This window comes from Rhipicephalus microplus, chromosome 7 (genome assembly GCF_043290135.1).
Source record: "Rhipicephalus microplus isolate Deutch F79 chromosome 7, USDA_Rmic, whole genome shotgun sequence".
Classification (NCBI taxonomy): domain Eukaryota; kingdom Metazoa; phylum Arthropoda; class Arachnida; order Ixodida; family Ixodidae; genus Rhipicephalus; species Rhipicephalus microplus.
Genome location: NC_134706.1, coordinates 18,704,580 through 18,776,668, shown reverse-complemented (window position 1 = coordinate 18,776,668; position 72,089 = coordinate 18,704,580). Strand labels below are relative to the sequence as shown.

General features: G+C 45.7%; 2 pseudogenes; one reads left to right on the top strand and one right to left on the bottom strand.

Moving 5' to 3' along the window:
- Positions 1-43,374: 43,374 nt before the first annotated feature.
- On the top strand, positions 43,375-44,152 carry LOC142766828 (ubiquinol-cytochrome c reductase complex assembly factor 2-like; annotated as a pseudogene).
- A 13,539-nt stretch (positions 44,153-57,691) lies between these two features.
- Positions 57,692-57,924, bottom strand: LOC142767972 (U4 spliceosomal RNA; annotated as a pseudogene).
- Positions 57,925-72,089: the final 14,165 nt, after the last annotated feature.

Here is a 72,089-nt window from a genome sequence, read left to right as displayed (position 1 = left end):
CCATGTGGCGCGCCCTCATCTGTCGAAGTAATCAGGCACGAAATAAAAATGAGAGTCATGAAATAGAGTAACTGCTTCCATCGTTCGATGTGTTCACGGAAGTGTTTGTGCGTGGAGAAAACTTGATATTGCATTCTCGCTGTTATACAAACAGTGAATGAACAAGCACGCATTGAAACACGCGTGCACGCAAAGACGCAGAAAACATTTTACTGACGCGGATAAGAATCAGCGTTACCAAAATATTATTTAAGTTCGTGGTGCAATAAGGCGTCATATTCTCTTTACATTGACGTACTTTATATTTGTGTGAATACGCTACACAAGAAACTGAAATTGGGGTGTTGGACTACCTCCACTGCCTATTCATCCTCTGGCCTCGTTGATGAACAGAAAGTATGCACTTCGGGAAATATATGAAGATCTGCTGGAAAGATAATGTAAATAATGACGATAGATAGAGCTTTATGTAATAGAGCTAGGCACCCGCAATAAAATGTCTGTAATATGTGAAACATTCTGGGATATCTCCATTGTGGTGTCAAAAAAGAAATAACTATCCTACATAGCGCGATCACAAATGCGTTCAAAAACCCAGTGCGGTTTCAATGAGCCCGATGCCGAACCAGAAGAAGGAGATTGAGAGTAAAATAATAAAAGTAGCCAACCGATAATAAAGTCAAAAAATGGCATCTTTGGTATAGAGATGGAGTCTTTTTTTTTCGAAACTGTGGGGAATATAAGGTTTTGATAGAAAAGGAATAACCGGTGATTTTACATCGTCGGCTGTGAAGAAACAGTGGTGGCGTTTACCGAATCAATTAGATTAGCGCTACAATCAGCGACGCTTCACAGGCCCCATAAAAAATTGGTAAGTGAAATAGGGTAGGATATTTAGTAATTTGAACGCTGTACACAGCATCTCGGCATTACACTTTCATAATATAGCTGCTAGCTCTTTCTGTCGGTCTCAGCAGCGCGCCCCCTTATTTCTTCTTTTCGCGTCTTTCTCCTTGTATCGCCCCCTAAACAGCGGCTTCCCTGTCATGATGACTAGCGTCAAGAAAAAGATTTACAACCCAGACTGCCGGAAGAAACGCGAGGCGAGCCTCCGCACTACGGCAATACAACCTAATTGCGGAGTTCTGGCCTCGGTCGTGGCCAAGCACCGGCCAAGGCTGGCTCGGCTGGCGATAGAGCAACCATCGCACGTCTTCTGACACGGGTGCCTACTTGCCTGGCATAGGAACACATTGTACGGGTTGATGAGCCAGTGATAAGCGTCTTCACGTCTACTTTCGTCTGCGGCACCGAACCATGGATTCTGGCCCAGCTTGCGGGCTCGCCGGAACGGCACGGCAGGACACGGGGCGCGAGATAGGCAGTTTGCGCTAAGGACTTCGCCGGAACTGGTGTACTTCTTTCGGGGACAAATTAAATAAACAAAGAATTGGAGGATTCTTAAGCTTCGCCTTTGGGAGTTGAACGCGATAGTGAAATCCGGCCCCTAGTGCACCCTTCAACCACCAAGTGCGTACTTATTCATTAGTTTTGTTACATACACATACACGCACACAAACACGCATACTTTAGATTGGACCAGCGCACGCTGTTATCGCCAAATGAGCTCGTTTTCGTCGTGACACCTGTCGAACAAAATGCGTTGAAGGGGCCCTGAAACACTTGTTCAAGTAACCATGGAATGAATTCACTAGAAGAGCTTATTGCATCAAAAATTCAACGCCGAAAAAATTTTAGGAAACCGTCCCTTGCGAGTGGAGTTACAAACGTTTGTCGCATGCTGCAATTGCATTATCTTTTCTCTCGTCCCGCCGAAAGCACTGGAAGCTAAGCAGGGAGGGGTGGCAGGGCAAAGAAATTATCGCGCCTCGTGACCTTGAGCACTTTTTTTTTTCTTCGAATGCGTGACTGTTCCATGTGATCGCGCACACGCGCGCGTGGACAAGTAGCGGCTTCCCGCGGCTAGCTCGGTAACTTGATTTTTTGGTTAGAGAGGCACAGACGATTTTTCGCTCACAATCAACAAGGCCGACGGCGGTAGCTGGTTTTCTGCGACATGAGCTCTTTAACGCTGTCGCGTTAATAAAGAGCTACGAACTACACGAGAGAGAGAGAGAGATAAAGATGCAAGGAAAGGCAGGGAGGTTAACCAGACGCACATCCGGTTTGCTACCCTGCACTGGGGAAGGAATAAAGGGGAGAAAAGGGGTTGCAGAAAGATGAGAAGGTACACACAATCACGAGCACACTCGGGGAGCACACACAGTCTACAGGCGGTCGCTCAGGTTTGTTGACTTGAGGTAAAGCAGCAGTGCTTTAGTTGCTTTCTGCGCAACTGAGGCAGATGCCCAAGGTCCTAGTATCTTCTGCCCACAAAAAGGTCCGGGGTCAAGTCGATTCAAAACCATCCGGAGCTGGCACCGCAGTGTGTCGTAGCAAGCGCAGCTGCACAGAACGTGTTCGATGGTCTCTTCAGCTCCGCAGTAGTCGCATGTAGGAGTGTCTGCCATACCAATGCGAAAGGAGTACACCTTTGTAAATGCAACACCCAACCAAAGGCGGCATAACAGTGTCGCAACGGAGCGGGAAAGTTGTGATGGAAGCTTTAGCTTGAGCGAAGGATCCAGTTCATAAAATTGACACCTTTGGAAGCTGGTAGATGACCAGAACGTGCGTGTGAGATCTCGAGCCAGCAGGTAAAGTTGTCTTGCTGCATCATTCTTTGATAGAGGAATCGGGACTACACGGGCTTCTTCGTGGGCTGAGCGGGCTGCATCATCGGCTAATTGATTTCCGGTAATACCGATATGTCCAGGCAGCCATTGATATATAATATCATGCCCTCGTGCTAGAGCTTCATGATGGCAATGTCTTATTTCTTGTACCACTTGGTCTTGACTCCTCCTACGCATGGCAGACTGCAAACTCTGAAGCGCTGCCTTCGAATCACAGAATATGACCCATTTTCCTGGACGTTCTTGAACGAGATATTGTAAAGCAGCCCTTATAGCAGCAAGCTCTCATGCCGTAGATGTAGTCATATGCGACAACTTAAACTTGATTGTCATTTCTGCATCCGGAATTACAGCGGCACCTGATGAGCTGCTGGATGAGACGGACCCATCAGTGTATATCTGCGTTCGGTCAAAGTACAACTCATGTAATAATAGCAGTGTTGCTTGCTTCAATGCCACTCTAGAGTGACTGCTTTTCTTTTTGATTCCCGGAATTTCTAGACGTACTTGCGGCTGGTCGAGGCACCACAAAGGACAAGCCGTTCTCGCAGCTGGCGTATATTCTGATGGAATGCTGTTTAGGTGCTTGGCTATGACGTCTGAAAACGTAGCACGTGGTCTTCCGGAAGGTAGAAGGGCCAAGTGGTTGTCGGGGACACGGCTAGCATGTCGATTGTGCGCTCTGAGGCAATCCACAACTATATATGTCCTGACCGGATGGTCTTTGGCAAGCATGATTGTGGCATAAGTAGAAGTGCATCGGGGCATTCCGAGGCAGATAGGCAGTGCCTGACCCTGCAAACTCTCCAATGAATGAGTATTCGATTTGCAAGTGTTAGTCAGTACCGGCAAGCTGTAGCGCAATAGACCCAGAAATAGGGCCCTGTACAGCTGTAGCATGGAGGCCACAGAAGTTCCCCATGCTTTACCGCACAAAACTTTCATGATGTGCACAATAGATAGCAGTCTCTTCTTCAAGTACGCACAATGTGGGCTCCACGAAAGACTTCTGTCGATTATTATGCCCAGGAAACGATGCGTCCGTGCATATTTGACACTCTGCCCATTGATGTAAAAAGGGTATGGCGTCATTGGTTTCCGTGTAAACGCCATCAACGCGCACTTCACAGTTGATATATTTAGGCCTTGTTTCTGAAGGTAGGCTGTTGTGAGGGTTGCTGCCCGCTGTATTCGTGCACGCACCTGAGGGCGAGTAACTACAGCACTCCAGAGGCAAATATCATCGGCGTATATGGATAGGCACACCGACTTTGGCAGAACCTTCACCAGACCAATGAGGGCCACATTGAAGAATGTGGGGCTTAAAACACCTCCCTGAGGTACTCCGCAGTAGGTGTAATGTTGGGCAGTTGTACCCTCATATGTTTGTACAAAGAAACCCCTGCCAGTTATATCCCTGCCAGTTACATTATCATATGCACCCTTCACGTCAAGAAAGAGTGCCACTGATATGCGCTTGCGACTTTTTCTTGTTGAACAAATGTCGATAAGTCAAGGACACAGTCAATGGAGGAGCGGCCTCGACGAAAGCCTGCCATGCAAGAAGGGTATTTGGTGTATCGTTCCAAGTACCACTCGAGACGAAATAGAACCATTCTTTCCATCACTTTTCCGAGGCAGCTTGCGAGGGCAATAGAGCGATACGCTGTCAAGTCCAATGGTGATTTTCCCGATTTCAAAAGTGGTATTAATCGACTTATTTTCCATTCTCGGGGAACACTGCCGCTGAGCAAGGAGTTGTTGAAGCATGTTAAAAGTTCTTTTCTGGCTTTTTGTCCAAGGTGTCCCAACGCACTATAAGTAATACCATCAGTACCTGGCGAAGACATGCGCTTAGAAGCGACTAACGCACCTTCCAGTTCTTCCATACACGAGTGCAGGCTGTGCCATTGCAGAGAATATGCGCACGAATATCCCATAATTGAGCGAGCCATTGCATGACGTGAGTGAATGCTTGGCATATATGCAGGACTCTGGTGACGAGCGCACAAGCATGGCCCATCGTTACCTTGGAGGATGTTTATCGGAAATTTGATCCATAAGCATTCTGTAGAATTCAAACTTAGCTTCAGGATTCGGCATTTTTTGGACTATCTTAAAGACTGCCATGGCTATTGGTTAGCCTGAAGAAGTACCAGCGAACGTATATCAAATATAACTATATTGATCACATAAAAGTAAATTTGCGAAAAAAAACTGTACAATACTGTAACTACAGTGCACTGTAGGCCATGGCTGCCAGGTTTCAAAGACAAGAAAGAGCAAGTAAATTGAAAAAAACTAGCTAAAATATAGCCAACTTGAGCAAATCGTAGTAAAAGTAGCCAAAAGTAGCCACACGTTTGTGAAAACGCACGTGACGTTTTTTGTTTTTGTTTTTCAGGTGCGCAAATTTAATCTGGAAACGTAAATAAGTGCCGCAAGAACACTTTAAAATAATGTTTCTTGAGAGAACAAGGTACATTTCTGTCTTCAGCAATAATTCTGTGCGCGATTAGCGTCTGGAGCGATTTTTTTAGGAAGGTCTAAAAATGGCGGGGACAACAAAAATCAGCACTGTATAAGTGTGGCCAAAATCACAGTTGCTGTGATTGACGTATGCACTGTAGTCGGTTCTGCAACAACTTAAACCGTGATCACCATTCCCAGAATTTCATGTTCTCGTGCGGCAGTTTTCGACTCATCCTACAATGACTGACGGGAGCAGTTGTTATTCAGATATACGATTTCCAATGTTGATGAGGGGAGACGTGTCCTGAAAGAGCAGCGCCTTTCGTTGTCCTCTTCATTTCTAAATAGAGTATGTAGTATACCCTTAAGCGATATGTGGCGTGCAAAATTAGGTGGCTCCATGCAGCAGCTCTACCACGAGTCTTGGCCTATTATACAGAAGTCTCTGCTTTTGTGCAAATCCCAACGCCAAAATCAATTTTGGGAGCTGAAAGAACAGGACGTCTTATGTTTGACAAGACGTGCTCGAAAGCTACAGGCCGCAACTTGGATAATATTGTTAATTTGATTCATATAGAGGCCACAAAGCACTAGACCAAAGGCATCCATGTAGCCAAGACATTTTTTTTTACCACCACTAGTCCAAAAAAGTCGCCATACTGGCACAAGGTTGCCGAAGTGGACAACGTTTGTGTACGTTAGTGGATCAGGTTATTTTTCAAGATAATTTCTGCGAAACTACTACGGTGATTACGTTATGAAGGAAAGGCAGACGGATGTATGTTGCCAGGACGCGCTAACATCTCTATCTGCTATAGCTGTCAGTGCATCGTATAAATAGATTAGTCCCCGCACTAACTTCAGCTCCCCTATGGGAGCTCTGCTGTAGGATTTTCCCAACTATCATACTTCCGACTCATCGAGAAATGCATGAATGGAAGAATTTCGCCAAGTGGACGTGACCAATTACAAAGAATTCTGCGAACAACATCGCTTATATGGTCGGACATACTACGTACGCGTGCTGATTTTTACACTAACTTTGACGAGATACGACATGTTGGTACTGTTAGCTTGGACTCAAGTTTTCGTCTGTTAACATTATCCCAACAGCCACTGTACGTAACGCCTAATCAGATTTCCGCACTGCGAACTTACTGTGACTGGCAGTGCGTGGCTACTTTTCTCGGCGGGCAAACGAAAGAAAAATGGCGCCTTCCTGTGTGGTGTGATGAAGCTGACCAAAGGAGCATGGCACTCAATCGGGTGTCTTCTGTTCACCCTGGTGCTCGTATCATCAGTCTCATGCCACCACCGTCTGGAAGTACTGTTTTCGATCAGTACAAGCAAACCGCTTACTGGCCCAAGGTTCTTTCGTGCTTACGCAAATGAGCGTAGACGACGGATGCCCACGTGTCAAGTGTCCTCGTTATTTTGCGTTACAATGAAAACATGCATCCTCCAAAGTAAGCTGTGTGGAGACAATTTGGCGTCGGTAAGCCCTAGCATAAGCCAACTCAAATTAAAAGGGCGAAGACAACTTTAACCGTTTGAGTGCTCAGTCGATTGACAAAGAGATAGTGGCAATCGATAGACCTATTGGTCGAATAGATGAACCATTCCTCTATTCGGATGTGCTTAAAATAGTGGCAACTAAACCATCACACAGTGTTTTGCGAAACAATAAATGGTTTAACTCCTGCTACGAGGTGTTCACGCGTTTTAACTCTGCCATCATTAACTTCTCAGTAACACACAGCCAATAAAGGCTTACAAGAGTTGCTACTTCGTCGCTTGTCTCAAATAATAACCATTTTATTATGCCTGGCCTAACATGTAGAAAGATTGAGACTGAGCGGAACGTCTAGCAAATGACACACGCGTCAGGGACACATCACACCAGAATGACGCCGGCTGTAGTATATTTTCCTGTTGAGGCCGTTTTCATTGCAGGAATGACGGTCTTGCTTTCATCAGTGGTGAGCCCATCACGGCACACGCGTACATATGTATCCGTCTGCAATCAGATGGGCCGTTTCGCTTACTCACAATCAACCTCTTGCTCCTGCTTGCCTTTCTGTTTCCCCATCGCTTTGTCGTTCAACTATTACCCTACGCTGCTACACCGAAGATCCTAACCTACATGCTTTCCAGTGCCTGAAGGAGGTGGTAGGTAGATATATACTAAACGGGCGGGCATCCCAGTCGAATGACTGGACACCATCAACAACAACAACAACAAAAACAAAAGACGCTTCGAGTCGACTAGGCTAGCGTACTGATGCATAGCGTAGCTCTGTGAGTATGTCCTTCAGCCCAGTACTTGAATCACTCGAGTAGAAATATGGCTAACGATCGCCATCATTTCTAAGAAGTTAAGGAAGCATTCATCATTCATTGCAACTGCAGTAGACAAAAATGGCGTCTTTTTGGACTTTCGTCAGTTAGTGTGCGCCAATATGTTCCAAGTCATCAGCATTTGTGAACCCAACGCGTGCGCTTGCTCTCCTCTCTCTCCTTTTTTCCATCTTTCAAACTACCTCATCCCTATCCCTTAGTGTAGGGTAGCTCATCGGTCGCTCCAGACTGTTTAACATCCCTGTCTTTACTTTCCCTCCTGTTCCTCTTCATCTGTGAGTACGTCCCGGGATAGGATTTCCACAGAAAGACAAAAACAGGGACTGGGAGGTGACCGTTACAGAAGACACGTTATACTTCTGTGGTACCAGCAAAAAGTGGCGGTTTTTCTCTTTTGCCAACCCAATGCGATAAAGACCCGGATGAAAGTGAAACTGGCGACAGTGCGCGAAAAGAACAAGAAATGCCTGTAAGCTCACCCAATGGGGGCTGACCACGGCGTGGCACTTTGAGCTCAATCAGTAGAAAAAGGTCCGCGCCGCAGCCTTCAGGATCGAACGAATGTCCATCGGCTTCCTTTCGGTTCCTTTGCTTTTCCTTTCTTGTATCTCCCAAAGAGCAAGCCTATTACGCAGCAGTAATACGTATACACTAACATATCTTTTTTTCCTCGTCGTATTTCCCAACACCCCCCCCCCCCCCTCCTTGTATCGACCTGTCGGATGAGACTGCCTTAAACTTCGTTCTTGTGTCGACGACCAGCGAAGGGTGGGGGCAATCTTATCGGCATAGTCCTGTTACTTGGGTCTTTTATTGCCCGTATAGCTTGCTTCGTTGAGTTGTCTGCAGAACAAGAACCTTTGAAAATGGCGAGATTCCTCCTTGTCTCATCCAGACTACATTGCGCCTCGCTCGCAGGTATGCTATATCTGCGGTACGTTAAGCCTAATAGATGTTCACTGTATGAGCGGTCGAACTGGAGTCGTAACCACAAGCTCTCCCTACGCAGTTAGCTCCGTAAAAGCGTGTTCGTTATCCCGGCTGTGGCGGCTGCATTTCCGATGGAGGCGGAAATGTTGTAGGCCCGTGTGCTCAGATTCGGGTGCACTTTAAAGAACGCCAGGTGGTCTAAATTTCCGGAGCCCTCCACTACGGCGTCTCTCATAATCATATAGTGGTTTTGGGACGTTAAACCCCACATATCAATCAAAAGCGTGTTCGTTCCATTAGTGGAGTACACTTTTTGCAGTGTATTTTTGGGAGGAGGGGGGAGGGGGGCATAGTGGGGAACATGGGCTAATCTAAGCAAGGGCCATATTCACAGTTTTCTTTATTAATTGCTACAGGCCAGTGGCGAGTTGTATTCAACCATCTTCGCCCGCGTTATCTCTTTCTTTATTATTTTATCGCTATGGGTGCCGTTTTTTAAGATTACAGCAATCAGTTTCCTTTTCCTGGTTGTTTCCAAACAACGCTTAAACAGACTTCCGCTTTTTTTAGAACGTAAACTCGCATGCAGCTGCACTATTTTGTTCGGCTACGCTCGCATCTCGTGAGATATTCGCTACCGCATTGCCGCGATTGTTTAGCTTTGATTTCACCTGCAACAACTTAGAAACTATCGGGTAGGACCACGCTAAAGTGTGTGAAAAGTTTCAGCATTGTTTGTGATCATTCTATTAAGATTGCATACAAAACATTATAACTCAGTTTTGTTTTAGAGAGCTTGATAAGGCTCCAGTCACTGCCACGTGCGAAAACGCCGACGCACCTCGCCGGAGATTAGTTCACCCTATTGTCGACGCTGTTCTCGCCACTGTCAGTGCAAATATTGAATTGACTGTGCTTACCACGTTCCATTTACCGGGTCCAGGCTCGTTCAGATACATTCGTCTAAAGCATGCCATGTGCTGCCTTAATGTGCTTCACGACTAGGAAGGAATATTAGGTAAAAAGGAATTAGATCAAAGAATCTGCAATGATTGGATCGACATTTTTTTCCGTACTGCTTCATTTCACACATTCGTCAAGCAGCATCGTTCCACCTAAAGAAGGATTTCGAGAAGGCTGCAACACACCTCCGCTTTCCCAATGGCAAGGGTAGCATCCCCACGTTCCCCTTTCCCGGCAAAGCTCATTCGGATCGTCACTGCGCGTCAGGCGGATAGCCATGCACATTCATTCCGAACTCAGAACCGGAAATGATGTCGAGCCAAATCGGTGCTTATACGCAGCCCATTGTTCGGCGTACGTTTCCATGGGCGACACCTCAGTCCGGAAAGCTTTTCCCTCAGCCTGACTTTAAGCTTATACTGGCGACTAGCGATAGCAAAAATCTCGCACGCGGGATTTTAGTGTCGCCGGGTGAAAAGCACGTCACAGCAGGTAGCGAATAGCGTCGATGCGAGGAAATAAAAGAGGAACAACAAAAGCACTGAGACACAAATTTGGGTTCGCAATCAGTCAGAAGCAGAGAGGCGCCATACCGTAATGGATTCCTCAGTCCACCGCATTACTTCGAGTCGCCACTATGTGGTGGCGCTGGCGTCAAAAAACAATCAGCAAGAATTTGACGGAGAGAAGAGCAGCCGGGGAAGACGAATAATAACTGTACATTGTAAAAACAAATGCTTCTGGGAAAAAAAGTCACAGGATTCGCAGGATGATTGTATTATATGAATTACTGTAATTACTGCGAATAGCATGCAAGCGGCATGACCAATCACAGCCGCTGTTTTTCAAGAGAAGAAGGTTGAAAGTCATAACTTTCCTAGTACAATTTACTACGATCACTGCAAGGCAAAATCCACGAAATTGTTTGTAGTCGATGTACTGATCTTCCGCCACCCACCTTGGGTAAATGATAGCTAGAGTTTGACGTCTGACGACCCCGGCATGATTATGACAGACGCCGCAACGGAAGGCTCCGGAAATTTTGATCATCTGGGTTCCTTCATCGTGCACGGACACGGCACAGTCCATGCGCCTCTACTCTTTCGCGTGAATCAAAAAGTGACCACCGCAGCCTGCATCAATGTTCGGGTCAGCAAGCCTAGCTTCACAGCTTTGGCTGCACTATAGGCTCAAACCACGTGATCTAAGCAGCCAGCCGCAGATTCAAGATGGCGGCAAAGGCGTGGGCGGTGGCTCGCATCGGCTCAAATACTACCAGTGCAGCACGACGAAGCCCGACGGCCTCAACGAGGACGCGTCCATCGAGAGCCCGATTTGGACTGCGATAACCGAGAACACTGGAAGTAGACGGTGCAGCAGCAGCGAGTCGGCATGCCTCAACGCGTGTCGCTTTTATGTACAGCCGGTTGAATCCGGCGTCGCCGCTGCCACGGTGCGTTCGCTCGTGTCGTTTCTGTTGACGTATCTCCCGAAGCAACGTTTGAAAAGGTGCGAGCTGTTCCTTCAGTACTTTGCGTGGATGATTAGAATTCGGTACGAAATTTAGTGCTCAGAAAGCAGGCGAAATAGAATTAATTGTCATGATAGTGACGGAAGCGGCCGCGAGATGGGGCAGAACGATTGTCAACGTTTTCGACACGCACGGTTGTGGTTTTTCGGCTGCTCTGGCGTTTTCGTTTTCACTTCACTTCTCGAGTGTGAAAGCGCCCGAAGGGTGGTCACACCCCACCTTGGATTGAGCTAGACCGTAAAAGACTTCGCATCTAAATGTGTATTCGAGTACATCGTACTTAACTGTGGGAGAGCATAGAACCATCCTGATGATCCTGTTTAGACAAAGTTTATTTACACTGTGTACAGAAAACAAAAGTTTCCTAAATTACAGTAATAAGGGAACATACACTTCGGCACATCTACGTGCCACGACAAACGTCAGTTTGTCGCAGTGAAGACAATATTACTCTATATACACGACAATGTTGGCATTTATGTACACCAGAACTCAATGCGATATCATGATAGAATGATATAACGATACAATAGATACAACGAAACACAACTGATTACCAACTAAAGCATTTACAAATGCTCAACTGGTGCTGTTTTAGTAGAACGTTGGTCGAAACATGAATTGCGCCCTTTCATGTTCAACATTGACGGAAGGGCACGACCAATGCCGCAGAAACTCGTGCACCCCTAGGAAGAACAGCTCGTCATAGAGAAATGCGCAAATGTCTCGTCTCATTCGCCCCAGTATCGACCACACAGCACGCCGGCGGAAATCCCCAGCCACGGCATTACCCCGGTTTCGCCAAAGGCTGAGCAGTCCCTCAACTATTAAAGGAGTTGAGAAGTGCCTGCGCGGAAGTCGACCACTGGACACGAATGTTCGCACACTCTGCCCACGAAAACCAGCATGGACCACTGACGAAAAAAAGGCGGGATACCACACATTCAATCTTCGCATGTCGATTGGTCCCAACCATGACGCAGATGAGGCAAGTGGAAGTGTGAACCACCTGCCATCGCTGCAACTGATATCGAGTGGAGCGCAAGCCCAAGCCCGGAGTAAGTCCTGGAGATGCCTTGGCAACACTGCTGCAGTTATTGGTGTTCAAGGGTAGTTCATTATAGATTGACGATGCTGGGGCACCAAGGGTCGTAGAAGGGCGGTCGTCGTGTGTTTCGAAAGAGCGATTTACGATTTAGAGTATGCATCATACTTTACTATGGGAGAGTGTAAAGCCGTCCCGTGGTGCTAACACTTCATGAGGCCTTGTTGAAAAAAATTACGCCGTGTGAGCGTGTGTTTAAAAAAGTGAGTAATTCTTAAGAGTACTAAGTACTTTACTATGGGAGAGCTAAAAGCTGTCCCTTGAGCCTTACACCACGTGCAGTGTGGACAGCGGCCTGCGCCTCATACGGGAGGACAATATAATAATGTTTAACGATTATGAGTACTTGGTACTCAACTATGGGAGGGCATTAGGCCGTCCCTACCGTTGTCAGAAAGGAAGGATAGTTGGCACCCGAAAGCGCCACGTCACAGAGCCCTTTCCGTCAGGAGACACCTCGGAAAGAGCGCGTGTGTTTAGAAGAAGTGGTTAACGATTTAGAGTACGTGGTACTCTACTATGGGAGAGCACTGAGCCGTCCCTGGTAGCCACCACCGGCCACCCCACCAACAGGTTCGGGGAGGGGGGGGTAGAAAAAGGGGGTAACGATTTAGAGCACAGGGTACTCTACTATGGGAACTAAAGCTCTATTCAAGGTACAGTGGAGCTACAAGCAACAGGTTCGGCGAGGAAGCGTTTAGGGTCGCTCAAGAAGCCAGTCGGAACGCGCACTTTGCAAATCAAATGGGTAAATTAAGCCACCGTTACTTCTCTAGGTACCAATACTTTTTTTCTTCAAAGTAAATATTTATTATTGTGAGTGTGCGGAACAAAAGAGAAACAGTTAATTGCTATTTGCATGTTCTTCACGATCTTTAGTAAAGAGAGAAGCAAGCGTTCCGGCAGATATCACGGAGGGTTAAAATAGGTGTCACGATAAATAGTCAGCAATGTACTGGATAAGGCTCACTGACATTTAGCAACGCGTAACGAGACGCGCGGATACTGATAGGTACCTGTTGTTTCAATCCACAATTTTTCTTAGTTCTCTTGAAATTTTGTTTGTGCGTTTCCTCTTTACCGAGTGTTGCGACACCTCTCGTCCCGTTGTATTCCTTTTAAATGCAAAGCATTTCTTAGCGAACTTCGGCGACTTTGGGCGTATCTATCTATCTAGCCGCCTACGACTTTTAGCTGTCCTGGCCGCTTCGATAATGGTATCAATACCAAATTTGGTAAGGCATAACATGACTGTATGAAGAACATATCTGATAAGTCATAACATGAAAATCGTGACATGGATGTCATGATTTCCATTTCATGGACCTGCAGCTTTTGCGGTGGTTCCGTTTACATGGCATGTTACAAAACTAGCATGGTATGACATAATTGCATGCCGAACACAAGCGACAGACCCTAACGTGAAAATCATGACATGCGTGTCATGTAAGAAAATGACTACATACCAAGCTTATGATGCGCCCGTGGGCGTTTCACTAGCGTCACATATACCAAATTTGGTATCACATAACGCGAATGGATGACGAAGGTATGTGACTGGTGCAAGCATGATAATAATGAGATGCGTATCATGTAACAACATGGCTACATGCCACGATCATGATGCGCTGGTGGCCATTTCGCTAGCATCACTTATACCAAATTTGGTATTACGGGACGTGAATGGATGGCGAGCTAACATAGCATTCGCTATTAGAAAGTTTTTGAATAGCGTATGCTAAGTTTGCGGGCGTAGCGTCTGCGTATGGCAGCCATATGAGTTTTTGAGTAGCGTTTGGCCCCGCAAACGCGGACGCACGCTCGCAGCATGCTCGCTCACCGCAAAGAGGCTTTGGAGGACATGCGGGCCGCACGCTATTTCGGATTAATTGCGGGTGGACTGCAAGCGCGTATGGTGGTTCACGCTAAGACACATGCGCAGTGGAAGCGACCGCACTGCAAAGGCTTGCGGAACACTATTCGAAAACTTCTTATTCTAAAGCTTCCTCTCACACTCACGTCCATCCATCCTACCAACGCCTCCTAGAAAAACTATGCCTGGAACGTCACTTTCTTTTCAAATGGGAGTTTACTGCCAGAACAAAATCTCGGAGGCCATGCCTCTTGCCGCATGTTGCGACCATCTGCCGCGTGGAACCGCATGCTTCTGTACCGCTCAGTCACGTGACATTACCGTAGCGCTCTGTCACGTGACATCACAGCTGCTCGGAGGTAACTGGGAGAGCATTGCTGTGTTCGCAGGGGGCGACCGCCAAAGCCGTTCGCTTTCGTACCGGAGTGGAAGGGTAAAATCGTAGGGTCGGGCGGCATGTCCGCGGCTCGCGTTCCAGGCATAATTTTTCTAGGAGGCGTTGGTCCTACTATCCGCGCCCGGGCACGGTGCCAGGTGGCCATTGGATACGCCAATGGACGCTGGTCACATCGGGCATGCCTCGCGCTTTGCTTACGCAGCGTCTCCGTGTCCTGCGTGTCCAATGATGCAAGAAGGAAGACACGTGCGTCATGTTGCAATCTGTCGGCCCCATGCAGATTGAAATTTACGAAGTGTCCTTCAATGTTAATACGCGCAAGTAGAATTTGCTAGGTCGTACGTAAGTTATTGTTTCATAACGCATGCTGTCGAGCTAGTTTACTTATTGGCCGTGAGGGCCTCCACTAGAAAGGCCAGCACTGCGATCGTTTTGACGTCACAGATAGAGTGGTAGTTGCGGAATATGGCAGCTTTGCTTTCGCGACACCACTTGCATCGCCCCCGTGACTGCACCGGTTCTTAGTTGCGATTTTACAATGCCAATTAGACACGAGAGTGACACGGAGGGGGGGGGGGGGGGCACCGATTCGTAGTTTGCTTGCCTGTATTATCAGGTCTTGTTACTTCTTTAGGCACCGAACTTTAGACCAAAGAGAAGGCACGCACGGTGTCCAAAGCAAAATTGCAGAAAATGTATTGTTCTAGCAGACAAGACAACACGGCATCCTATGGGTGACGTCATCGTGTAGGTGACGCCATGGTATGTCCTCGAGGCCAATAGTTAAGCAGAACATTGTTAACGCAATACGAAACAAGACGAAAGAAAAGACACGGACAAGTGCGCTCAGCAGTGTCTCTTTCCCCGTCTTCTTTTATGTTTGACGCCAACGATGCTCTATCCAGCGTAGTTTTACTCGAGGATTGATTATCTTCGCTGTGCAAAACTTTTACTCAGTCATCGAGACAGCGTCAGTGACAAACCAGTTTTATTCGCAAAAGCCGGATGAATGCAGTAATAGTCGTCGTCATCCCGTTCGCTCTCCTTATGACGCGGCAATTCGCACCACGATTGATTGATTTGATTTTCATATGTGGGGTTTAACGTCCTAGAACAACCTTATGATTATGAGAGACGCCGTAGTGGAGGGCTCCGGACATTTCGACCACCTGGGGTTCTTTAACGTGCACCCAAATCTGAGCACACGTGCGTGCAGCATATTCGCCTCCATCGAAAATGCAGCCGCCACAGCCGGCATTTGATCCCGCGACCTGCTGGTCAGCGGCCGAGTGCCTTAGCCATGGGGTGGTGGTGAAAACATTTAATAACCGTTAAATGGTTACAGAGAGGTGATTGGGTTGGGGCCTTATTGGCCTCCTACCCTCACAGCACTAGGTGGAACCCCTATTCCGGGGCTCCATTGGCAAGCAACGCCGCCCGCGCCCGTTGAACCAGAGCCTCTTGGGCCTTCAGGTCTTGACAGGCGAGCAGGGCCACCTCCCAGTCCTCTCTCATGGGATTGGGGTTGGGGGGGATAGATGGATTAGACTGGCACGACCAGACGATGTGAAAGGTGTCAGCCACCTCACCACAGAACTGGCACGTGCCATCAAAGGATGAATTGAAATGTTTTAGCACCGCCGGGCACAGTACAGTATTGGTAAACAGTTTTAAAAGGAGGCGCTCGTCAGCGCGATGCAGTATCTTACAAGGGTCTGGATTGCGCTGGTGCTCCTCCTTGTAGTAATTGGTAATATCTTTGAATGAAGGGCCGAATTGTCTGATTGCGAGTAGGCTTCCAAAGACAGGGAGATAGCCCGGGAAGAGAGTGCGCGGGCGGCCTGATCGGTCTGTTCGTTACCCCTGAGCCCTTGGTGACCGGGTGCCCAAACCAGATTTCGCGGAGTTGGATTAACGTATCGGCAGCTAGGTTCCAGTATGCGCTGAGCAAGCGGTGAAGCCCACCCTAGCTGATAGTTCCGACAGGCCCCTCGTGAGTCGGTGATGATATGTTTAGAAGAGGGATAGGTGAGAGCCAGAGCGATGGCAATCTCCTCCACGTGTGTTGCGCTGTAGGCTTTGAAAGTGAGCCCGTTTACAGTGTTTGCGTTGTGTATGACTGCGGAAGTATACCGCCCCCCATGGTGCGGGCCGGCAACGTCCACGTAGCACACGTGTTCCTCTTGACCAAAGTGTCGCTGCAACGCTTCCGCGCGCGCCTGGCGGCAACCACTGTGGTTTTCTTTGGACATGTTGCAGGGAAGGGGTTGGACCCGGAGGGCGCCTCTCCAAGGTTCTGGCACTCTCACCCTTTCCTCAATATAGTAATCGTGTTTTATGTGTATTCGGTCCAAGAGGCGGCGACCGGAATGGGTCTGTGCAAGGCGCGTGTATTGGTTAACGAGGTTGGCTTCTCGAAGTTCCCGGTAGATATTCACCACGCCTAGGGCCAGAAGTCTCTGGTTGGACGTGGTGATAGGGAGGTCGAGAGCCCGCTCGATAATTTTACGGTGAATGACCTCGAGTTGATCATCCTCGTGTTTGCGTAGGTGCAAGTAGGGAGTCGAGTAGAGTATTCTACTCGTTACGGAAGCATGGGCAAGCCGCATTGCATCCCTGCTTCGTAATCCGCCCCACTTGTTGGAGACCCGGCGGACCATACGGCCCACCTGGTCTCCCACCGTGCGAAGTTTGGCTATTGTGGTGTCGGCCTTGCGTTGGTGGTGTATGAAGAGGCCAAGGACGCGGATCTCCTTGGCCTCATGGATCGGTCCCCGAGGGAAGACTGATATGGAGCTGAGTTGTGTCCTGAGGGGAGGTACGTACGTGCACAAATTCTGACTTAGTCGGGGCTCACTGGAGTCCGCAGTAGGTTGCGTAGTCGTCGACTACAGTCGCTGCTGCTTGCAGGCATGACTCCATGTGACCCAGGTTACCTTGCGTGGCCCAGATCGTGATATCATCCGCGTAAAGAGCGTGATGTATCTCTGGTAAAGAAGCCAATTTGGGGGGAAGATGAAGCCTGGCTATATTAAATAGGAGGGGAGAGAGGACCGCGCCTTGAGGAGTTCTCCTCGAGCCGATGACGTAAGGCCCATGTTCCTCATCTTGTATGCGTATGTAGGCTTGACGGTCTGTAAGAAACTATCTAACATAATTGAATGTTTTATAACCACAGTTGGTCTGACTGAGGTGGTCAAGGATTACCTCATGCTTCACGTTGTCGAATGCCCCTTTAAGATCCAAGGCCACGACTACCTTGTCATTGTGGGGGCATTCAACAGGATCTAATATGTCATGGTGGAGCTGTAGAAGTATATCCTGGGCTGACTTCTGAGGGCGGAATCCAAACATGGTGTCCGCAAAAGTGTGCTGTGTTTCTAGAAACTCGGAGAGTCTGTCGCGCACCATCGTTTCCATCAGCTTGCCGACACAAGACGTGAGGGAGATGGGGCGAAGGTTCTCCACGTCAATGGGTTTATCTGCCTTCGGGATGAAGGTCATGACAACTTATTTCCATTCAAGAGGGAGAGGAGTTTCTCCGTCCCAAATGCGATTGATGTCTTTGAGGAGCGTGGCGTAGGCTGCGTCGGGAAAATTGGCCAACAGTTTGACCGTAACCTGGTCACGCCCTGCTGCAGTGCCACGCTTCATCTTGCGTAAGGCCGCCTGGAGGTCGTGGAGCTGGAACGGGGTGTCCAACTGCGTGTTCTTTTTGCCTGCGTAGGAGTATGCGGCCGTCCGGGAGTCCTTGGTGGTGCACAGGTATCGGTCCCTGAGCGTGTTTGCCAGCTGTGTTGTCGTTCCTGTGAAGTTGTGCATGACCTTATGTAGGTGACGTTGTAGCCATGGGGCGATCCGCACCTCGTCCTTGGAAGATAAGCTCTGGTCTGTCCGCCAAGCCCACGAGAGTAACTCAGCATCTCAATCTCCACGTGGAAGCGGCCAGTGACACAGTGATCTGTGTTTTCAAGGACGCAACAATAGTGTAATCAATCAAATACAATTAATGGTGCTTGCGCGAGCACACAGAGGCAGAGAACACACAGAACACATGAATGGACGCACACGGATGGGTGTGTTTCTCTTTGCCTGAGTGTTTTCACGCAAAAACCATTAACATTATTTCATTCCAAGTGGCCCGAATCTCAGTTTTGCTATATCACTCCATCGCCGGTAATTCTACCGAAAAAAGTTCGCAGCTTTTACTGCTTCGGCGTATTCATTTTTTTACGTATACATTCAAAGCATTGCTTTTACTCTTGGCTTGTACTGAAGACGCTATGCCAGAGAGACAGTGGAGTTGATGGGCACTTATGTAGTCCTGGCGTTTGCTGTCTTGAATAATTACGCAATGTTTTTCTTTCTTTTTTCTTCTATTTATACCTCCTTTCTTTTTCTCTATGTTCTCGTCACGCACTTTTCTCTGTTTATTATTATTTCTCTCTCACTATTTCTTCGTCTTTCTTGCTTCTTCAATGTTCCTTCCTCTTTAGTGCTTTCTTTCTAACACTCACTCACTATTGCTTTTTCGCTGATCTTTTTTAATCTTCTATTTTCTCTCTAGTTCTCCTTCCCAATATTGCGCAATGAACTCTCTTCACTTCTTTTTCCACCTCCTCACCTCTGCATGTCTCCTCCTCAGGCTCACATTCTTTTTCCACCCACTTATTACACCATAATATACAAGGCCATGCTGGCCTCTGTCTGAATATATGACAGACGTTCGCCTTCAGAATTAGTGTACGCGAGCTTGAACCACACACAAGAAGAATTTTTTTAGCCGAAATTCCTCTGTTTTTATCTGTATTTCTGCTTCTGTGTGTATCTATTCATCTTTTTATTTCTCTTGCTCGCTTTCTCATTCTCTCTCATTACTTGTTTTTCCCACACAAGGGGTATTAGAGGTCACATATGGCCGGACGTTTCCCGGGAGCAAAATATGAGATGAAGTGGACGAAGATTCATGTTGATGGCAATTCTTTATCACGACTTACATTTTACGCCCAGCTAAAGAAAACATCTTGATAAACACGGAAAATAACTCACAATATCTCTGTCAACTCAGTTCGCATAGTGGAACAGCGCTGAGACAAATCACAAAGAAGGTCTGAACAACACGAGCGCTGTCTCGTTCAGACCTTCTTTGTGATTCGTCTCTGTGCTGTTACACTATTAATATCAGCTAACTATATAACTCTCAGTTTAACTCAGTGCTGTCAGAGTGCAAAAAACTAGTTCTATGGCAAAGCAAGCACAATTTCAAGACATGAAAAGAAAAACACACGGCAAGTTAGTGGTAAATGCCAGAGAAATGCGCTACCATTGCCTTCCAGTACTTCCTAAAAGCTTCAATTACCTATACAGCACACCAGGTAATATTGTTCACGTTGTATGATCCTAACTGAAAATCAGTCAGTAGTTAGACAACCAGGACTCAAATCTTTCAACATAATACTCAGCAGAGCAGGTTATACGCGAGTAACTGCGGTAGGCTTCCCACAAACATAAAGTTTAGCATAGCATTCATATCGATGTCCATGCATTACTGGGATTATGACTATTCCTAACTACCACAGCCTCTAAATAATAGTCCCGCTGATGCGATGCAGTAGTAAAAGAGTTAGTCGGTGCCGAAGCATAGGGTTTAATTGAACACTACTCTTCATCTGGGGGATTCACGTCCGAAAACCACTATACGATTATGAGAGCCACCCTAGTGCACCAGTCCGGAAACTTTGACACGCGACCGGCAAAGCCTGAATCAAACCCGCAAACTTCGAGTCAGAAGCCGAGAACTCTAGACACTGTTATACCGAGGTGGGCTGTGCGCACATTTCTTTAGCGCAGAGTTGCATGCCAAACTGGGCTACCGCTTACTTGACAAATCGGTAGCCATGAGAAAGTCGCGAATGCAAACAGTATTCCTTTACTTAAAGCTATATACCCGATACAATGCGCTGTGGATGACAAACGACTCAAGCCAGGGCAATGCGTCCTCATTTGCATACCCTTCTAAGTCAATCGTGCAGAGGTTAGAAGAAGAAGAAGAAAAGGCAGAAGCTTATTCCCTTCTCACGGAATCAACGTCATCTGTGCTTGCGCGCGAAACGAATGAACCTGAAGGCAAATATTCGCCCTTACGCTCCTCCTCTTGCTTACCCAGGCTCGAAGGAGATGGAAGGGGGCAGGTTTGGAGGTACAGATAAAAATTCACAAGAGTGCATGTGGCCTCTTTTTCTTTTTCTTCGCCTTAGGTGGCGGGGGTTCATTTCCTGTTCCAGTAGATCCCTGCGGCCTCGTTACGGAGTTCTATGCCACCCAAGCTCCTCTGTCAAGAGGGCAGTGGCTGCGTATGTACTGGGTGAATTGGTAGTAGATGAGTGTGCTATCCGTGCATTAGAAAAAAAAATAGAGTCGTAGATGTGAGAACTCTGGTCAAGACTGTTTATTCAAAATCCACGGAGCATAATCTTTCCGAATTGTGCCGGCATAAAAGAAAAAGGAAGCGAGAAAGTTCGTGCGAGGATTTTGTGCATCTGTTGTATATTGTCATTTTGGGTTTGAATCAGTCTTGTGTGTGGTCGTTTTCAGTGACAAGTGTGTATTTTATGTGCAAACGGCTTCGCCTTTTCCGAGTTTATTGTGTCGACGCTTCTGACGTTTATTGTGTCGACGCTTCGGGTAAATAAGAACCTGCACTGCTTAAAAATGTAACAACTTTACAGTTTCGACCACGCGGAACGCTTGCCTGGTATGGCGAAACGATCGACAGGTGGAGAAGGACAGATGAGCGCCTCACCATACTTGGTGCTCTCTAGCACTAACTATGGTGACATCTCTGGCAAAGTATTGACATCACTAGAAAAAATAAAAAAGGTGCACAAGAAGAGGCACACACACACACACACACACACACACACACACACACACACACACGCATTCGCAGCTCCAGCCTCTCGAGCTTGCCGCGATCTCATGTTGAAAGAGTCATTCCTCACTGCACGCCCTACTACGCCTCGACCAGGGTGCTTCGAAGGACAATAGGGGCATCTTCATATAGAGGTTCCTGACAGGGCTGCCGGACTTTGGTGGCGTAGTACGCAGCCTCTGACACGGAACGCGCCAGCACAAAGGCTCGCCGTGCCGCTGCATATTGTGAAAAATCTCGCTGTCTGAAAAAAAAACAGCAAGGTGGATAAGAGAGGTTTAATTAAGAGAGCCGAGACGATGCGTTAAACCGCTGCTTTTGGCTAAGAACACAAAAACTAGCACGCCAAGAAGGGGAGACGGCATAAAGCCAGAGGTATTTCAAAGCAAAACGCGAGTTGGAAATATGGAGAAAAAAACTAACGGTGACAGTTGAAAAGTGGAGAAGGGGTTTCACTTCACACTGATGGGACAGGAAAATAAGATGAATTCGGGCAACAAATGCACAGGCGTGAAACGGAAGGAAGGACGGTGAGGCGAGATACGTCTCCCGTCATGCGGATAGCTTCGGGAATGAGCACAGGCGAACTTTCACTCCAAACCCGACTGAGGAAAATTGTTCAAGCGGCAGAAGCATTATGTTCTTTCTTTCTTTCTTTCTTTCTTTCTTTCTTTCTTTCTTTCTTTCTTTCTTTCTTTCTTTCTTTCTTTTTCTCTTTCTTTCTCATTTTCTTTCTTTCTTTTCTTTCTTTCTTTTCCTCTTTCTTTCTTTCTTCCATCTTTTCTCTTTCCGCTCTCCCGTAAAGTTTGGCCACCACGCTCAAGCGCTTCATCCACGCAGTTTACTCGCGTACAAGTGACGCACTTCGTTTCACTACTTAGTGTGCAGTGTTGTGAAGGCGATATGTGCGGGCTGACTGTAAGATAACTATTATTAAACTTCTCTGCACGAAAACTTTCATACAACGAACACGAGAGACGAGGACGAGCGCCGTCCCTTGTTGCGTTCCCTTAATATTGCAGATTCGTGCGAGCTATCAAATGCGCACATAAAATTACCGCACTCCGAATGCTACCTTGGTTGGGCTTCTCCTTGTACTGACTCTTCTTGCGGCAGAGCACGCTTTACGTCCTGAAATGAGTGTGTCATCGCATCATCACTTGTATCTATCTATCTATCTATCTATCTATCTATCTATCTATCTATCTATCTATCTATCTATCTATCTATCTATCTATCTATCTATCTATCTATCTATCTATTATGGGCCATTTTCACGAAGTCTTTATTATGTGTACATGATCACATCGAGTTCTTTTTCCACGCATGTGGGAAAGCATCTAAGAAGCCATAAAACACCTTTTAAAGTAACCATGGAGTGAATTCACAGGAAGAGCTTATTGCCTCGCGAATGCCACGCCGCAAAAATTTGAAGAATCCATCTAGTGCGAGTGGTGTTACAAAGGTTTGTCGCATGCTGCAATCGCATTCTCTCTTCTCTCGTCCCGACGAAAGCGCTGATTGCTAAGCAAGAGTAATAACAGGGGCAAAGAAAGACGTCACGCGCACGTTGTGACCTTCAGTACTTTTTTTTTGAATGCGTGGCTTTTCTTCGAATGTGCGTGAAAACACACACACACACACAAACTGAGACTTCCTAACATGACTGGTCTGGAGAACAGCCTCACTATACTTCTGGAGCAACATAATGTCGTCGCATACGCAATGCTTTGCCCGCAACCAAAATACGCCACACTGAATCTCCCAAACAAATCCGCAACGCATTCACCATATATGAAGGGGGTAGAAGGCAAGCGAGAGAATAGTGTCGGTAATATTTAGCATTCTTTGTTCCAGAAACTCGGGTGCACATACAATTACAATGCGCAAAAGAAAAGTCCCCGAGACACGCAGTGGAAGCTGCAGGGAGCATCTGGTAGCTCTCATAAAATAGGGGAAAGGGCTAGAGGCGAGCAGAATATGGGACCGCAGCTGAAGCGTTACATTGCTCAACTCATAGAGGATACAGTCTCGTATGCGTTGGTTCCCTATAGTCTTATACGATTGAATTGTGACAGTTTGTGAGAATTGGGCAGGGAAGATGAGAGTTGTTGTTGGACTCCTTCCTCGACTACGACATTCCAATCACGAAGAACAATTTTCAAGAACGAGCTGGGGGAACCCCGATTTGCATGACAGACGGAATAGATATTCTCGCGAGGTGACGTTTTATCAGTTTCCGGTTTTGTGCTTTAAAGTTTGTCTCCTACTCTAAGACGGAGTTCAAGCTCGTTTTGAAAGACGCCATCACAGGTTACGCACCGCACCATGAACAGGCTGACACATGCACACATTCTTTGTCGAATTCGCCACATGTCTTAAAGATACTCGTGCATCAACAACACGTCTTTGCAGAAAGGGTTACTTCCGACAAAAAAAAGACTACAGCAACTTTCATGCCATGAAAGTGGTCTGAAAGCGAAGTTATATAGACATGCTAGTGTGTGGGATGAACTAGGGAGGTCATGGGCATCGTCCTCATCAATGTCGTCACCGTAATTGAGCCCATCATCACTATCACTGCGAAATGCTCTCCCGAAAATACTTCGTACCGAAAGTGATCACCAAACCCATTTTCAGCTTCCTAGTTATATCATCGTTTTAGACTCATCAATCCTCAATTTATTTATTTACTCCCGATCTCGTAACGCAATCTGCGTGACGCATACTACTAATACTAATACTAGTAGTAAGACTACAGTTACTTAGACTACGACACAGGATAGACAAAACAATTGCTCTAAAAGGTGAACCTGGCATTTTCTTTCAAGCGAACGCCTCATTCTCACAAAATCTCGAGGGACTCGCGATTCTCTCGTGCTGTTCTTTCTCTCCGGCCAGGGTATAGTGACACCTTTTCGCTCGCTTTATTTCCTCCATTGTCGCAGACGGACGACACCGAGGAGAGGGCGTGAGTTGAAGGGGAAAAAAACTCCCTCATTGGCTTTCTTCCACTTAAAAAAGCTTACACCCTTCCAACCATTTTGCATATAAAAGCAGTTACCCCTTTATTGTGGCAGCACGTTAACTTACGATGAGATTCTGCGCTCAGGTGGAATCAACCGCTGCCTATCGTTTCATCGGTCTTTATAGTGTGACTTGAAATCAGTGCCTAGCTTGGCCTGACGAACGCCCTAGGTGATAGTCGGTGGAAGGGGTGATACGGTGCAATAGCGCTGCATGCGTATTCAGTGGCCATACGTGTTCTCTTTCCACCGGAACGGCGACGTATCTCGGGGGACTGCTGCCACTTTATCGATCCCCCGAAACCGGTGGCAATGATGATTCTCTTTGTGTTTCCATCAACACAAAATACATTTCGTTTGGTTAGCTCTCTTGATGACGGGTAGTAGCTCAAGAAATGACAAAAAAAAACGTTTATAGCCGTTAGCTTCCCTACGAGTTGTCTACGATTCCGCCTTGATAAATGATCGCAGCGAAACAAACGTCACCAAAGGTTCTAGCTCATGCATGAAGAAATTTGAAGAGTGCTAGACTTACCCTTGCAGCAGCTTACTAACAGTATATCATCGGCAAATAAGGCGAAAGTGTTTTCGATAGTGCGTTGCAAATATAGTACGTTTTTTTTTCTTTTGTATAGAAAAACGTTTGTTGTATAGAAAATCATTTGCCGTTGCTATATATTTCCAAGCGTCACTATATTTTAATTTTATTCCTAATTTATACGATATGCTGTTTAGATGCTATGTGTTATGTTATCGTACTTTTTTGTCGCTAAGTTAGCCCCATGTCATCAATATAAATCTCACAAAATTGTGAAGCTGCGTTTCCTCCATGAAGTCTAGGAGATACCTGTGTATCAAGCGATATATGTAACATGCTCTTGAACGTTGTAATGACATCGCTTTCACCGCTCATTGTCTGGATGACCGGAGCTCTTTAAAGACAATATATTTAGTCTTGCGATATTTCAAACCAAAAATTTTTGTCTGTCTGCTTTCCTGTCTGTTTGCCGTACAATTAAGTCACGCAGCCAAGCACTTTCTGAACGCCTATCTATCTTGAACTAGTGACTGCGTTAACACTTGTCAGCAGTGTCAATCAAAAATGGCATATTACACATATTTCAGGCACAGCACCAATATGTAAGTACCAGGGTGTGCGTCAATTTACTCTAAAATACATATATACGTAATTCTGTAGACCCCAGTGTCAAGCATAATGCACGAAGAATGCGATGCTACGCAGGAAAACGCGTTCTGCCGGCGTTATGCATGGTGGTGCCACCTGGCAGAAGCCCTATCTTCTGCACAAGTTCACGTTTTCCTACTGCACTTCCAGATGGCACTCATATCTCATCCAGGGCTTCCTCTATTTTATGAATGTCAACCAGATGCGCCTGATTCGACATAGAGGAGGCGCTGTCTGAGACAAACCAAAACATAAATGACCACTTGGCTGGCAGAGGACTATCGTCTGTTAACGATATTAGCAGTGAAGCACGCAAATAGACGGCCATTTTTTATAAGTTGAAGAACCTTCAGCTTCTACACAGTTTACCCTTTTTGAGAATTTGTGTATAGTGGGGAAAATAAAACATTTTCACTCGTCGTTTGAGGTTTTGTTCCCCCAATGAACTAGCCGAGGGCGAAGCCATTGGGGCCCCCAGCTTGTCGCTGGCTGTTCCTGTGCCGTAATCTTGAGGCCATGGCTATTCGCGCTTTCGCAGGCACTCTGAACGGCCGTTCACTGGATTTTAACGGTGGAATTCTAGATGGCCTTGTGACAGTCCTCTTAGCTAGGGAGTATTGCATCCCGTAATGCAGGACACTCCTAGAACATATACGCTATAGTGCTGAACTACTCTTCACGATTCGGGTGCTGCGGACACATTTATGCGTTGATCTTGAGGGCATTCACTTGACATTCAATTCCACAGGGGGCGTCCAATGAATTACACTTCTTTTCTCATCTTCTGAAGCATTCTAATCATGATCGCTTGAAATGTACACAGTTTTGGATGGAGAGGCGTGAAGTGACTGCGGACCTTTTCACAGCGGGAGATGATCAGGTGGAAGGTATAAAACTCCCAAGTTCTTACGTAATCACATAATGCAACTAGAAGGTGGAATCCATCTTTTTTTTTCTCTCAGACGATGTATTAATGCTGCCTCGTCACCCTTCAAGAGCTTTTCTCACTGAACGTGATTTGGTGCTGCCTTCAAGTTCGAAAGCACCTCACCTGGTTTTGCGGAGGAAGGTAAAGAGTAAAGTGCAATTTAGCTACGTATAGGCTAGTATTGCACGAGGTAGGTCAAAGGAGTGAGGGTAAGGTGGAGTGATGTGAAGAAGGAAAGTAATGCAGAAGGAGGGTAAAAAGGTGGAATAGAGCGTACCTAGTCGAAGAAGTAAGAGAGAGGAGGTGTGACGCTAGAGACAGGAGAGATAGGGGAGACGAAAGGTATCATGGAATAGCATGATCATGAAATAGAAGTTGGGGTAAGGAGGAGAGTGTTGGGGCATAGCATGATAAAAAAAAGCGAGTGGAGTATGAGACAAGTCGTATGATAGAAGGAATGTAGGCGGTGAAGCGGAGAGAATCTTCTATCAGTGCGAAAGCACGCCCACATTTCCTAATGTTCGCGCCACTTTTCATTTCACCGTTAATAATATTACTGTTGCGGGGTTGGTCGCCAATATACAAGGTGTATTTACGTGAAAAAAAAAAACACAGGTGAGGGTCAAAATGACTGAGCATCAAGCTAGCGCGCTTATTTTCACCTTCTACGGCTCTTCGTCTTTATTCACCTTATCTCTCTGTAAGAATATTATGTGGGGTTTACGTAGCGAAACCTTGATATGACTATAAGGAACGTCGTAGTGGAGAGCTCCAGAAATTTTAATATTCGCTTGTTCTTTAACGTGTATCGCCATTGTAAAAAACACAAACCTCTTCCGCTTGTCCGCCACTGAAACGCGACCCCCCCCCCTCTCTCCCGCGGACGTTATAAAAAATATAAACTTCAGGTCGGCAGCTGAGTATCATTACCGCTGCTTCGCCGTGGTGGACAATTTTATTGTTGAGACTTCTACTCAATTATACTGTCCAGTGGTTTTTACGACGTTGTTCTATGAATAACCTTCTGGGATGTTTAATTGTTTTCATTGAAGAGATGAATACGAGACGCTGGGGTTTTTATGGCGGAATCGGCTACTCGTTGTCGTGTATCAAACATAGTTTACAGTACGACAAAGCAAAAAGGGCATAAAATATGCTAACCTGTAGAACACAAGACGAGCAAAGAGAACGCACTTCAACAGCGCATGAGTCCAAGGTATTCAAGCATGAACTCAGGCAGGTAAATCACGTTAACATGCACGTGCACAAATTCAGATCTTCTATACAGCTTGACGTACACAGAAAAAAACACAAATTTCATATAATGGCGCAGAACATAAAACACACAAATAAAAACATTTTAGTTTTGATCACATAACAAGCTTTACGCTATGCTTTCAGCGCGCAAACTGACGTTACTATGAAGTCGCCGCAAAGAAAATGTTGCGAAACTGTTTGCTAGTAGTGATGTCTTGATGAAAACAACTTCATTGTGCTTGTAGGGACACTAGGCGATCGTTGTTTATATAGTTTTAGATTTGCATGCAAGTCTTAACCTGCAACTGAGGGAGCGAAGTGTAAGAGAGCAAAGTATAACAGTCGGGGTCGTTTTTTCGCGTCAAACCAGGCCCCCTACTAATCTCAAGCACCGATGTCAATTCGTAGAAACCGAAAGAAGGAAATCGAAGGAACGAAAGCACATAACCTTCATTACGAGTCGTTTGCAGGGCGATGCCAATATCGAAGCCGAGCCAGAAAGCGGGAAGAACGCTGTCTTTTGCTCGTTCCAGTAGATGCTAGGAGGAGGCTAAACAGCCATCGAAAGTCAGTATAGACGGCGTGTGGCCGTCTGTGTAGTTGTAACGAAATAGACGATGCCTACTGAGACCCAACATTTATCCCAACAAATAAAGTGCGCGTTATAATAGTCACGCCACCGTCACATGGCAGTTGTAGTTATCAAACCTGATGACTACACTACTACCTCAAGGCGTAACACAGAGTGTCTTATGAAAAGCAGTGATACCAGACCCGAATCGAACGCTTCTTTAGAAACCTGTGTAGGTATGGTCATAGTGAAATAAAGCTGTACAGCGAAATGAAAGCGTAACTTCTTTCTTTTATGGAAAAACAGTGGCAAAACACATCTATAAAACCTAGAAATGCGTTAGCCTGACCAAGCGATAGCCGCCAGTTTCCTTGTTTCATCCTACTTTGGTTTAGTGAAGTGTTTTCCACTCAATTTTAGCTTGGAAAATGATGTTTTATAGTGACCAAGCATCTGCCTCAGATAAAGTTCTGGTTTACCTGCCACAAAAACACCTTGTGCTAAAATAAAATTAAAATTGATAACCAAAATTGAGACGCTTCCTTTCATTGATTTCTAGCGGCAAATAAAATAGCAAACTCCAGGTTAAATAACACAATAAAATCGATTTGGGTGTTTACGCACATGCGACTGACAGAAGTGAAAACACTGAACAAATATTTATTGTAGATGGTGCTTCTATTTCAACACCAAGACCGCGAATCGCAACCGACATTTCCCAAGCCTTACCATCACTTAGCGCAACACTGAATGAAACTATGGCATCATAGCCACCTTCACGGGATGACACAAGTCATCGTTTAATGAATGCACTAGCCAAAATATGCCGACATTCGAAATCCATTTACTCAACTGAAACGCAAGCAACGGCTTGTAGCTTGCAGGCAAATATGGAAGGCTGGGCATTCACCTCCGTGTTCAAATCACGTAGAATCGAAGGTTCGCCAAAATATGGCTCCGCCTTTAAAAATAGAGCCCAAGACACGCCATTGGAATGCTTCGCACAATGCTTGCTTGACACTGATAAGACCAGCTACTACGACAAAAGTGACAGCAAATAAAAAAAAAACAGGCCCCAAACGTTGTGGTGGGAATGCTTGTTTACATTGACAGCGTGTGGCTTGGAACAGCACTGTCTTCACGAAAGACGAAGCATAGCCCATCCAAGAACCACCGCGGTCGGTCGGTGGAGCGCAGGAAAAGGAAACAACGTGAATTGGCTATGCGGCCGGAGATGAACGTGATTTTGCATGGCTACGAGGAAAAAGCTTTCGCGCAAGAACTTGGAGGAGAGATTGACAGATGTTCTTTTCCCGTCGCCTTACCTCTATCTCTCCAGCCAAAGCAACCGTTACAGAGCTTCCTGCTCAGGCTCCAGGAGTAGCCTTACTGTCATGCTCGGCAAAAGTGCACCACCTTTGAGAAGAACGTTTGCGAGGCACGTGATGAAGAGATTGCTGGCGCTGACTGCAGAATGACCAACGCAGACTGGAAGACAAAATGAGGAACGAAAGATGAGAAAAAACGCTTTCGTTCTCATCCCGAAACGCTGCCGCAGGGTTGCTTGAATTACTGTTGGCCTGATAGGAGAGACAGACAGGTTTTCCTTCAAATTTTCAGAGTTTCTGAGCACGTGACTGCGCTGCTAAGAAATGGAGATGGCACAGTTGTGACTTACGCAAGCGCCACCTACATAGTTGGGAAGCAAATGCGAGTAGGTCATACTTAGAACAAAGAAAAAAAGAACTAAAAAAGAAAGAAAGAAAGAAAGAAGGAAAGAAAGAGAGAAAGAAAGAAAGAAAGAAAGAAAGAAAGAAAGAAAGAAAGAAAGAAAGAAAGAAAGAAAGAAAGAAAGAAAGGATTGCAAGTGTCGTGCAACTGTATCACTGGGATGTGCGAAAAAGTTTTCGATGTGAAAGATTGCGTGTTGCTACTTTGGGAGAATGTGGGTATACACCGACGATAAAAACGGCAAGTTTTGTGTACTTGCCACTGCTGCTCAAACGTTCTGACGCGTGTATAACGTTTTTCAGCCTAAAATCGGAAACAGCTTCAGTGACAGGCGGCACTGCAGCTGACAAAAGTTTCTGCAACGACATGTTTACTCAGGATTAGGTTTCCATTTGGGCTTATGCTCTGTCATCCGCTCACACAAGTACCGTTATACAGTTACCATGCCAGTGTCAGCGTGTCTCTTTTTTCTTCTTTATTTACTAGATTACTACTAACATTGAAGTGACATTCAATGAAAGTGATCTCTTTTTTTAAATTCGTTAACTAGCCAAACATTTTTTTGGTATGGCTCGGAGCTTAAGCGGACCTGTAAGGCGTTTCCTGCGAAGTAAAATAGAGCAAATATGCACCGTTATTTCTTCGTTCATATTCCCCAAAAAAGATCACCACAGAAAAGAGGAGAGAGGAAGAGAGATTACTTCGCAGTTCCTCCCAAAGAAAATGATGGCTGGTCACGCGACATAATAATTTTCTCACTTTTCTCGACAGATGGCGTGATGTTTGTAATTCTGTTAGGAAGCATTCATGTGCGCGCCGCTTCCGTCGGAGGCAGCACGCATATCATCAACATCATCATCATCATCAGCAGCAGCAGCAGCAGAAGCCTGACTACGTCCACTGCAGGACAAAGGCCTCTCCCATGTTCCGCCAGTTAACCTGGTCCTGTGCTTGCTGCTGCCAATTTATACCCGCAAACTTCTTAATATCACCTGTCCACCTAACCTTCTGTCTCCCCCTAACCCGCTTCCCTTCTCTGGGAATCCAGTTAGTTACCCTTAATGACCAGCGGTTATCCTGTCTACGTGCCTACATGCCCGGCCCATGTCCATTTCCTCTTCTTTATTTCAACTATGATATCCTTAACCCCCGTTTGTCCCCTAATCCACTCTGCTCTCTTCTTGTCTCTTAAGGTTACACCTACTATTTTTCTTTCCATTGCTCGCTGCGTCGTCCTCACTTTAAGCTGAACCCTCTTTGTAAGTCTCCAGGTTTCTGTTCCGTAGCTAAGTACCTGCAAGATACATCTGTTATATACCTTCCTCTTGAGGGATAGTGGCAGTCTACCTGTCGCACGCATATCAATGCTTCCTAAATTCTGCCGGCTACCATCATGATGAGAGAGCAAACATTAAGAGGACAGTGTTTGTAGAGCAGTGCACACCCCGCTTTCACTGCAGCTCTGTCGGCCGCTCTATCAAAATTAGATCCTTCTGATGAGCTATAGTACAGCCCACCACGAGACAAGCACCGTGAGATGGCGCGTGAATAGATCAAAGAAGAGGCGTCACTAGAAACATTACAATGAAAGTACTACCGACAACAGAGCCACTGCGTAGAGTTAGGCCAATGGTACGTGCCTTCGTTGTACGAGTAGCAGTGTATAGTAGCAGTAGATAGCAGTAGTACTAGTAGCAGCAGGAGCTGCTGCAGATGTAGAGGTATTAGTATGTTATCCCTGTCGTTGCAGCGTTTAACTTGTGCCACGTGATCTTATAACAACGTAACAGGATGTTTATGCCCGCAACCCCTTCCAGGCGGTTCGGTCCTTGTTATACAACTTGTGGTACTGTGATAATATTTCAGGAATGCCGGTAATAAACCAGATTTGTTTACATTGTCTGAGCACAAGTGTTCTGGTTTTTTTAGAAAATTTAGCCAACAAGAAACTTCTGGCCTTCACAAGCAATTAGAGGAACATTTTAGAAGCAAGCAAATTCAATAACTGATCGGCAGTTGTCCCTTACGGACGTAACCCCCGATAAGAAAAAAGCAGTATAATTAAACTAGCTGCTAGACCGCGCAGCCGGAAGCAGGAGCACACGACACGTAGTCACGTGACGTAACAGAGTTTTCTCTCAATCCGGAACTCAATCCTTCCTCATTCACAAGGTTTCCGTTAATGGGAGCACCAAAACGTGTAACAAATACGAGAGAGCCAAAAAAGAGCGAAAAAAACGGCCCCGTATCTGCACGTTACACTGCAAATCTCGTCGAAAGACGATATTCTTGCGTTTGGATAGAGGGAACAAAACGTTTTTTTTTATGTTCCGCGCAATAAAATTTGTTAATTGTATTCTGGAGGCGCTGCGTTAGAGTGCCTGGAGCGTGCAGTGGAGCCAAACGAGCTCATCAAGTCACGCTACACGTGAGACATAAGCGCTATCTGAAAGTTATCTTGGAAAACGAAGCGCGCGGCGTGCGCACCTGTCTCGGAGCCGGTAAGGTATAGAACGCAAGGCGACGAGTAGGCGTCACCACAATGTCGCCTTAGCAAAGCGTTGGTAACACTTGCCTTTTCGTGCGAGAGTTGCATTGTCAGCGCAGCGTGATAAACGCTACGGTTCTTAAGAGTTAGTTATGTGTGCCTTTTCTAGTAAAAATACACACGTACAGATTATTGACGTGTTGTAATGGCGCCTCAGATATGCGCAATAAGTGCTTTTTAATTGACAATCCCACAAGTGTAAACGCTGAAGCTTCAGCAATATAGGTGGACGCTTCGTATGGGGTCGGCTGTTTGCAGTATCGTTTGGTCCTGTTTGAGGTACCGATAAGGGTGAACAGACAAATGTACAAACAGACCAAAATATTTGCGTCGAAGGTCTCCAAGAAAGACTAGCGTCTTTAAAAAGGCGCAGAATTGGGAGCTTCTTGGTATGCACGAGTACTCGGAGGGAAGTGTGCGCGTGCGTGCGTCAAAACGCATTATTTCTCATACCAATTCTTAGTTAAATTATGACTAAAGCTTGTGATTCCCGAACACAGAAAGAAAGTTAGACTTCTGCTTCTCCCACAAGTGGCAAAGGAAGTGGAGCTACTGGCAATCAGGCGTGTTCCGTCTTCCTATGCATAACAATTTCATACTCTAAGAGGAGGAAAATCTACTTCAGCTCGAGGCTGAAGAAAACTGGTCTTTTCGGGCCTTTCGACAGTAACGAATGCAAACGACTTCGTTTCTCCCTCTTCCCCCAAGAAAGAATTCAGGCATTTACCAAGAACTCAACTAGTCGTTAGCTTTGTGAACCATCTGAGTCCCGCAATCTTCCTCGACGAGTTTTGGGAATTGGAATTGCAATAAGAAAAATAATCAGTGACGAAGAATTCTGAGAATGCTGATTGGTTGCAATCACCTTCGAGACAGAAAACATTCTATACAAGGCAAAGAGTGCCGCTTCATTTCCACCTATGTTTGCGGTCCACCGGCTAAGAATACCACAAGAAGGTTTGATGAGCAGATAGATTCGCCTGGCTACACTGATGAGGACCGAGTGAAAAAACCAAACAACGCAACCTAAGATAAGATAGCACAAGTGAAGTGACAAATTGACCAGTTCGTGAACGTAGAATGTATCAGTGAGGTGCATGATATACTGGAGTTCATTTTGACAATCAGCTACGCGATTCCAATAGAAACTCACAAGGGACACACGCCAATCGCCTTGAGAAAGCGCTGCGAGACTTTTGTATCTTTGCCCATGCAAATGTGAAGACGTCCTAGTAACGGGCTCTAATTTACCTCCTAGAGTAATCTTTGATAAGAGCGGCTCGTATGCTAGCTCTCAGCACATATTGCCGAGTATTGAATTACGGGCGTGCGGGCGAACAACTCGTGGTAAAGTTGCACCAACTAGTATTGCTTCTACTGCTGTTGGCCAATCATGGTTTCCAAGTTCCCGTAGAATGTAAAAAGTGCGGGGACTATTCGAGCTCTCAGCTTTCCTCACGTCGTACTTCTGAACTTACTGTCTGGCAGAAACAGATATAGGGACAGATTGATGGATGCATTGATGGATTCAAATGAAAAATGAAAAAATCAATTTTCTTATACGGAGGGGACTCTTACGTCAGCACTCTCGTCCTCTTTATCGCTGTGAGGTCCTGACAGACCAGTTTGTGCTATGTACTGTTAGGAGTTCACTGTGTTGCAATGGTAGCGGTAGCCGATAGCGGCGAGCAGTGGAACGAACGTCACTGAAGCCTTCGTCCAGAAACAGAACAGGGCGGCAATCGTTTTCAAAACAGCAACAGGTAGCAACGTTTACTATATCAGCTTATCTTTTTTTTTTTTTTGCAGAGCCAGCCAGCACGACGATGTCGGTGGTGGCGAAATTCCTCAGAAATGAAGCCGGCACGGCCTTAAATAACGTTTTTATTCTACTCTTCGAGATCAGTTCCCGGTGCTTGGCGGAAAAGGCGAAGCCTTCCTCGAAACTGCAGGTGGCGTTCTGTGACGTAGCTCGCCGGAGGAAGCGCAGTTTTCCTCGGAACTACATGGTGGCTCGCCACCCTCTGCGTGAGAGTTGGCGCTGGGAGCGGGGGAGAGTTCGCCGGAACAGTGCTCGTTCTCGTGGGAAGAAGCGCTCCCGGACGAGGACCATGTCTGCGGCATAACGGTATCCGAGGTAGACGACGAAAAAGCAAACATTCAACGTATAACCTCGAAATTCTGGTCTCTGTGAGGATTGACAGGGAACCACGCACAACCAATTTTGCTGGACAAGCGGATACATACTAAACACGATCCGTGCCGTGGCCTGCCGTAACCACAACGTTGGCGGAAAGCCTGAGATGCAACAGTGCAGAACGGCAGCATGCAGATGACAAACCTGCGTGTCACCCACGCCACTGCGGTCGCATCTATGTCACGTGACCACCGACGCAGTGTTGTTGTGTCGAGGAATTGGAAGGCATGCATAATGATAAAGCGGAGAGGAAGAGCGTGGTTTTCAGAGTGGCGCGCAGTGGGCGAAACAGAATTCGTGAGGAGCCTTTTCGCCACAATCTCAAGACAGTGCGAGTTGCTGAGAAATGATTTTGTTTCTCAATCAGAAGTGACGCATGAAAAAGGCCGAGCTAATGCGGGTACCTACGCCCATTCCACATCGCGGCCTGTGCTCACGCATATACCACGCAACGTTTTGCGACGCCACAGACCGAGTTTGTAGCTTGACCCGTGAAAGCTGGTAGGTGCACCGCTTGCTGGTAGGCGCACCACATCAGGTGATTGATTGATTTGTGGGGTTTGACGTCCCAAAATCACTATATGATTATGAGAGACGCCGTAGTGGAGGGCTCCGGAAATTTCGACCACCTGCGGTTCTTTAACGTGCACCCAAATCTGAGCACACGGGCCTACAACATTTCCGCCTCCATCGGAAATGCAGCCGCCGTAGCCGGGATTCGATCCCGTGACCTGCGGGTCAGCAGCCGAGTACCTTAGCCACTAGACCACCGCGGCGGGGCACCACATCAGGTGAATATATGCATCAGAAATAGGGAGTCATTCGTATTGAGCATGCAAAGCGCGGTAAACGTCTTCTTTATATTGTATTTTTTACAATATCTGACGAAACAACAGGCAATTCACGATCTTCAAAGGCATGGCGACTTCTACGTTAAACATATGACGGCAGTTTGATCTATTCGGTTCTGTGTTTGCCTGTTTTTGAATAATAAACGCCGTGAAAAAACAGCCAGAATCAAGGCCTTTCTTCGGTCTTTACAAGACCTGCCAGTGAAGATCGCGCTTATATTTAGGGACACTTAGGCTACTGTCTTAAATTCTGAGGAGAAATCGAACAGTCCTATTTTTATTTTTGGCTAGTAGGTCGACTGAGTGAAGAATATGTGTATCCCAGCTGGTACACGCGTGCTCAAATACTGCACGTGGTGGTAGAGACCTCTGTAGCTGTGCGATGTCAGAGTATACGTTAAAGAACACATGGTCCAATTTTCCGGATCCATTCCCCACAGTGTCTGTCTTGATGATATCGCGGTCTTGCACGTAAGACCGATAATATTTCATGTTGTCATTATTTCATATTATTATTAATTTTGTTATTATTATTATTATTATTATTATTATTATTATTATTGTTGTTGTTGTTGTTGTTGTTGTTGTTGTTGTTGTTGTTGTTGTTGTTGTTGTTATTGCTGTTGTTGTTGTTGCTGTTGTTGCTATTGTTGTTGTTGTCTACATATATGTTTGCTTCCTCTCTTGTTGCATTAAGCAACGTTCCAAAAAAGGCCACGGCTTCCGAACTTTGGGAATCATCGCACAAGTCTTCAGCGACGCATTCGTTGGCTATAGAAACACTTACACTGCAACCCTGTTGTAGAGGAAACAAAAGAACGAACGACAGCCAGCGAAACGTTTTCGCTCAGTTTACGCCAACGCAGCCGCTGCAACCTCCTGCGTCAGCCAGAAACGAACAAAAGCTATACGCCAGACCAGGATGGATACAAGGTCTAAGCACCCAACGGAAACGCACTCGCGTTGACACGTATATAACGGCAAGGCGGTGTGCGGAGAGGCCCCGAACCGCCAAAAGCGCATCGTCGAAACCACCCACACATTTGCCGGGCACACGCGTTGAAACACTCGTACGCAGGAAAGGCGAGCGGAGTGACGCGGCGCCACGCCGGCCTCTGTGCTTCGACACGCATATGCACTCGAGGAACGGGAAGAGCAGAAACGCGCCTCGTTCCGCACACGAGGTGTGCTTCAGACTTAGAACCATGCAGCGGTGTGTGTGTGTGTGCGAGCGTCTTAGTTTTTGATCGCGCATCGTTTCGCGCTGCAACACCTTTCGACCACCAGCACACCCAAGTTACCGTTATTTTGAAATGGATTCCTCTCATCCTCAATACTTCAGGAGCCCTCTGTATTGTAAATTATATAGTAGTAACCATGGACGTAACAAGGGCAGGGGGAGTGCTAGAGGGGGTTTAACCCTTCGCTTCTCCAGAATTTTTTTGTTTTTCACGGAGTTGACGTTGAAAGAATACGCACGATCAGAAAATAAAAAAAAGTTCCAGGAAGTCAAACCCTTTTGGTATGGTAAAACAACTTTACTTTGTGACGTCCCCGCAAACACAGACTGAAGCCTGGTCGTTTCAAGATGTTTACGCTCGTTTTTAAACCCACGCATTAAAAAAAAAGGAAAAAAAAAACTTCGGTGTAACGAATGGGCGTTTCGGAGTGGAGTACCTGGAAGGATTATTTCTATTGTTCTCGCCCCCCCCCCCCTTTGCGCAAACACGAGGACCGGGCGGCACCTTGTTGTCTACAGACAACGTGACAGTGTTCGGTGGAAATAATCCGCGCGCACTGTTCAGATTTGTGGCATGGGGGAGCAGCAGAGCACCTTTTGTTGGTTCGGGGAATGCGATCCAGCCGCGGCGCTTGTGCCGGGTCCGGTCTGACATCCGTCAGCCTCCGTGTCTCCAGGGCTCATCAAGTACCAGAAACTGGGGCAATTGGTTCGGTCGAAAACATTTTGGCACAACACTGCAAACTCCGGACGTTGGCTATTACAGACGACGCACCTTGTCGGAAGCATCGGCACCATTGTTCGCCCGTAATTAAAGTGTCTTCGGACGGCTCGCCCATCTCACTCTCTGAGGCTTGAGTTTGAACATTGTTACTTGCTCGGCTTTGCTTGGGAGAGGGTTTTCCAATGGTGCGGGCCGCGGGGGCGGCCGTCGAAGATGATACACACTGAATGACAGAGAAATGTGTCATGTCAACAGTGGAAATTGGTTAGGTGCCACGAAGGGGCGGAGTCGGGTCCTACAAAAAGGGACTACGATACAATGCGAAGGGGGTCAGAGATACGATACGATGAGCTCGAGATGGTAGAGAAACGGAATGGAAGAGGAAGATTACGGTGCGAAGAGATAGCGATGAGGGGCGATGAGATGATGACTGGGGCAAGGACGGTACGATGATGAATGAAAGTTAGGGATAGGACGCGAGTGAATGGAGCGTTACCAAAGAGGGCTAAGATGGAAATTACTGAGAGGCACGACGAAGGCGACGATGACGAAGACAATGAAGACGCCGACTAATTGGACAATGACCCCAGGAAGAAACCCTGAGCCCCGACTCGAACAGCCAGCTTCGAGGCCCCCGTCAACATGGACCTTTCGTGAGACGTACTTTATGCACCTTATTTAGATTAGCTTTGCGGGAAGAGAGGTGGAGTGTTGAGACATTGCGGGTTTTGGTAACTGATAACTTCATCGTGTTTGTGTCGTCATGCGTTTACTTTGTATCGTCGCACCATTGTATTGTCAAAGTTATTTCCCTTATGTATCCTGCGTCACACGTTACGAGTGTGTAAATCATGTGTTATAATTTTGTGTAGTTGTTAATGTACGTGGGTATACGATGTTTGTAGTTAGTAATAAATTAATTGAATCAGTAAATAGAAACAGGTCGTAGCGTCTCACTTCCCGGCCCCAGCACGAATCCCTGTATGTGAGAAGTGATTGAGACACATAGCCAAGAGGGAACCGGATAGACAAGGGGTTGAGTGCTCTTCCCTCTCTTTGGAAATCGGTGGCGTAGCCGGGGACGTCTCAACTTCAAAGTAAGGTACCATACTTTTCGTGGCCGATCCCCCATTTTGGATGGCACCAGACATCGAAGGGCTAACCAACGAAACATGTCTGGTGATGAAACCTATTAGCAGCAAGACCTGAATTCAATCACAATTCCACAATGACATCACGAGCAGCCTACAAGCCAATGTTGGCTCTTCTTGAATCGTTTTTTTTTTTGCGGAGGAACTGTTGAAGTCGACCTTCGTCCATGCTCGTTGATGTTGTCAGCAAAGCCAAGTCAAAGCCAAGCCGGTACTGCAAGAGTGTCGAGGCTGTTCGCCGGCTCGGCTGGCCGTTGGTGCTAGCGATAGAAAAGCCCCTCACCCGCCTTAATTTTATTTTTAACCTCCATTCATTAATCGCGAGAGGGGAATGAAGCGAACCCCATTCTCCGCGAACGCTATTCAATCCACCGACTCGAGTCACACTGACGAGTAACAAATCGACGCAGATCAGAAGGGAGACGAATCGTGCGAAGAGAAAGAAGAGAGCGTCTCCTCTTTCTCACTTAGTGTACCACCACAGGAATGGTGGCCGAAGCGTTTTGCTGCTGCTGCTGATGACGATAAGATTGCCAGTGGCGTGCGAGGCGCGTCCTTCCCCGCGAAGAGGCGCTGTTTTGTCTCGCTTGTTTTCAATGGGCACGCCCGTTTACTCACTCACTCACTCATCGTCACTGAATCGCTAGCAGACCATCAGTCACGGATGGCTTGTCCAGAAGCCGAGAAAGCCATGTCTATGCGTAGCAGCCATTGGGCCCTGCGGCCAGAATGGGTGGCGATGGAGCATAGAAACAATCGACTCCGAATTGCTGGCCGACAAGAGGAAAAGGGGGACTGGAATCTAGGGGGGGGGGATAGCTTCGAAGGAAGCGGAACCTTCGGTGAGGTCTAGCGTACCCGAGTGGGATCCTGTCTGCACCAAGCGAATGAAAGAGTTGGCAGGTACACTATGAGGAAGACGTTTGGAAGAAACACTGACACAGCCGGAATGCGCAATACGATGCAGTGCTGGCCTGCGCTGGGAAGATCTGTGAATCGGTGAGGTAAAACTGCGCGTTTTGTGTTAGAAGCGAAAGAAGTCTGCGTTGACTGGGAACCGGCGAATACAAACGCATTAGTGCCTATACTTCAGCAAAACAGAAAATTTAGGGCAGTTCACCCAAAGTTAGTAACGTTGAGGTAAACAGGTTGCACACTTGGGATTTTCGATACAACTTTTCTTTAACAGCATAGCTGTTTAGGTTGCCGTTCTTGCGCAGATTTTGGACAGAAACTTGAGGAGGTATGTGCCATAGGAATGGGTTGGTTCGTCAGGTTAGACTAAACGCGTGCACCTCACTCCTCGCAGAGATGGGGCAACTTGATCATCTCTGGTACCCATTCACCTAGCACACAAAAATAGCACGAGAAAGAAAGATGGAATAAAACCAACTTTCTGCGTGTTCGGTTGGGAGCAGGCTTGTCCGTAAAACGCGCTATATACAGGCATATTCACTAAAGATTTGCCTAGACATCAAGCAGGAATGCCTGCGCAAAGCGAGCTACATAGTCGACACCAGTTGTACGCCCGAAAGTGCGGTCCATCGCCAGACCGTGGTGAAGTACCGAACGATGCACAGGTAACATCATAGTGCCATAGGACTAGACGCTTGCTAGCAGCACGCCACCCCGCCCCGCAGATGGAACCAGCTGCGGGGCGGGGTGGGGAGACAGACAGACAGACAGACAGACAGACAGACAGACAGACAGACAGACAGACAGACAGACAGACAGACAGACAGACAGACAGACAGATAGATAGATAGATAGATAGATAGATAGATAGATAGATAGATAGATAGATAGATAGATAGATAGATAGATAGATAGATAGATAGATAGATAGATAGATAGATAGACAGACAGACAGACAGACAGACAGACAGACAGACAGACAGACAGACAGACAGACAGACAGACAGACAGACAGACAGACAGACAGACAGACAGACAGACAGACAGACAGACAGATAGATAGATAGATAGATAGATAGATAGATAGATAGATAGATAGATAGATAGATAGATAGATAGATAGATAGATAGATAGATAGATAGATAGATAGATAGATAGATAGATAGATAGATAGATAGATAGATAGATAGATAGATAGATAGATAGATAGATAGATAGATAGATAGATAGATAGATAGATAGATAGATAGATAGATAGATAGATAGACAGACAGACAGATAGATAGATAGATAGATAGATAGATAGATAGATAGATAGATAGATAGATAGATAGATAGATAGATAGATAGATAGATAGATAGATAGATAGATAGATAGATAGATAGATAGATAGATAGATAGATAGATAGATAGATAGATAGATAGATAGATAGATAGATAGATAGATAGATATGTGGGGTTTAACGTCCCAAAACCACCATATGATTATGAGAGACTCCGTAGTGGAGGGCTCCGGAAATTTCGACCACCTGGGGTTCTTTAACGTGCACCCAAATCTGAGCACACGGGCCTACAACATTTCCGCCTCCATCAGAAAAAAGACAGATCTGCGACGAGAAATACAGAAGAGAAAACAATGCGATGCCCCGGCAGACGAGGAATTCCGTTTTTTTCCATTCCGCAATATCCTCTCCCGAGTTTTTCTTACGCTCTTCATCTTTGTCTTTTTTTTTTCTTTTCATGCCGCATTCTCCAGGCATTACCGAGCCCTCTGATGGCCCTCTTGGCGTCATCTGAGAGCTATGTCCGCAATCGTGTCTGGAGACTCATCACACCAATTTTTTTCTCTCACTCCAGCAGTGCACTTCATCGCCAGTCAAATTCAACGACAGCTTCTTCACTCTATTCTAGGTAAAATTGTTTCGTTACCTACCTTTCTTCATTTCTTTATTATGCCATTGTAATGAAGAAAGTCGTTTTCTACTGAATCACTGCAGTGAGAACTCGTAGCTAAATGCGTTTCCCGCATGATTCCCTTCCTCTCACCCCCCCTCCTTCTCCTTTCCCGATACCGCCTCTCTACTCCGGCCCTGAAAGTTCACCTTGGTAAAGTGGTCTAGTCCAGGCAAGCAGCGAAAGAAAGAAGACAAATTGGCGTTGAGTAAAAAGAACGTAAACAAGAACACCAACGTCATGAAGTAGCAATATCGAGATGGCGGATGTAATGCCAAAGTCTCCTGCCCTGCACGAAGCAAGTGAAGACGAGCACGCGTGATTACATGTCAGCCCGCATCTTAGCAGTAGGCTTACAGCGCGATGGCGCAGTGATAAGAACGAAGATGACACGTGAGCGTCGACGTCTTCTTCCGGTAGCATGAAGTATCCACGGCTGCGAAAAGCTTCCACGAAGTGGCGTGGAAGAAGCTAGACGGAAGCGTTATGTGTTGCTTAAAGTTGCGAAACGTGTCGGGGCTCGTTAACTACACATAAAGACGGCGTTAACTACTTAAGTACGTGTGCTCAGACTTGGGTGCGCATTAAAGAACCCTAGATGGTCGAAATTTCCGGACCCTTCCACTACGGCGTCTCTCATGATCATATATGGGGTTTTTAGGACGTTCGACCCCATATATCAAATCAAATTAACTACATAGAGAGGAATGAGTGAAGATGGTGTGTTGAAGCAGAAATGCTGCGCCTTAATCTCAAAATATGTAGCACAAGATTCCGGCACCCATCTTGGGAGCCGAAAGAGATCCGTCAGAGTTATCATCACCGGCTTAAGTGGTAATGACAGAGTAGCCATTTAAACACTTCAGAATAGCCACACAACTTTTCAACGAACATAAGCAAACAAGCAATAACACAACGCAGACACTGGGGATGTCTGTTCTGTGGATATGATTGTTTGTTTCTTCATGTTTCTTAAATTCTCGCGCTTATCATCTCAAAATATACATTACTTAATTGTTCAACGCAACGAAAGGATAATGGTTCCTACCAGAAAAATGACTGAAATCCACTGTATTTTTCATCAAGCCCATATTTACTTTAACAAGAAAATATAACTAGATGTTGTAGTTGCGTTGTAGTTATACTTGTATTCAAGCAGGCATTGTAAAAACAAACAAGATTTGTTTGAAATATTACTTAGAGTATTAGTACACATGTTCAGGTAGCAAGAATTCAAGAATTTGCCGTGAAAAAAATAAGAACACTTTTTTAAATGTTGGCTCCATTGACACGCGTTGTTCAAGACACTTCAGCTGTTCAGGCCTCCAATTCTTCTAAGCTTTTTCTGTCTGTAAAATACACAAAGGGACACAAGCTCTGTTTCTCCTAAAAACAAAATTTATTATCTTAAAAAACACGTGGCTGGTCCCCCTATCTAGGAACCGGTATAACGCGAAAGTGAGACGTATCTTAACGGAAGCAGTGTAGCGTTCATTGTGTATTGTTGCAGTAACGGCAACTGATTGAAATGTCACGTGAAGAACAACAAGCAGCTCGAATCTTGCAGCGCGCACCTCAAACAGAATGCACGCACGAAATTAGCATACAGAGAACGAGCGCGGACTAACAATTGTCACAGCTCGATACTTGAATCGCGCTGTTCCGACAGAAAGAAACAGGCACGAAACGAGCGCACAAGTACATGCGCAGGAGAAGCGCGAACAACTGTCGCAATCGTAAAGAGGATCACGCTCAATCACCGATGTCCTCGTTCGCAAATGGCAGGGGCAAACTTGTACCGCGAATACATAAAAATCTGCAGCGTATGGCGCGCTGATCCCGTGCGGAGCGGCAAATGCCTGGTCGAGTACGTGCAACGTAGGGTGGCCGAAGAGTTTCGCCAGAGTGAGCAGACCGTGGTGCCCGACGCCGAACTGTGCACCCGTCGACTGGAGAGCCTCCGAGCCGTCGCCTCAGATGGGTACGCCAAGCAGGGTCTCCGTGTCCTCAGCCACGGGGCTCACTAGGGCCGAGTGCGCCAAGGTGGTCGTCGAGAACCTGCACACCGCCGAGGGAGCCGAACAGGAGAAGTCGCTGCTCGCAAAGCTCAAGGAACGGCTCTCTTTCAAGACAGACACATCGCAGCCTGCTGAATGCAAGAAGTGAAGAGCGAGTAGCTGTGCTACCTGCGGTGTTCTTTGGTGTTTGTAGTCACTAACCTGTCCTGTCCCGGTTTGGAGTTTCGTAAAAAAGTCTTCGAGCGAGAGAAAAAAGAAAGGAAAAGATGCCGGCATCGGCTCTTACTGAACGCAAGAAGTGAATAGAGAGTGTAAATAGAAGCAGCAGTGTTTCTTTCGCGTGTGTAGCCGCGTCACCCGTTCTTGAGTCTGTTTGGAGTTTCGTAGAGATAGCCTACGAGCGAGAGACAAATAGAAGTGTGTGTTTTGTGCCGTGTGTTTAGAAAAGACACCTTTCCGTGACCCTGAAGCCGAATTACGCCTGTGTTCACTGCGGCGAGACGCAACAGCAACTGTACAAGAGCTACGGTCCCGGCCTGCTGAAGTTGTCGAGATGTTCTCACTGCAATCGTATAGTTGACGAGTACATCGAGATGGAGTTCTCAATAGTCCTGATCGACGCAGTGCTGCAAAAACTGGAGGCATACAGGCACATCATCTTCAACGTAGGAATGGGTAGGCCCTGGAAGATTGCCTTACTCTGCGATGATGCTTGTTGTTCCCTTTTGTTGTCATCATTCCTTCATTATACAATTATTCCTTCGTCGTGTGTCAGCAGTGCTGCTTTTGTAAACGCGGCCACGGCAGCGAGCGAAGTGACCTTCTTCATCTCCCGAATTACGAGCCTAATAGGCGCGCGCGAGGAGGAGAGCCCATGCTCCGTGGGGGCGTTGATCTGCAGACGCGACAACCTTTGGAGCGCGCCCACTACAAGCCCGTCGCACCACCTCGCTACTGATAACGAAAACGCGCTATTGCTTCGCCGCTCCCGGGGCTGCCAAATGGTGTGTGGTGTACATGAATGCAGCATCCTCAACGACGTTCGCTCCATCGCGTATACAGTGGTTAGCGCCGGACGCGGCGAAACGAGAGGTTGCTGGTTCGACTCCGCACGACAGAATCTTGTCTTCTCGTTTTTTTTCCTTCGTAATCTGTTATTATATAATTTAAAACGTCATATCCATAACAGAAATACATCAGCGGAGCCGTGTAGGACCCCGGCATAAACCACTTTCGTTAAAAAAAAAGGAGTATAGGATGCTGAGCATTATTTTTCGAAAACTGTTCTCACATGAAGATTGCTGACGCTTTTTCATCTCACAAAGGAAAATCAAACAAATACGAAAGAACGTTCATCCAAAACAATGGGTTTACTTTGTCTTTCCAGAGCCAAAGCCCTTACGCGCAAAGCCCTATACTGACAGTGCGTTGAGCTTCGAGAGACAGGCTAAACAAATAGATCATTCTTCGGTGCAACATCGTTTTTCGCCGAAGAACAGCCACACATATATAAATACAGTCATTTCTCAAGAAGCTTGCAGCCTTTAATTCGGCACTTTACGGTCTTGTGTATTCACTCGGTAGTAATTTTTAAGCCTCATAACATGTACCGAACGAGGAGTAGAGCGGCGAAGGCACCTCGCGGAGACAGCGGAAATAGGAAGGACGACAAAGAGCACCTTTTTGTTCTTTGTTTACGCCGAAATCGTTAGCGGAGACGCAACAGCTGCCCTGTTTGTTTTTTCTTTGCTTGCCTTGCTACCTCTTTGTTTCCGCTACTTACCTTGTCTAAGTGCTTACATCTCTCCACTAATACATACGGTAGACGAGTAAACATGGAAGCCCTCCGGCGAACGGGAAGGGGGAACGTGCTCTGAGACACATCAACAGCAAGTGCGCTGCAGCCGACACAGAAGAGCTACGACATTTCCCGTCCATAAAAGGGACCTTGTCGTTCTCACTGTGTATGTACGTGCGTAGCCTCACGTCGCAGCCACTCCATTAACAGCAGTCCCACTGCTGCCAAGGCAGTTGCAAGAAAGAAGTAAGGAAAAGAAAAAGAAGCGATGACAATGTGGCTGGCATACAGCTGCCGGGTTTGCCTGTTCTCGCCGTTTTATCACATTTATGCGTTTGCATCGTCGGCACTTCACGATAGCTTTTCCAAGCTACTCACACTTTTCCGCGCTTTTATTACGGAGCTCTTCCATCCTGGCACCTCCCCCATCTCCGAGTCCCCCCCCCCCTTTTTTTTTATTCATGATGTACGGGTGGCAGCCTAATCACCACTGTGAAAGCCAGGACATGTCTCTAGTAGACAGTTCTTTTTTTTTCGCTTGATTTCTTTGAAATAAAAATTACGGTTTATTTCTGTGGAATATCATCGTCGTTGTTTTATTGGCGCGTTACGTTTCTTTACCGTGGCAAGAAGAATCCTTACGAGAAGTTGGTGGGGCTCAAAGCTTCTGTGCACGCGTTTTTGCACGCGTTAAAGACAGCTGGTATTTTTAAACAATAATTTAGAAAATTAGGGGTTTACGTCCCAGAACCACCATATGACTACGACAGACGTCGTAGTAGAGGGTTTCGAAAATTTGGGCCACCTGGGGTCCTTTAACGTGCACCCAAATATAATCACACGGGTGTCAAGCATTTTTTTTTCATTGAAAATGCGACCACCATGACCGGAATCGTACTTTTGGTTTCGGTCGAAGAGTACTGCTAGTACTAACAGTAGTGGTTGTAGTAGCAACCGTGGTAACAGCACAGACGGCGTATAACTAGTAACATCTACGACACTCTTGTTCATGATCTCATGACATGTTTCGCAGTAAAAAAAGTGCAATAATTGTGCTAAACCTACCATGCGCAAGCAGCGCTTGGTCAGGTTGGCTAAAGCTGGTTAGTGATGGCTAGATGTACTTGGCGTTCTGCGCCATGGCTGCGATTCTATGTGTCCTTTCGTGCCACATTTGAAACTCGAGGTATAATAATTAAAAAGAGGAACATAAAATGTCTGAGCGTCGGTAAGAAAACTCAAACGAAAACACTTTCTGCGCCTCTAAAGCGATGGCACGCTGAATAGCGGAATATGTGCTCCGAATGAAAAATACCGATCGATGAAATTTAAGAGTGCGAAGATGGAGCCACGTCGCCGACGATCTTACTCCGAACTCCGCGACTGGGTCGCGCATTCTTTAGTTCCGTGCAGTGGAGGGAAGCCCTCGCCTCTCTTCCAAGCCATCGCGGTAGAGCACTTGCTTCAAGGATTACGAAGATTCAGAAAAAATGTGCTTGTCCTTTGCATTTCAAGAGGTTCTTTAAAAGCTTTAGAAGCTACTGCTTTGTCACTACTACTGTTCTCGTGCACACTTTTTCAGTTTACGGGGTGGAGAAACATGTTTGCGCGGTAACTTGGGCTTGTTTTTGTTCGCCTAATAAGCGTGGCTCACCCCTAACGTTCAGTAATATAAGAAAAGTAGGGAGTTTCACTAGACTACGTCCAGTTTGCTACCATTAGCCAGGTGGTATGAGGCGGTTTTACCAACGTTTATACATTATATATAAAGATAGGCTAACTTGGATTGCAGAAACTGTACCAAATTATAGAGGAATATTTGGTACAAGATTAAATGTATAAAAAATAACGCTTCTTGTGTTTTAATACTTATAGTAAGAAATAAAAATTAGGGCAGTTAGCGGTAAGTCACATTATTTAATCACAGCACAGCTGGTTGACCACTACCTGGTTCTGGCTTCGCAGGCTTTTCTAAATTTTTCTGACTGCACTAGGTTAATTGATATGATTCCACCAGCTCACGGCTGCCCAAAGTGAACTCTCTCACACACCAAGCCACTCGACTACTGAACGGAATTAGTGTTGGACATCAGTTAGCCTTCACGTACCAGCACGGAACAAACCTTATTCGAGTAACTTGTTTGGCTTCAGTCGCCAAATTAGTTAACAGTAGCCTAATTAAGCTCATTAACAATGTTTTCAGAGTCTCAAGTAACCCACTTTTTTAAGCCCTTGCTAAACTCATTAGCTAGCACAAGCTAGAAATCCTATTTAAAAGAATTAGTGCTATTCAACCAGGTTTTGTAACTTTTCCCAAACTCGACTTTACCTTACCCACAAAAATTCAACTCGGTCACAATAGCATTCAAAACATCTATTTCTTGAAAGTTGGAGAACGGTGTTGATACACCACTGATTTACGCAAATTATCAGTGATAATTATGTCTCATCAAGCGTGCGAAGTTCTAGCACAGTGCCTCGGTGTTCAGGTGTCCGTGAAATAGCTCAAAACTTGTTTAAAATAAAGTTATTTCTTCCCCTTACCCCCTTCCCCAGTACAGGGTAGCCAGCCGGTCTGAGAACGGGCTAACCTCCCTGTCCTTCCTCTTTCAATCCTCCTCCTCCTCCTTATTCTCATCTTCTTTTTCGCCCAGGCAAATTGATTTCTAGAAGATATTTCGTTGGCACTCTGAGAGCACTCAAACGAAACAAATATCTTCAGAATCTCGACCGATTCTCGCTTAACCGCGATAAATGTGGTCCAGAATGTCCCTGACTCTTACGGCTAGGGAGCAGGTAAGTAGGCAATAAGTTGCGAAAGTGGTGCGGCCACCTAAGTTGGCAACAATATCGCGGAGTCAAGTGGGGCTTCGGGGACGTTCCGCGGATCGTCGTCATGACCAGTGGGAAAGAAGGTGAGAGAGAGAGAGAGGGAGAGATCAGCTTTCACAATGGTCGTTTCGGTCCGGAAGACAAGCGAGGCGACACCACGTGACACGCCGTCTTACACAGAAGTAGTCTCACGCCCAGGCGACCGCTTATCTCTATACCGCTAGAAGCCACCGAGCTTTCAATTTATAACGCTTACGCGAACTCTCACAGAGAAAGAACTACGCAGTTCGGTGCAACGTACTCGACTTGCTCGGAGCCGTTGAGATGTATTGCGAACGTGCTCAAGTGGCTGGAGCATTAAGTGCAACTGCATCGCATCCTGCAACTCCCAGTGTTTTTCTCGATCATTTATACCTCGTACATCAGTAGATTGGAACCAACTTCCCAAAGACATCGTCACTATTACTAATAACAATATTTTCCGTCAAACCTTACTCAGTATTGTATGAGCTAAACGTTACTCAAAATTGTATTATGCTCACCGTCATTGCACAGCTACTATTGTATAATCAGGAGTTTTTCTTTACTTCTTTATTTTTGTGTTCGTTTCATTATTTATTCTCATGCTGTATTTTCTCTGCTGTACACTCTGCTGTGTAATATGTATTTTTATGCTGTATATTCTCATGCTGTTTTTTTCCTTTTCCTTGTAAACTTCATTTCCACTCCCCTCTATAATGCCATATGGTCCTGAGGGTAAATAAAATGAAATGAAATGAAAGTGTTTATCCGCTACACGCAGAAAGCACCAGTGAAGTTTTCGTACTGCTTGTTCAGTGAGTTCATCATTGCGAAAAATGGCATGTGTGTCCAACAAGTTTGTAGAACGGTTGTTGCACGCCACGTTTGTATTTCTCATCTGAAAGTAGCACAACTATTAGCACCTCTACTGGATTTCGCTTGTATTCGTGCGATACGCAAAAAAGAACGAAACAATACACAGACGAAAAGAGAAAAGTAGGCATCAACATTTCTCTTTCTCTTTGCGTCGTGTTTAAGTCTTCTATGTACCGCACTAACGCAAGCGAAGTTCACAGATGAGGGACTCACCCAAGCTACGACACTTCTGAACCTCTTGTGGCGTGACGTCAGCTGATTTGTCAGCTTCTTTCGGGAAAACGTAATGCTAAGGCATTACGATATATCTCTTGCACTGCAGTCTTACACTGTGGCAAACACTGCAAACACGCAGCATTCAGCGAATTCACACATTGCTTCTTTTTGTTTTTAGGTGTGAAAGGAAGCACATCGCCCATGATTTCAAAAAAAGGCTTGTACTGCGTGTTCATAGTTTTCCGCGATGGGGTGTAACTCGAAGTTAGGTCATTAAACAAGAATAACGTCTGCTCTTTGTGAATCCGCTTTTGAGATAAAGTAGCGCCGGCGAATTTCCACGCAGCCTGGATTCTTATGACCATTAGTGCCAAAAGAGAGTGTTACCTCAGAGCTTCGGCTCAGCTTGCAGAGTATACATTCTGCTTACGCGTCAGAATGTATTGTGAAGCCGTTCTTGCCGCAATCGCTTGTCTGATCTGGCTTGCTCAACGAAGTATCTTCTGCGCATTTCGACACCTACCCAAGAGCATGTATTGCGTCGAGTGAAAAGGCCAAAAAGTGAGGGAGAGTACAAGTCTGAGTAGCCTTACTGCCTTTAGCACGTCGCGACAGAAAAAAAATGCACTGAACTAGTTTTTGCACAGGTCTATTTTGCACTTAACAAAGTTGGAGACAAAGCGCTGCTGGTGTTTTTTCTCGCAATGCTCGCATTTTTTGTACACTTCCTCTTCTTCGAACGACGTCCGTGGTTGTTGGAAGCGTAAGTTTGGAGCACTATATCGTACATTTTATTTAGTGGCGATTTTGTCAAATAATAAAGCTAGTAACAGCTCTGTCGGCCAATAAAAACTCACAAGATAGGCAAACACTACATTCAGTGCAGGTTACTTCCATTCGTTAAAAAAGATGCAGACACCATATGGTGCAGAGTTTATCGTTACCTTTCTACTAAAGGGTTATATAATTCGCTCATAATGAGGGGAGGAGGTGGTCGAACTGATTGTGCTATGTGTATTAGGTGTGTGTGTGTGTGTGTGTGTGTGTGTGTATGTATGTATGTATGTATGTATGTATGTATGTATGTATGTATGTATGTATGTATGTATGTATGTATGTATGTATGTATGTATGTATGTATGTATGTATGTATGTATGTATGTATGTATGTATGTATGTATGCATGCATGCATGCATGTATGTATGTATGCATGCATGCATGCATGTATGTATGTATGTATGTATGTATGTATGTATGTATGTATGCATGCATGCATGTATGTATGTATGTATGTATGTATGTATGTATGTATGTATGTATGTATGTATGTATGTATGTATGTATGTATGTATGTATGTATGTATGTATGTATGTATGTATGTATGTATGTATGTATGTATTTATGTATGTATGTATGTATGTATGTATGCATGCATGCATGTATGTATGTATGTATGTATGTATGTATGTATGTATGTGTGTATGTATGGAAGACGTTTTCGATGAAGAACAGTGACCCATGTTTACCGGAGCACCTACGGAGCACTTGGTGATCCACAACTTGCCATGACTTTGCATTTTAAGAGAAATGTCACGTGAACGAGGCGACAAGCTCAGGTCTTCAGATCCATGTACGTGGGCTGTGTTTCGCTACTGCATTAAGTGCTGTTTCAAGCACGGCATTTTAGGTTCACAATTTTCTCCGCTGAAGGAAACGTGAAAACAGAAGCTGTAGTAACGTATTTCTTCTTCTGAAAACAAATTCCCCAGTGTCTCAGGCTTCCTTCCACATTGCTGTGCTGTATCATGACGGCACCCTACCCCCCCATCAAGACAGCGGTCTGATTGCACTGGACACGGCTCGTGGAAGGAATTTTTTTTCTTTCCTTGGGGAGTGCATGGACCCGTCTGGAGAGTAAAGTTTAAAACAAAAGAAAGCCTAGCGATTGCGTCACACAGAAATCTGAGCGAAGTTTGAGAAATAATGCAGACAGACAGACAGACAGACAGACAGACAGACAGACAGACAGACAGACAAACAGACAGACAGACAGACAGACAGACAGACGGGCAGACAGACAGACAGACAGACAGACAGACGGACGGACGGACGGACGGACGGACGGACAGACAGACAGACAGACAGACAGACAGACAGACAGACAGACGGACAGACGGACAGACGGACAGACAGGAAGCATGGAAGAGCGTAGTGGGAAGAAGGAACATGTCGTTGTAGCAGCAAACAGGAACATTGATCTTAAGGCGGCGTTAGCGATCGCTAGGACACACACTGCCTTTGCAGCCATTACCACAGGGCTCGTATATTCTTCTACGTACTGAGAGCTGAATGCGACAAGACTGTGCGAAAAGCTACTTGGAGCGACCGTATACTCTTACGCGGGCGTTTTGAAGAAGTTGGTTTTAAAAGAGTTATATGTCACTCCTATTGAGTATAACATTACCATTGGTTGCTCTCGGATTTATTTTTTCGCCCTTGCTCCCGAACCTCGGAGTTTTTTTTTATTACTGAAATTATTCTGCAATTTTTTAATCAAAATCAACGACTCTTCATAATCACTTTGTGTAAGGTTACCGGTGTCGAGGTAGAAATCGTATTCTTGTAATGAACAAGGCAATAGAATGTCACGGAATGAGACATGCATGTTACGCACCGGATTTCGCCTCGTAGCTTGAGAGCATAACGACAGGGGTAAGCATATTCGCACTGTACAGTATTAATGACATTATCCCCCGATGTTTTGACGGGTAAAACTATAGAAAAACTGTCAGCACGCTGATTTTTTTCCCATGTGTTACACGCGTGCAACCAACAACCAATAAGCAATGCGCAGTTCAATGCATGAGCCTACGCACCTGACCTGCGAAAAATAGTTCGAGTCCTTCGTTGCATAATTATGGTATGGGGGATCAGCGGCCGGATATGACTAATTAAAACAAGGCAAGCATCGCATCAGCCCTCTCTGCTTCTCCCCACTTTGCCTCGCAAGTCGACGTCGACAGCTCGTACATATTGATTAACGCGTTGGCCTAGGGAAAGGAGCAGTAGCTGTGCTTGCACGGCGACAGCCATCCACTCTACAATGCAAATTAGGGACGGTGGGAGATGGGTGACAGCAGGACATCCCAGAAATAAGTAATCCGTGCTCGTTCATTTCCTGAAAATGCCGCCAACAACAAAAACAAAAGAAAAAACGTTGTTGATCCCTCTTTTCAAGAATCGGCAAAACACGAAAGTTAAACGGGTCTTCACAGAGGCAGTTGAGTGTTCATTGTGCAGTGTTGCGCCACAAGGCAGAGGGAACCATTCTACAGCCACGAATTGCGAAGTAACGCGAAGAACAGCAAACAGCAGCAGTTCAAAACTTGCAGCGCGCACCTCAAGCAAAATGCATGTACGAATTGAACATACACGGGACAAGAGTTGACTAACTCTCACAGCTCGACACATTTAAAGTTTGCTGTAATAATAGATAGATTGATTGATTGATTGATTGATATGTGGGGTTTAACGTCCCAAAACCACAATATGAATAAGAGAGATGTCGTAGTGAAGGGCTTAGGAAATTTCGACCACCCGGGGTTCTTTAACGTGCATCCAAATCGGAGCACATCAGCCTACAACATGTTTGCCTTAATTGAAAATACAGCCACTGCCACCGGGATTTGATCCCGTCACCTGCGGCTCAGCAGAAACGTGATGCCGCTGCTCCGCTCTTCAAAATACTGATAGGAGGTATACATTACCGATTTGAAGTGATTACTATGCCTCGATCCGCACTTTTCTTTCTCCAACATGCGTTTCCAAGAAGCAAGAATACTGGTCATTAGACAGTTTGTTTAAACGGTATCGAGGAAGAAAAACACAAATACAGGACACAAATACATACGTTTTAGTTTTTTTTCTTTTCCGCTTTTACTTTACGTATATGAGGAAATAGCCTACACTCTGCATAATACTGCGCATAACAATGACCACGTCTATCCGTGTATATACAGAGAGCATCAGGGCACAATTTTCACAACGGTGATGAAAATTGCACCCCAGAGTCCTCGAGGAGGCACTCTAGCCAGTAGACTTAAGACGCAATGATAGATAGTGCACTGTGAAAGGAAGGAACGGCGGGAAATCCCCGTAGACTCTTTTTCTCTTTCTCGCCTTCTCCGTGAGTTCAACCTACGTGCTCCCCAAGGGCGGCCAAGTTTGCATGCTTCCTTACTTACCACGTTCATCTGCTCATTTTCTATCTCTTCTTGCAGGTCCACCCGCTGCATGCATCACTGCTGTGCCTGCAAGGATATAATTATGAGAAAAAAAGAGATGTGCAACAAATATTGAGTAATAATAAGAAAGGAAGAAGAAACATTCAAAAAAGAACAAAAATATGACTAAATGCAAAAAGGCCAAGCTGTCACTTCCTTGAATAAACCAATACACGTGAGTGGGTTCATACGGAAATATAGAGAAAGGTTAGTAGAGCTGTCATTACTAGAGGAACATTATTGTTAGTAAATACATCACTAAAATATATTTCCGCGAAATAATATTACTGTTTTTTAAACGTGCAACAGAACACTTCCCGTAAAGCTGCTATAATCCTTAATCGTCACTTGAAGACCTCTTATGCAGTGTAGTAAGCGTGCAGCAAAGGGCCCAGCAACCCCATTATTTAAAATATTGTCTGCGAAAAAATCGCGTGTATGTTGTTCTTTAATACTAAGGACGTAATCACTCTCTTTTCTTCAATATTTACACATTACACCAGAAAGTGTGAAAAGCAAAGGTATGTTATTGCGTGTGACTATTACTACAGAACAAAGCCAGCTCTATAACTAAGGGCTTCGAAGACTCCGAGGGACGCGGTCATAGCTAAACATGCTATGGTGTCTTGACTCTATGGTCGGTAAGGTGGCTTTGATTCCCGGCCCCGGCTGTAGCATTTCAATAGCGGCCGAAACAAATGGCACTCGTGCACACAGGCCTAGATGTACATTAAATAAAGAAAAAAAAACAGATGTCAAACGATTACTCCCGAGTATCCCAATATTGTACACCTGCTATTCCACTGTTGTTACCGGCCCACGAAACAGAGTTAAATATTTAGCTAAGTGCTTATTAGGTTACTTAAATCTCCGGTCACTTATGTCAGTGGATCCTAACCTCGTTGTCACATTGTACAAACACTGATTCTCAAGCCAACTTACACTCAAATTATAAATCAGTCTTCAATTCAAACTCAAAGTCGAGAATATTCTTGAATCAACACTCCTCAATGTTGACAAGAAAAAGGTAAAGCTGGAAGAATGGCTTCTGCTTCAATACAAAAAAGTAATCGAGGCATCCTTGGTGCAAGGGCATCGATAACTCGTGTGAGCTCCGGCGCTAAATGAGGCATTCCACGGCGCCACAACTCACTACCTTCATAGCTGTACAGAGAGAGGACTCGTCTTTCCCAAGCCCTGTCTAAACATCAAGAACAAATAAAAAAAGCAGTTGGTGGATCAATTATTCACACCTAAGGTCCTATACTTTTCCTGGATTCCTTTAGAGGCGCAGATGTCTGTTTTTTTTAACTACGTCAATTTTAAGGGCCATTTTGTCTGAGATCGTCAGCCTTTCTTGGCTTTTCGTTTCCTTTGATGACTTTCGTTCAGGAAACTCTTCACTGCAAGGCCGTCTATTTTCGGCTCTTCAATATAGCATATTTCTCAGTACAGATCCTTTCTATTATTGTTCTCTTTTTTTTCTCTATGCTTCGTTCGCGGCCTTGTCCTAATCCAATGGCGGTTTTCTCAGAATTTAATCGAAGGAGCTTGCGAAATGAGCTTCCGTTAATGAAAAGCGAATAGACGGCGGATAGAATGTAGGTTCTGTTTTGTCGTTTTTGTGCGTGCTTGATGATGCGTGTGAGAGAAAATTCATGACGTACCACAGCACTCATTACCGAGAGGCTTTAACGATGGGCTTTTGCTGGAAATACCTTCATCCCCAGATATCAGCGTATCTTGCATCAGAAACGACTGTAATGGGCTTAACTGATGGCGAACTAATTTCGTGGATAGTTCAACGGCTGCAACAAATTGGTTCAATATAGGTTAACTAAGCCAGTCTCTCAGTGTGATTTAGGATAACGGGCGAATGAGGGAATGAAAAAGAGTGAGTGAATGCGTGAGTGATGAGTTAACTGGTGATAAGTGAAGAAGCGATCTGAATAATTACTGTAGCAAGTGAGGCTTGTTGCTGTAGCTTTATCTTCAAACAGCGCACATCCGCGGATACAAGGAAAAATTGCCAGCACGAGCTCTTGTGTTGAAAGTCTCTTCTGTCTTCGCGTTTGTGTGCTGTTTGATAAATAGATATGTATGATTTAACATCCCAAAACCACCATATGAATATGAGAGACGCCGTAGTGGAGGGCTCCGGAAATTACGACCAGCTGTGGTTCTTTAACGTGCACCCAAATCTGAGCACACGGGCCTACAACATTTCCGCCTCCACCAGAAATGCAGCCGCCGCAGCTGGGATTCGATCCCGCGACCTGCGTGTCAGCAGCCGAGTAACTTAGCCACTGTAGACCACCGCGGCGGGGCTTGTGTGCTCTTTGACGATGCGCCGTTGGAAGCTTCAATCACGTACGTGATCCACCATCGCTCGCGACACCACGTGGTAGCGGCACCAAGTGACGTGACGTCATTGATTAAACCTTTTAAAACTAACACGTCTGTATGACACAGAGGCCTCTGACAATGACTGGTACACTTTTCCATGCGTCTGTCAACCTGTCTGAGGCACTTTATTTCTGTTTGTGCAACGTCTACATTGTTTAGTGCTTTTGCACTGTGTAAAGTATGTATAATACCGGCGTCCGATATTCCGCAAACTGCATGTGAAATCGACGCGGTATAGTGCTCCTTAAACTGTTCACGGGATTCCCCCGTAGTACAGAATTCCGTGAACTTTATACAAAATTGTTCTGCCCTGACTATCTGTAAACTCCGTAAGGAATTTAGGCGTACCTCTATGTAAAATTGCGGTGCTGTGGTACTCCGTAAACAGCGTACACAATAACGCCGCCAAGATTCCACAAACCGTTGACATAAATTCCGATGTCCCGTGATTTAGGAGTGAAATGTCACAAAATTAGACTTCCCAAGTTCTGTAGAATCTAGAACCCTCCCAAAATTACGCACTACGCAGCTCTGCGACTTCTTCGCGCTTTTGTTTCTTTGCATTCGATGACGCACTTCTCGTCTTCCGACAAGTACTCCTGATTGGGCGATTTGGTGCATGATAAAAATGGTATCTCCTTAACGCGGCTCAGTTTGAGCATGAAGAAAAAAAATGCTATACGGGCAAGAGGAGAAAAGCAGATGACACTTTGAGCACTCATACTGTCGTCTGTTTTTTTTTCCCCTTCTTGACTGTACACCATCTTTTCTTCACGCTCAAACTGAGCTTCCCTCAAGCAACACTACTTCATTGTCTTCCTTCAAGTGTCTAAACGTTGCAACTGCACTATAGAGAAAAACGAGAGTGAATTGGAAAGAAGGGAGGTTAACCAGATGCTAGTGTGCGTTATGCTACCCTATACTGGGGTTGTGGGCCCACTACACTACATGTAGAAACTTCAATGCGTGGTTGACTTCATCTCACACGTGAGCTAGAATCTGATTGGAGGGAATAAAAACTTGGAGGACTTTTGAGAGCCACCTTAAAGAGTAGTGCATCATAGCATAATCGGGATTCATGCGCGCGCCCTTCTAAGCTGCTATAGCCTTCCTTCGGTTCTCGGCGCATGCCTCATTCATACCGCATTTATTTATTTATTTATTTATTTATTTATTTATTTATTTATTTATTTATTTATTTATTTGCATACACAGATACACAAGGACACAGAGGAAAGAGGGAGAGAGGAAGCTGGCAACTGCCGCCTGGAGGGGCACAACGCCTCCTCACTCTTCCGGGAAGAGGGAAGAAACAGAGGAAACAAAGATTAGAAGGAAGAAAGAGGAAAGAATATGAGGAATAAAAATGAATGTTGAAGACTATGACGAGTAAGAGCAAAAACATAAACAAAAATAATTCACAAAATGAATAACAATATAATAAAAAAACGTTTATAAACGGATGGCCAGGTCCGTTTGGTTCATAAATGTAAGGAGAACTCGATGAGCCTGGTCGCGTGAAGAAACCGTAAGGGACCTTACGCGACCAGGAAATGAACAACCATACACGAAACATTAGATTGATTGATTGATTGATTTGTGGGGTTTAAGATCCCAAAACCACTACATGTTTATGAGAGACGCCGTAGTGAAGGGCTCCGGAAATTTCGACCACCTGGAGTTCTTTAACGTGCACCCTTATCTGGGTGCACGGGCCTACAACTTTTCTGCCTCTATCGGAAATGCAGCCGCCACAGCCGGGATTCGATCCCACGACCTGCGGTTTAGCAGCCGAGTACCTTGGAAGTTTTCAACTAGAAATAGTCGCTCCTCGATTGGCACTTCATTGGATGCGACACTGCCTCTGCGCAAAGCTCCGAGTACCTTAGCCACTAGAAAAACATTAGTCATTTCAAATTATTCTGAAATGCCTACTGCAAGTGCATATTTAAACCCCCCCCCCCCCCAGCTCCGTAATTCTTTCTTTCTCAGCAAGGGACCCACAATGCGTCCGCAAAGCAACACGTGAACCTACGCAGTTACCAGGCTCACTCTGTTGATCCGTTTGCAGCGGACGATGATTAAACACTTTAGAGCGCTTTGTGATTGGCGACCCTCTAAATATGCCTTTCGTTTAACAATTTAAACGTTATGTGGCCCCCTGGAATTCTACGCTTCGGCCATGCAATATCACGTGCGTTAATGGGACTCTTTGCCCTACACTATGTTCATGTAGCGTTTTTTTTCGTTTTTTTTTTCATCACAGCTATTTCAAACAATAACGTAGCTCTGTGGTGGAACAGTTGCTTACCATGCAGATGAAGTGCATTCCATTCCCACTCCGAACCAAAACTTTTTTTGTTGTTAAATCATTTCCATCTTTCTTCATTTTTCTGTCATACAGAAGATGATAATTTTTCGCTCACAACCAACGACACTGACGAAGTCCTTTAGCGCAAGATTGCGTTAAAGCAGTGTAATAAGAAATATTAAACGGACTATCGAAGCCAGAAGTTGCGAGCGATAAATTTTGAACACCATACACTGTCTGGCGAGTGCATTCCGGATGCTCCATGTTTCCGCACTGGACAATTCTGGGAATGCGAGGCTATATTTCGCCCCGCTTTACTGTCTCTGTGTCAGCGAAATTCGGCGGTTTTGTTTTCTAGCGTGGCAAACAAACAAATGAAAACGTTAAAAAGTGGGGTAAATACCAAATAGTTGTTTTGTTTGCATCGTGGATGCAATCTACTATTTTCCTTTCTTCCACTGCGAAGAACACGGCGTCGCTTCTGACGCGACTGACAGTGAACATAGAAAACCCAGGTCTCGAATTCCCGTGTTTGAAAACACAAAAGAAAATGAAGGACCAAATAACCAAGAAACAACATGCATAAAGGGATAAGAACGGCGTGGTTTCCGAGGCATGTTCTGGTGGAAGCGGCCATAATTCAAGGAGGTTTTCGCGTTTCCTTTTGTATGTCCGCAAAGTTTATTGCAAGCAAGAGTGCGCGGGCTGCCAGAGTTTAAGGCTTGAATTCTTTTTTTTTTTTGTTCACATGAGGACGTGGGCCAAAGCAAAGCGAGCTAGGAGAAAGGGAGTACGATCATGAAGAGGATGAAGGGGGTGCTTCGTTTTCATTGATTTCAATTAAGGCCCGGTTAATTACCGGCTCGGATGCTCGAAGAAACGAGGGAACGCTGAGCTTGTTGTATAACGCGTGCATCGAAGGGGCCGTGCGCCGCGATTTAATATTTACGCTCGCGTGAATATCGATTACGTTTTCGTTTTTCCCGCATCGTCGTCAGACGCAACGCTTGCGTTGTCGTCTGTGCCAGCCGTGGCTAGCAGACGACACGTCATTGAAATACATTGGGCGTACACGATGCGGTGCGAGGCCTGTCTCGCAGGCGTTCACCCCAAACGCGTGTTTTTTTTTTTTTTTCCTTAGCGCGTCTTTTACGAACGATAAACTTGGTGAGTGATAGGGTTATATCGTGGTTCGGTGACCATCACGATTGCCACCGATCAAAAAGGGTTTCTTTTTATTTTCGTGGGACGCGGTAATTCAGAAACTTTATGCGTATTTGATGTTTCAGTTTTCGGTTCACGGAAAAAGACGTAGTTCCACTACACCAGCATGGCGCTGACGTCTTTATTGCTAAACGTGTGCTTAGAGCCTTGACAATTAAACATCATAGGGAACTACTAAGTAATTACTAAGCGATGTTTTTGAGGATCCTTAAGAGAGAATATCAATGCATTAAGATTAAAGTTGAAATGAACTGGAACAGTTGGGAGAATAGCAAACGTACAGTTGGCATGACTGCACATACCACAAGCACGTTCAAGTATTTCACAAGAGTTCGTAAAGCCCTTTCCATTCAGCAAGCACAAGCTCTATCTTCGTTTCGTGGTTTCCAGTTATACCTGACTATTGGTACCTGAGCAGCAGGCGCAGATAAGTTAGATAGTCTAGAATCGGCACCTGTCCACAGGCAACCGGAGTTTAGGTGTGTAAAGAACATACAACAGATGAGTGAGCAGGTAATTACTTGAACTACACAAGCTATGATCTATACACACAAACAAGGAGAGTTATACATCACAGTAGCACGTGGTGTCTACCTTCCAGACAATGTGAAAACGTAGATTTCAATGTCACAATTGTTAGTACACCTCTTTGTGAGCAATCGTCATGATACTTGGGACACAATGTTCAGTGTTGGGAAAGACAAAGAAAGATTAAAAAAAAAATTCAGAACATGGCAATTAGCCTCCACGAAACGACATTAAAAGCGTGTGGCAAAGAAGAAAAGAAGAAAAATAGGAGGAAAAGAACGGCATGGAGGCTAACCAGCCTATAGGCAGCCGGTTTGCTACCCTGCGCATGGGAGGGGATGGGGGAGATGAAAGATGGAGAGAAGAGAGGGAAGAGAGATGAACGCTGCACATTCGGCAGCACACGCGCGCACACTCCGTCATATTTCAGTCTTGTCTTTCGCGGTGTGTGACATTGCAGTTACAGCCCCTTGTTCAAGTCCGGGTCGCGTAAGAATTTCAACAGAGCTTTTGCCGCGTGTGACGAAGAAGATGCGTTAACGACGTTATGGATAACTGTAGGCCAGCTTAAAAAAAGAAAAAGTAAACATACAAATTCGGAAGAGCTGTGTATACGCAGCTCTTCTCCATACTGGCATATATGCCAGTACGGAGTAATACCTCGGTCGAGAAATTCAATCAGTGCAAACAAGGTGAAAAAGAAAAGGTTCAAGCAACCTTTGTATGAGGAACAGAGCTTTTGAATAAGCACATACAGGCCACATTTTTTCTTCCTGACCATGAACGCCTGTATGCGGCAAAGCAGCGTGAGAGCTTTTGGTCAGAGACAAATACAATTTTTTTTCTTTAGTTAACGCGTTTTCATAACCGTAACCGAAAACAGTAGATGAGAAGTGTTAGCACAGTGAGACAGAATGAGCTGCATAAAGCGACAATATGAACAATACCTCGGATTTTACGTGCCGATATCACGATAGTATTTTGAAACATCCCGTAGTGTGCGACTCCGGAAAGATCGCCCATCCGGTGTTTTTTTTTTTTCATTGTGCGCTGACGTCGAAGAATTCTCGTAACTGTGGCATTTCGCCTCTATCAAAATTCGACCTCCGGGGCTGGGACAGAGGCCGCAGCCTTTGCGTCGGCAGCCAAGAAGCATAACCAATTACAATTTGAAGCTTAATCTCTAACTCAGACTGCCTGGTTTCTTATCACACAATAACAACAATAACGAACTAATTAGGTTGTTGAGTATCAAGACAAAAAAGGCGACTTTTATGTGCGGCGTCTTTTCCCGGTCGTCGACGGCACAGAGTTTCCTAAGTTTACCTAGAAGAGACCCTGGCGCTGCGATCGTTCAGCGACCCTGGTAATTATGGGTATGACACGGATTTACCTGTAGTCTTCCTTCTTGAGGGTGGCGAACTCGCCCGGGGCTTCGTTTCTTGCTGTGTTTTTGGTTTTGTTTCGAATGAAAGAACAGACTGTTTTATACTTCGTGGTCCGATTTGAATTGGCGATCCTAAAAGCGGAAAATGGCGATGGGTAACTGCCGAACGTTGTTTCGTATACAAAGCAGCTTCAAGCTACGCGGAGCCAGAAGGAACGTGAAGTATGAAGATTAGGCGATTCAGTGTAATACCCATAATTCCCATGCTCGCTGAAGCACCCTGCGTTGCAGCTCCTATAGACACTAGCGCCCGAGTTTCCTCTAGTGTGTATTTAGGAAACTGTATGGTCGACGCGGGAGTGGGTTTTCGAGCCTCGATGTAAGTCGCCCCACCCCGTTTCAAATGGAGTAGCAGATTACACGCACACACATATCACACACACACACACACACACACACACACATATATATATATATATAGAGAGAGAGAGAGAGAGAGAGAGAGAGAGAGAGAGAGAGAAAGAGAGAGAGAGAGACGTTTGCTTTCGAAGGCGTTTTTCTTGTGTTCTTCGATGTTCTTCTTAAATAATTTTTTTTTCAGTTGTGATTCAGCCCTCGTTCTCAAGTGTTCCTACCTCTTTTTTAGACTTCGTGTTTTAGCGCGTCTTTGAGGATGCATGTGTACAAAATATCCCCACTTTCTATCACGTTAATTCTAGAACAAAATAAAGAAACGCCCTGTGTGGCACATTTTCATCTACTAAAGTCTTGAGTTCAATAACAAAAAATGCCAGTTAATAAATAAAGTGTCTGCTTCCGTTTTACAATGTATTCGTGGCGACTGATAGCGTGAGGAGTGAACGCGGTAAGGCGTAAGCGTTAAAATAAATATTAAAAACAGCGAACGTGCAAGCACGCATTGAAACACGTGAACTTAAATTTATTTCTTCATATCAACCGCGCGCGCACACTTTTTCCGACACAGACAGGCATAGGGCGTAGGCGAAACGTTACTTTGGTTGGTGGTGAAACATGGTGGTCCTCTTTTTTAAATATGCACGTGCGTGTGTGCTTGTGTGTGTGTGCATTATAAACTGCATGCATACAAACCGCAAAGTATTTGGGGCGTTGAATTTCCACCTTCCCGCCATTTGAATACCCAGACTGGCAAAAGTCTACGCACGCAAATACGCACTTCAAGAAACAAAATATGAAAAGGAGGAGATCCGTCGGAGAGATAAGGTTGTTGAATAATAGGAATAGATAAGATCTTGCAGAATAGAGCCAGCCGCCCGCCACAAAATGTGCTCGATATACAATACATGAGAAATACTCGGGTATCTCCACAGTGCTGAGAGAAATAAATAAATAAATAAATAAATAAATAAATAACATATAGTGACGACAAATGCATTCGAGAACCCCGCGTGGTTCTAATAAGATCAGCGCCGTACCGGAAGAAGGAGTCCAGGGTAGAAAAAAAAAAGTGGTGAGCTGATAAGGACAGGAAAAAAATACGGCAACTCTTGAATACGGATAGAGCGCTTCTTTTTTCGGTATTTTTTTTATGGAAAGCGCAGAATGTATAAGGTTTCTATAGAAAAGAAATAATCGTTGATTTCACACGCTTGGCGGCGAGGAGACGGGGATAGCGTTTGCCGAATCAATTAAATTATATAGCGCTGCAAAACCAGCGACGCTTCAGAGGCTCCTTAGGAAGGAACAAAGAAGTGAGTTAGAAGGTGGATTTATATTAACTGGAAGATTGTGCGCAGCATCTCGGAGTCGCACAGCCTGATTATAGCCGCTATATACTTTTTTCGAGGACATTCGTCTCCCGTAAATCTCACGAAAGCTTGCACAAGCATTCGTATTGGTCAAATACAACACAGACACCAATTGGATGATGAAACATTATCCGTTCGAGCGTAGTTTTTAATCCGGCTTGAAGAGCACGATAAAAAGAAAAAAAACGAACAAAAGAGAGCAGTAGAAATCGAAACCAGCGATCAGACACCACAAATAACATGATCCATAAAAAAAATAAACATCTAGCCACTAACTATACTAAGGCAAGAAACAAGCGGGATTCTACGTACTCCCTTCCCTTGCTTATAGTAAAAAAAAATTGGTTCCAAATCTGCATGTTACACCGCAAATGTAGTCGAAAGACGATAGTCTTGCGTCTGTAGATAGTGAACAAAATGTTTATTTGATGTTCTGCGCAAGAAAATCGGTGAATGGTATTCTGGAGGCGCTGCACAAGAGATGACTGGGAGGTGGCCTGCTCGGTTGCCAGGACCTTGCGGCCCAACGAGCCATGGTCCAGCGTGCCAGGACAGCGGTCATGACCAATGGAGTCCCTGACTAAGGACTCCACCTAGTACTGCAGGGAGGCTGACCCCACTAGAGGTTGGTCTCCCTAGCAACCACTCTTTTTTTTTCTAAATAAATGTTTACTACTACTACGTCAGAGTGCCTCGAGCATGTGGCAGAGGTGAACGAGCGCATCGAGGCACGTTAGACATGAGCGCCATCTGGCAGTTATCTTCAAAAACGAAGGTGTGCATCCCGCGGAGAAAGATGCGTGCCGGTCTCGGAGGTGACAAGGTGTAGAACGCAAAGCGACAGGCAGGTGCCACCATTATGACGCCGTAGGAAAGCGTTGGAAACATCATTTCAGCATCGCGTTGCACTGTCAGCGCAGCGCGATAAACGCTACATTCCTTATAGTTACTTGTATGTTCCTCTTCTAGTATATTAACGTTATTGTAACGTTATTGTAACGTTATTGTAACAATGACGGCAATAATGAAAATAGTAACTGAGTTCACGGCACTGCAGCTGCGAAGGGCACTGGACAACTCAAAACAATTCCAAGTGTAACTACTCTTCCTAAGTGCACCTGTCGTCTGTTTTCTGTTTTATTTTACTACCCAATCAATTGTGCCATACATGACATACCCAACAGCAACCCTGTGCACAGCCGGGAGGCCCCCATTGCACGCGTAATCCAGAAGCGGGCAAGGAATTCGCATAGCGCCCGCTTACCAGCCTCTGCAGCAATACGCGGCACCCCTAGTTTTACGACGAAACGTCGACGGGGCACTGAGTAGTTAAAGGCATAAAACTTCCTAAAATGCCCGCTTACCAGCCTCTGCCGCAATACGCGGCACCCCTCCTTCTACGACGAAATGTTGACGGGGCTCCGAGTAGTTAAAGGCTTAGAACTTCCTAAAAAAGCTCTTTTTTGCCCCACACCGAACCGCCAGTGCCAGGAGGCGCCGTCTGGTTGGGAAGAATGCGTTAGTGAAAGGAAGCATACACAGACCGCTGAACTCAGAAAGGGGAATGGGAGAAAGGGGACAGAGATGAAGGGGGGAAGTGGAAGGAAGAGCGGAAGGGCGGGGGGGGGGCGCCCGAGGGGAGTCCACCTTATATTCTTTCTCTCTTTTTTTTCTTTTTGTGTCTTTTTTTTTCTTTCCTTTTCCTCTGATTTGAGATTGTATAAAGCTGAACACCAACAAACTGTACCTTTAATCCTGATGAAGGCCAGACTCTAGGCCGAAATGTCGAAATGAACCACGTTGTGACCGCTCACAGAGGATCTTCTGGACTAATTATATATATATATATATATATATATATATATATATATATATATATATATATATATATATATATATATTATTCAGTCAATATATCCTAGTCAATTCTGCCAAGCATGACATGCCCAACAGCAACCCTGTGCACGGTCGGAAGGCCCCTACTGCACGCGTAGTCCAGAGGCGGGCAAGGAATTCGCATAGCGCCCGCTTACCAGCCTCTGCCGCAATACGCGGCACCCCTCTTTCTACGACGAAATGTCGACGGGGCACTGAGTAGTTAAAGGCTTAAACTTCTTGAAAAAGCTCTTTTTGCCCCACACCGAACCGCCAGAGCCAGGAGGCGCCGTCTGGTCGGGAAGAATGCGTTAGTGAAAGGAAACATACACAGACCGCTGACCTCAGAAAGGTTAAGGGGAGAAGGGGGAGAGACATGGAGGGGGAAGTGGAAGGAAGAGTGGAAGAGGGGCGCCCGGGGGGAGCCCACCTTATATTCTTTATCTCTTTTTTTTCTTTTTCTGTCTTGTTTCCTTCTCTCCCTCTGATTTGAGATTGTATAAAGCTGAGCACCAACAAAATGTACCTTCAATCCTGATGAAGGCCAGACTCTAGGCCGAAACGTCGAAATAAAGTACGTTGTGACCGCTCACAGAGAATCTACCAGAATATATATATATATATATATATATATATATATATATATATATATATATATATATATATATATATATGTGTGTGTGTGTGTGTGTGTGTGTGTGTGTGTGTGTTCATGCTCATCGCATTTTTATAGGTATTGTTCTTCATGGTTTTATTAGCATTTACGGGCCATTTCTGCCACTCATTTTACTTGTTTTTATCTTTTCATCTGCCTCTTTTTCACTATTTCATCTTTTCCTCATTTTACCATATGAATATCCCATTCCGTGTTGTCTACAATGTATTTTTTTGCATTGCCTATCTTTATTTTATTTTTATTTATCAGTAGTCTCCTAGGTTTACATCCACAATACTGCTGTCCCACTACTTCTTTCTTATTCTTCTCTCGCTATTTTTTCTTATTCTTTCTGTCTATCTAAAGTAATTGTTCCTATCTATCTATCTATCTATCTATCTATCTATCTATCTATCTATCTATCTATCTATCTGTCTATCTATTCCATTCCATCTGCTTCTCTATTTTAATCCTCTCAAATAATTATTCTTTCATCTCTGTCCATCTTCACCCATATTTCCTCCTATCATTCCCTCTCCTTTATTCTCGCTCCTCTCTATTTTTCCTGTCTCACCCAGCAGGTCTCCATATCTCTCACTTTTGCACGCTTCGTCTTCGCACATGCTCCCTTTAACGGTGGCCTCTCTGCCACGCTCGCTAGCACTCAGAAAAAAGATTAGCAGCCCGTACACCCGAAAGAGACGCAAAGCGAGGTTCCGAATTACGGCAGTGTACCCTAATTACCGAACTCCGGTCTCGGTCGTAGCCTCGCCTGCCCACCGACCAAGCATGGCTCGCATGGCTAGAGCACCCACCAAGCTCCCCTAACGCTCGTCTTCCGCCATGCGCGTACGCTTGCGTACTCCAATCACATTGTATGCGTACGCGCGGATGAGCCAGCCATAAGCGTCGTCATGTCCGCTTTCGTTTGCGAGCCCCAACAACAGATTGCGGCGTCGCTTACAACTTCGAGGCTACTGTACCAACGCATGTGCTATCAGTCGTGCGGCACAATGTACCACCAGTACTTGCCTCATGGAGAGAAACACGCGGAGCCCTACTTCTCGTCCTACACGCGCTTAAAGCCCGATCCTTGTGGTAGGATGTCGCGTTTATCTTCCTCCAAGTCCAAGCAAGTTAATGATTGGTACGGTGAGCAGCAGCGCTATACTACGAGCCACATTCAACAAAGTACGCGCACCCCAAGACCACTTGCGACACCGCCGAACGTCACAAGAAGATGACACCTGACGCCAGAGACTGGCTCTGAAGCGCGAGATAGGCAGTTAGAGTTAAAGGCTTTGCTGTGACCTGGCTACCTCGCTCGAGATTCTGTCCTTCATTTTATGTGGTCATGTCGTGCTATCGCGCTGGTATGTTTCCGACGAGGTAAAAGAATACATCGCTGTGAATGAGACCAGTAGAGGCTGCACGTCTGCAGAAAAAAAAAAAACGAGTGCACTTCTCGAGTTTTAAAGGCCTTCATTACAGGACATGACAGACTGTTTAGCACATCAGGAAGTGAGGAGACCAGCGCACAAGCGTTACGCATCGTTTTGTTGCGAGACCTTTCTCGGTGATTTGACGCAATTAAGATGTGTGGGATTCAAACTGAACTGCTGGAGCCCGTCTTTTGTGGGCTAGCATGAAGAACGCAATGTTCAAATCATTACCTAAAAAAAGGGGGAGTAGGTATAACTCATATTGCGCACACGTGTGCCAATTACAAAATACTAAACTTTTGCAACTAGCGGAGACTATAGGCTAAACATCCGAGATAATTGCAAGAAAACTCCGTTGCGAAGCCACCAAGGAGATTAACGGAGGAAAAGCAACTGGATGCATGATGCTAGCACATTCTCCTTTCTCTGTCTACCAATCGTGACTATGGATTGTATGAGTAGCCACTTCTTCGCACAAACAACAGCTTCGCTTCGGAAGCTTCGCTCTAGAACTCTCTCGAACGAACTTACTTGCGAGAGATTCGTTTGTGGCGACGATTTGCCGAAACGGACGTCACTGATTTGGAGGGTTCCTACGAGCAACGTCGCTTACTAGGATCCGTGTGCCAAGTACGCGTCCCTATTTCACCCCAAGCCTGACAAGACTGAACATGTTGGTGCATGTTGTGCCGTATTCAAGCTTGTGTCTAGTTTCAACGCCGTCTCAGTAGCTAGTGTACGTAATGCCTAATCGTAATTTAGTGCTGCACGACTACGACGCCTGGTAGTGCGCGACTTTTCGCAGTGGACAAATGAAAGGAACTCATCTTCCTCATCTTCCCTTCTACTCATCTTCCCTTGCGGGGCGATGAGTAGACGACAGGAGCATGGCACTCGCTGGTGCGTTGTCTGTTTAATCTCGTGCGTCTTTTTCATGTCGCCGTTGTCTGTAAGTGCTGTTTCCCATCACTGCATGAACAATTCACCAATTGAGCCTATACACTTCCGTATACTTGCTCGAGTGTACTTAGAAGATGAATGCCCAGATGTCACGTACGTCCGTTATTTTGTCTTACTAGGGGATCACGCAATCTTCATAAGATGGTCAGTGATGGCTATAATTTTGCTTGTGGAAGCACTAGCATGGGCGAATTCATATTACAAAGGCCAAGACAAGTTTAGGCGTCCGAGTGCTCCGTCAATTCAGAATTTCATTTTGTGGACATTGATGAACCTAATGTTTGATTTGTTTAGTTATTGGTTTGCCCGGACTTGCTTGAAATACTGGCAAGTAAATCATGACATAGTAAAGACACTGAAATACTTGACCGCCGTGCGTAAGCTGCATTAGTTTTTGTGTCCCTTTCCCAAATCAGTGAATTGGGTTTAAAAAAGGGCGAGGACAAGTGCATGGTCGCAAATCACATACGCACAATGAATAAATGAGCTCCATTGAAGGTCCGGCAGTGTCCTTAGGGTGTGAGGGGGGGAAGAAGGGATTGAACCATGTCCCATCCCACCCTCCGTCGGTTCCACAAAAAATGTTCTTGCACCTTTTTCCATTATTTGGCGCTGACAGACAGAAAAGTCCGTGATCTGTGCGTTCCTTACAGATGTCGCTGCTTTACGTACCGACCGCAGCGGTGGCGGAACTCTTGGGCGCCCGTTTTTGTTATGGGAGGTACCGGGTTCGATCGCCAGTGCCGGCCGGCCATCCACAAGTTTCTGATTGATATAAATGGGCTTCGGGATGGCACTGCAGTGGCACCGCGGTGCGAAACTTACGATGCTCGGAGGAATCACAACTTACAGCAAAGAACCAATACCTGCATGTGGCGGAACAATAAATGGTTTGAATGCTGAATTACTGACGCTACGAGGTGCTTAAATTTTTTTAACTTCTTGATCATTTCTGTATCCGCAGCAAACAAACAATGAAATAGTATCACAATTGATACCGTACTGCTTGCCCTACCCAATAACCATTCTTTTATACCTCGGTCAACAGAGAGAGTTGAAAACTGAGCGGATCGTTTATAAATGGCACACGCCTCAGGGAAACATCACACAAGGATGACACCGGCTACAGTGTCTTCTCATGTTGCAAATGTTGCAATCGTAGAAATGGCTGTGTGCCTTTCAGGGAGCCAAAGGAATGACTCAGGGATATATCTCCCTGCGAACGAATAGCCCGTTGCGCATCATCACAGTAAACCCCTCGCTAACAGTAATCCTCTCGCTACGGCTTGCCTTTCTGTTTTCCCATTGTTCTTTTCTTCGACAAGCACGCTGCGTTGCTTCACCACAGATACTAACGCACACAGCTGCGAGTGCACGGGAGAGACAGTGGATGGATATACACTAAACGAGCTGGTACCCCGATCCGACGACTGGCCACCGCCAGCAAGATATACTGTTCAAGTCGAGTAGGCTTGCGTATGTTTGTACAGCGTAGCTCTGTGTGTAATCCACAAGATAGAATGTTCACACTAAGAGAAAAACTGGAGAGGAGAGGGATAGATACAGAAAAAACGCTACTTGTATGACGTAAACCCAACAAAAACTAGTCTTTTTCTTTTCCACGGCCAACGCGACAAAGCCCCGGATGAAAAGCAAACCGCCAACAAGAGACGTCTGGCAACACACCCAACGGGAGCCGACCACGGCGTGGCACTTACAGCTAGAGCAGACTGAAAAGATCTGCTCCCACAGACATTGGGATCGGATGCCAATCGAATGTCGTTCTGATTGCTTCAGATTTCTTTCCTATATTTTTCTTTATTTGATCTCCCGAATAGCAAGTCTGTTACGAAGTGGTACTACGTATACAATACCGTATACTTGTAATATCGCATTGCCTAACGCCCTTTCCGGATTGACCTTTCGGCTCAGACTGTTCTTAGCGCAGCTCTTGTGTCGACAAGCGAAGAACGTGCCCAGTCCGTCGGCACAGTCGTGTTACCTGAGGGTATACTGTTGCATCTCTTACTTCTGCGAGGCGGGATCAGCGTCAGCACCTCTGAGAATGGCTGGAGCCCTTCTTCCCACACCCTTACTCCCTGTTGCCTCGCTTATACGTATAGAACTATGTAATACGCTAAGCCTGATATATGTTCACCACACGTGCTGTTGGAAGGGAGGCGTAAGCAATTGCTCTTTTGGGGATTGCGAATAGGCTTTTGTGGGATATACATCTCGCGTTGCGTTGTTTGAAATGCTGCCGTAAAACTAGGCAAGAAGAATTCTGGCAAATTCTCTCTTTAGTATTAGCTCCTTACCAGTAGCCAGTTCCATTCGCCCATTTTTGTTTATGTTTCCTGCTTATTTGTTGTTTTATCATTCAGAATGACAGTGTGGGCTTGTTGGTATAGCATTCCACTTTTTATCACCTTGCATACCAAGTTTCTTTCCGCAACGAGTGGATAACATACGTTCTGGTTTCAGCTTAGGGCCAGTTTTAAATATGGTGCCCCGTCCTAATTTGTTTTAATGTTTTCCATACTTATCATCAGACTGGATGTCTCCACTGTAAAGCAAAGGCCTCTCTCATGTTCCGCCAATAAGCCATGTGCTGTGCTTGCCGTTGCCACGCTATACCCGCAATCTCCTCAGCCCAACTGAAATTTTTTTTTCGCACGTTTGCCTTTCCTTGGATTTCATTCAGTTACTCTTAATTAGCAGTAGTTACATTGCCTAAGTGCCAGACACTCTGCCGGTGACCATTTGTTTTTCTTGGAGTAAACTGAGATGTCCTTAACGCCCGTTTGCTCCCAGTACCAATTCTCATATATTCTCGTCCCTTTGCTTGAAAAGTGACATAATCTGTCTTCGCACTACAGATCAGTGAAGTACTTATTGAACTTTTTGCGTGGTAGTGGCCTATTAAGTAGGCTATAGCAACGCACCTGACTTTTTTTTTCTTTTCTATTTCGCGCGTCTATATTTCTCTTTGCTTTCTTTCCCATCTTTATTCTCCATTCTCCCTTCCCTTAGTGCAGGGTAGCAAACCGGACGCTCCAATTTCTGGTTAACCTCTCTGCCTTTCTCTCATTTTATTCTCTGTCTCTCTTTTTTCTCGTCCCTTAAGCGCCCAGCTGTTACTTTTCAGGGCAGTTTCCACGAGCCAGTTAGGGCTAGTTGCATGCGGCCCCAGTTCTCTCTTAGGGCACACATGCGCCTCGCAAGACATCGCCACCACGCAAGTAAGAACGGATTTATTCAAGGTAATCCCACCAGCTGTTCCTGTCTTTCTTGGTGCTGCTTCGACTCGCTTATACATTAAGTAGCGTCGTTCCAGCGAGCGAAACATACAAGGAAGCCTGAACGCACCTCAGATTCCCCATAGGCATTGACAGCATCCGTACGTTCTCTTTCCAGGCGAAGCTCATTCAGATAGTCACTCAGAGTCAGTGGGATAGGCAGGCATTCACTCCAAGCTCAGAACCGAAAATGCACACGAGCCGAATTGGTGTCCACCCGCAGTCCATCGTCCGGCATACGGCCAGATCAGCAACGCCTTGATCGAAAAGACTACTTTCCGAGCTAGACTTTGAGCCTTTTGACAACTAGCGACGGCGAAAAGTTTGCACGCGGGACTTCAATGTTACCGGACACCAGAGTACAGCACGGCAGGTAGCGGACACCACTGCTGAAAAGATAGGACAGGCAAGAAAAGAATGAGATGCACAGCTTTGGGTTTGCAGTCGGTCTGTAGGAGGGAGCCACTGTATTGAAATGAATTCCACAATCAGGTGCAATACGTGGAGTCGCCACTTCCAAATGGCACAGCCCTCTAGAGGCAACAAAACAAGTACTCGACTGATAGAAGAGCC